This window comes from Chironomus tepperi, unplaced genomic scaffold (assembly GCF_022539635.2).
Source record: "Chironomus tepperi strain 1889 unplaced genomic scaffold, CSIRO-AGI_Ctep_v1 contig_449, whole genome shotgun sequence".
Lineage (NCBI taxonomy): Eukaryota > Metazoa > Arthropoda > Insecta > Diptera > Chironomidae > Chironomus > Chironomus tepperi.
Genome location: NW_027226571.1, coordinates 210,260 through 282,348, shown reverse-complemented (window position 1 = coordinate 282,348; position 72,089 = coordinate 210,260). Strand labels below are relative to the sequence as shown.

Genomic DNA, 72,089 nt, shown 5'->3' with positions numbered 1-72,089 from the left:
ATTTAAATATTAACGAATGCCGACCACAAAATGAGCGAATGTACAGATATGACTGATAAAATGGGGGGAGAGTGAGAGGGAGAGAGAGAACAACCAGAAATGTTTTTTAATTTCCTTTTAATGTCCTTACACATTTTGACCGTGGCTATTAAAATGAATGAAAATCTTTTGAGTGCGGTTTTCTACAGAAGGGGTTTTGATGGGATTTGTGGTGGATGTGGGACTGAATATTAAGTGGTTTCTAAATAGGGCCACTTAAAGACCCAGAGTATATCGAGGCACCCTAATAGCCAATAAGCATACTCAACTAAATGAGCGTGTTCATGAATATACTTAATCAATTCAGCAAGCTAAATTTGCAGAGCATGCACTATGGGCCAGAAATGATTTTTTTTTTTCTAAAAATTATTTTCTTGGCTTTTTTGATAGTCCCTATTCTGCTCTATATAACGGTAGTCAAAAAACTTTTCAAGTCGTTACCTTGTGGCAGATGTGGCATTTTGAAGTTAGTAAGTCGACCATTTTTATGTATCATTAAAATTGATCTCACCGATTGCTGTATTGATGAATCTTCTTGAAACTTTTTTTGTTTATTTGCTTAATATAGGTCCTTAATTTTGAGATATAAAAAAATTTCTCAGGCATCGGAAAATTATGTGAAAAACTTGATTTTTCTTGAAAACCACGTGGTCACAATACTTCCGTTTGTCTAGCTCATTACTGGTGCAATTTTTTATTCTTAATTGTTCTTTATATTAAAGATAATATAATAATCTACAACTTTTGTGAACATATTGTATAGTTTTGTCCATGTTCTGATAGTGAAAAAATAGATTTTTCCTAAAAAACTTAAATTTTTTGACAAAAATTGCTCTAGCGCTTCAGGAGTATAGATGGTAGTGGAATTTTTTTCCAGATTTTGAAAGCTCTCTGTTACTACTATAAAACAATGCAATAAAATAAGAATGCGTTCTCTTGGCAAAAGGCACTTTTTTGGCTCTGAAAGTCACATGTCACGCACTCCTCATATAGAAAAAAATTCATAAAAAATTTAGATCTTATTAAAATTTACTATTTATAGTCTAGATTGATAGATCTATTCAATACGCATATTTTGAGTATAAATATGTCACGGTTTGGTCCAGTTTTATGGGCAAAATTTCAAAATTTCGATTTTTACTAAAATTTTTGAGAAAAAAATAACTTTTTTTCTCGAACTCAATAAAACTTGTTCAAATTTTTTTTAAAAGTTGTATTTTTATGTGTGTAACAACTTTTGTTCAGCAACTTCTCATAAATATTTGATTTTAAGTCTGAAATTTTGAAAAAACTGAAAAAAATCCTAATTTTTGGGTATTTTTTGAACAAATGTTACAAAATCTTATCAAATATCAATTTTTAACATGAGATTATTGACTAACTTTATATTTTCAAGGATGATCTTTAATTTTCCGATGAGAAACTTATAGGTTTTCATATAAAAATGTTGTAAAAAATGACTTTAAGTAGTTCGAGCAAGGAGATCAAAATTTTCAAATTCATTTTTCCATAGCTAAAACTATTCAGATGACTTTAAAACTTTCTGAATTCATTCATTATTGAAGAATTGACTGATTTATTGCTAGTTTTGGTAGTAATAACAGCTATTCCATCAGATTTTAGTGACTACACAATCAAAAATTTCCAAAAAATTTAGGATCGTGTAAATCACGATTTTTGTTAGTTTTAATTATTAATTTGTTTATATTTAGTGTCTGTTATCAATTTAATTGTGCCAGAAGTTATTAAAATGTAAAAATTTTAAAACAAAACCAAGATTTAGTGATCATAAAAAACTTAAAATGAATCAATTGTTCAATCATGATTTTTAATGCTTTTTGAAGAATTTTTGTGGCTACACTTTTATGGAACTAGAGCAAAATTTAGTCAAAAATGATCTTAAAAAAGAAATTTGAGAATTTCAGTGCATCTTGAGTAGAACTAAGATTGTCAGATTAAAAAAATTATTTGGTACGTTTTAATTGCTAAAATCACTAAAATCTGATGGAATAGCTGTTATTACTACCAAAACTAGCAATAAATCAGTCAATTCTTCAATAATGAATGAATTCAGAAAGTTTTAAAGTCATCTGAATAGTTTTAGCTATGGAAAAATGAATTTGAAAATTTTGATCTCCTTGCTCGAACTACTTAAAGTCATTTTTTACAACATTTTTATATGAAAACCTATAAGTTTCTCATCGGAAAATTAAAGATCATCCTTGAAAATATAAAGTTAGTCAATAATCTCATGTTAAAAATTGATATTTGATAAGATTTTGTAACATTTGTTCAAAAAATACCCAAAAATTAGGATTTTTTTCAGTTTTTTCAAAATTTCAGACTTAAAATCAAATATTTATGAGAAGTTGCTGAACAAAAGTTGTTACACACATAAAAATACAACTTTTAAAAAAAATTTGAACAAGTTTTATTGAGTTCGAGAAAAAAAGTTATTTTTTTCTCAAAAATTTTAGTAAAAATCGAAATTTTGAAATTTTGCCCATAAAACTGGACCAAACCGTGACATATTTATACTCAAAATATGCGTATTGAATAGATCTATCAATCTAGACTATAAATAGTAAATTTTAATAAGATCTAAAATTTTTATGAATTTTTTCTATATGAGGAGTGCGTGACATGTGACTTTCAGAGCCAAAAAAGTGCCTTTTGCCAAGAGAACGCATTCTTATTTTATTGCATTGTTTTATAGTAGTAACAGAGAGCTTTCAAAATTTGGAAAAAAATTCCACTACCATCTATACTCCTGAAGCGCTAGAGCAATTTTTGTCAAAAAATTTAAGTTTTTTTAGGAAAAATCTATTTTTTCACTATCAGAACATGGACAAAACTATACAATATGTTCACAAAAGTTGTAGATTATTATATTATCTTTAATATAAAGAACAATTAAGAATAAAAAATTGCACCAGTAATGAGCTAGACAAACGGAAGTATTGTGACCCCGTGGTTTTCAAGAAAAATCAAGTTTTTCACATAATTTTCCGATGCCTGGGAAATTTTTTTATATCTCAAAATTAAGGACCTATATTAAGCAAATAAACAAAAAAAGTTTCAAGAAGATTCATCAATACAGCAATCGGTGAGATCAATTTTAATGATACATAAAAATGGTCGACTTACTAACTTCAAAATGCCACATCTGCCACAAGGTAACGACTTGAAAAGTTTTTTGACTACCGTTATATAGAGCAGAATAGGGACTATCAAAAAAGCCAAGAAAATAATTTTTAGAAAAAAAATTCATTTCTGGCCCATAGTGGCATGCTCCTTGTTTTTTGGGGATATATACCTAACCATGATTTGTATATCGTGAATAACAAAAGCCAGATTGATGTAACTAGATCATCAAAAAAGCACCTTAATTCAACTAGACATTCTTAGTGATTGAACTAGGGTTATTAGGATCGCTTGGCCAATACTTAAACCACTACGCCACTGCTGTTTTGAGTTATAAATTTTAGGGTCCCTAAGGGTACTAAGCATGGGATGCTCAAGGAGATTTGGCTGGGGGGTCGAACACCCGCCTCTTCCTTATTCTCGAATTTATCTGATTTAATAGAGTTTTGGACAAAAATCGCTAAAATCCCCCAGAGTTTCTCCCGAAAATTCCACAAATCAGTCCCTCAAAATGCGAAAATCACGCTAGCCAATTCAAACTCATCGCATATCAAGTTTCCACATTTATATATGTTGAATATATCTCTCGCCCTACTTTTTCCCATCATCTCTTCCTCATTCTCTTATGATTTAATTATTTTTCATATTTATAATAATTTTTTTTTGTGTGTTGTGTGCTGCTGTGTAAAAAAATATAAATTTGTTGTGAGATATCGTCATCAGGCATAACAAGAGCGGCATCGCGGTTTGTCAGAATGAGCAAAAAAAAAAAATTATTTAATTATTTATTGTGATGGTTGTAGGATGCTGCAGGCTTTAAAATAATTTTTTTTTGTTGGTATTTTTTAAATTTGAACAAAGATGGGGAAAATTTTCTAGGATTTGTCATTTGATATTTTTTTAGATTTGAAATCTGTGCGGATGGTTTTTTTTGCTCCTTAAAGTTCGGCAATTGAGATGGAAAAAAGAAGATTTTTTATTTCAATTTTATTTTCTGAGAATTTTTTTGTTCTCTATTTTGTTGATCAAATTTCAACAATTTTACAATTTAATCTTGATTTAGTTGGAAATAAATTGAAATTTTTGGAGGATGTAACTTACCCGAATAGCAAAAGTTGGGTAATCGATCCAAAATCTAAAACCAAAAACTTTGGCATTATGAGACCAGTTTTAACCGAATACACCACCAAGTCACAGTCATGTCGGACTGTATTCTGGATTTTTGGATCGATTTACCGATTATTGCTATTAAGAGCGTATTAATGGGGGGTTATGGATGTCAAAACCCCTCTTTTTTAGAAGAAATTCTTCAATTTGTTAGGGTTTTTCATGGAAAACATCCAAAAATCCTTCTAAATTTTGACAATTTATTTATGAAAGAAAATTAAGAAAAATGTTAAAATTTGAAATTTAAGGTTGATTTAAGACAGAATTTTTGATTGAATTTTGAATTTTTCATTCATTTCTTTCATTTGACTACCATCAGTGATGGAATTTAAATTCTTTAAAAAATGAAAAATTCAAAATTCCGATATTTTTTCTCATCCATATCCCCTATTGTCCTCCATTTCCACCTACTTTGACAATTATTCAAATATATATTTGTTAAATAATTCACCCTTGAACCTTAAGCTTGTTCTCAAATATCCACACAAAAATATTCAACAACAGAAGCGAAATTATTTTTTGAGACTTAAAATCCCCAATAAAAATTATTTATTCTTTTTTTTCTAAAATTTTCTCCCTTGTGCCTTTTTCAATAATAATACGAAAAGAATAGAGAAAAAATATATCAAAAAATCATGAAAAAAAAAATTTAAAAAATTACAAAAGTACTCGTTCTTATCGAGTTAATTCAGCGCATTTTTGTCCCAGCGATCAGTAATTGATTTTTAAGTTAGTTCCCCGTCTATAAAAAAAGATCCAGTAGGATTCAGGTCACTTCCAAATATATAAAACAAGATCCAGTAGGATCCAGGTCACTGTCAGATCCACAAAACAAGATCCAGTAAGATCCAGTTCACTTCCAGACCTAAAACCAAGATCCAGTAAGATTTAGTTCACTTCCAGACCTAAAACACAAAATCCAGTAAGATCCAGGTCACTTCCAGACCAAAAACACAAGATCCAGTAAGATCCAGTAAGATTCAGTTCACTTCCAGACTTAAAACACAAAATCCAGTAAGATCCAGGTCACTTCCAGACCAAAAACACAAGATCCATATAAAACTTCCACAAATTTAAGAACTTAATTTTCGGATTTTCATAATTCAAACCTCATCGGTAAAAAAAAATTCAAACATTGTTCAGTAAACACTGTAAAAACATCGACCATTGAAAAACACTGTTGAAAAAACGTGTTGTTGTTTTTGTTGTTGTTGTAATGAAAATGAAAAATTGTTAATTATAGTATTTATGCTTTGATTTGAAACTTTTAAATGACCGGGGCGCCAATAAATGGAACTGATCTTTTAAAACCATTCCGAGCTCTCTACGATGTCTAGTTTTCGAGATCTCGCGTTCCAGCCGACCGACCGACCGACCGACCGACCGACCGACCGAACAAAGTGTCTTATTAAGCTACCTTTTTGAAAAAAATTTCAAAAATGCGCTAAAAATGATAATAGCATACATAAAAGAATAAATAAAGTAAGTAAGAAAATTTATTATTCAGAAAAGGAAATCGAAAGAAGAAAAAAATATAAAAAAAATTTACTGACGATGCAGAAAAATTGACAAATACTCGGCTGTCATGTGGCCTATAAAGCACTGCTTTTCACTTTTCAATTTTATTTTTCTCATTCCTCGTTCATGTGAATTTTTAAAAAAGTTTTTTATCTTTTGATTTATTTGATATAAAAAGGAATTTTTTAATGGTATAGGAAGTTTGAGGGGTTTTTGAAGTTGTAGCTTAAATTAGAATTTTTGAGGACTTTTATTAATAATTTATTGACTTTTTAATCTGTTTTTCAAAACATGTACCTAATTTTTGTAAATTTTTAATTTTATTTTAAACTTTTCCAATTTTTTGAATTTTTCTAATTTTTTTTTTGATTTTTCAAATTTTTAATTGTTCTCTTTTTTTGAAATTAACGAGTTTGTTGAATTTTTAATTTTTTTTGAGAAATTTTAAAAATTTTTTTGGAGTTTTTTGTATTTTTCAATTATAATTTTATTTTAATTTTTTAACTTCTTTGTATTTTCCAAATTTTTTAATTTTTCAATTTTTTTGAATATTTTAAGATTTTCAATTCTTTTAATTTCTTTGCATTCTTCAATTGCAGTTTTTTGTTTTTAATTTTTCAATTTATTTTTTTATGTTCAAATTCTTTAAATTTTTTTTTAACTTTTGTATTTTACAATTTTTTTTTTAATTTTTTGAATTTTTTAAATTTTTAATTTTTTGAAATTTTTTTGGTTACTTGAATTTTTTTAAATTTTTTAAATTTTTAAGAATTTTTCTTATAAAAAATTTAAAATTTGTTCTTTTCTTGATTAACTTCAGTCCAAAAAATCTATACAAAAATGTCAAGCCAACCTCCGCACTTCCTTATACCCCTCGGCACATAAAACAATTTAAATATCACCAAAAAAAAGTCCTCACGTGCCCTGCGAATGAATAATAAAAAAAATTCCATTTATTTGATGAAAATTGATAATGTAAATAGAGTCATTGAATGTAGGTCGTAAGCAGTACTTTACTCGTCATTTTTTGTTGATAAAAGAACATTAAAACCATGCAGATCAAATTGCATGGAAATGTGAGAGCTCACAAACAGTGTAAAATTGTTCATTGACATTTTTTTATACATGGAAAAAATAGATAAAAAAAATTGTAAATATAAAAAAAATTGATGATAAAAAAGCAGCAGCAATTGTAAATATTTGTATGTAGATTTAGATGTTTAAGGATTAAAATGCAGAAAAAATATCGAAAATGTCAAAATTACTGTTGATATGAACATTTTTTTTAGAATTTATGAAATTTATCTAGGAACAAAAAAAATCAATCAAGTGCAAACAAATTGATGTGAATGAGGAACTAAATCGAATGGTTTCTGGGTACAATTCCTTTATTTTCAACTTTAAAACTATTCAAATAATTTCCAATGCAGACTACAAAGCAGCACCATACCCAATAATTTCATAATGGCTACTTTTAAAACGAGGAAAATTCACAAGTGGCACAAATGTAATTAAATTTAAAAAATTTTCTCAATAAAATGCATTTTCATGCTTAATAGAAAAGTTAAGAAATGACAAAGTTTTCATTCTTTCTCAGTTCGTTCATGAAGAAATCAAATGAAACTAAAAAAGTGTCATAAATCATGGAAATGGAATTTAAAAAGGAAAAAGGAAAAAGGAAAAAGTTTTTCGGTATTTTTTAAGTTTGCAAGGATTTGATGCTAGTTAAGGGGTGATTTTGGACTTGTTTAAGGAGTTCAGTGGGGCTATAAGGAAGGAACTGAACTTTAGAATCAGAGCTTCTACTTGAGCTAGCTCTAGCATGCGGAAGTTCTCATTTTTCTCCATAAAAATGGGTCAAATTCAGCTGTTATGGTGCTGTCAGTGCAACATTGGTCGTCAACTTTAAAACGACGACGTAGTGATGCCGTAGTAAGCACGATGTGCTGTTCAGGTATCTAAATAATGAGTAGCTTAACGTGAGCTTAACGTATGCTTAGTACGAGTAGTTTAATGCTTCCCATATAATAGTTGAATCATCCGAAAAGTTCAAGTACAGATTAGCAGAATTGGCAGGACTTTGGAGTCCAGATTCCAAAAATCCAAAAATTCCGAACTCCATAGAGTCCAGCTTCGCTTTTTTTGGAGAAATCTGGACTCCAGTGAAGGCCCATTAGAGTCCTGCTAACTCTGCAGATTAGTGTATAAATTCGGCTCTATGCTGTAATCAAGCCTTACTTTTGGCCTATTTTGGGGGAATGTTCCATCCTGATTGTGTCAATATATCTAGATTTGCTGGTATTTAAGCACTTTTGCGGTATTTTGAACATATAATCTCAATTTTAAGACTTATTCTAATCTGTACAATTCTAAGAATGCTGTCAAGAAATTGTTGAAATTGACACTGAGCTAAAATTGAGCCTAACCTCAAATTACAAGGAAGATCTCCAATTATTATTCAATTTTACATCATTTAAGTAGTTTTTCCTAGAATTTATAAATAACACCAACTCCAAACAAACCACAAAACTCTATTTCAAGTCCAAACTCAGCCTCACAACCTGCAATATCCTTTACACATTCAATTCAAGTTTCTTTTTCCTTTCCACACTTCTTCATCTTCATCATCACTTCACACCTACCTTAAGAATCATCATAATTTCCTCCATTCTTTAAAACATATTTTTTGAATTCAAAAATGTTCTCAAGAAGAAATTAAGAACGAAAAAGTATAAATTCTTAAAACACTTTCTGTGTTCGTTGTCAAGTTAAAAAGATGAAAAAAATATTATTTAAGATGTGATGAAAAATTCAAGAAAGGTCACCTGTAACCTGTAAATGGATGGAAAATGTATTTTTTAAGAAAAAAGCATGTTGAGAAATTATTTAAAAATACAAACACATACACAATACGCATGGTTGGTGATGGGATTAGGATTTTTGTGGGGGTTTGTAGAGGAAATTGTGATTTTTTTGGGTGGATGTGTGGATTGGAGTTGAAGTGGACGAAGACTTGGTATTTATGATGAATTATGTCTTTTTAAGTAATTCTAAAAATCTCTAAAATGCAGACAGTGCTGCCAAAATGCAGATCGTGCCACTAAAATGCATAAAGTACTGTTAAAATACAAATAATGCTGTCAAGATGCAGATTATACTGCCAAAATGCAGATAATGGTGCTAAAATGCAGATAATGCCGTCAAAATGTAGATTATGCTGTCTACAAGCAGATCATGCTACTAAAGTGCTGCCTCGAAGGAAAAATTAAGTTGAATTTTAGTATCGTCCATACTTACTTAATTTGCTGGACGAACAGATCATCTATGATCCATAGCCTCTCTCAGTTGGCGTCTAAAACTGGCTCTATCACTGGCTATCTCTAGCTTACAAAGAGCACGCTCACGTTAACGAGCATAGCATATACACAAAGCATGCTTATTTCATACAAATGAGCTTGTTCAAAAAAGTGAGTATGATCTTATTCTGTTAGGGTGCAATTTGCCAATTACCAATACCAATGTATGAGCACATGGACCAAGTTCATTCAAGGAACGTCATTGTGCTCATTAACTTGTGGAAAATTGTTCAGAAAATTCGAAATTTGCCAAATTTTCCCAATTTTTGAGCGACCCTTCCTCATCCCACAACTTCATCACATGATCCCCAATTTAAACCTGAATTTCAATTCATTCAATATTGATCCCTTCTAATTAGTTAAGCTTTAAATCAATATTTACTCATATTTACATATGCAATGCATCAAATCCATCCATTTCCCCTCTATCATCCACCAAAAATTTCACATAAAAAATTGTCACTCATGCGAAAAAATTGCACCATCTAAAAGTGCATAGTGCATTTAAATAAAAAAATACAAAAATCGTTGACTGAATATTTTCCATATTCCGAGTATATAGGAAAAGTTAAATGTTCAATGGATTTTCCTCGTCGTCCTTCCAATTCATTTTCACATCGATGACAACCTTTTTTGTTGCTTTAAAAGTCTCTGTATGTACAGCCAGTATTTTTTTTTTTGCAAAAAGTACAGCTCATTCACAATCACGTTCAGTTAGAAGACATGCACGATTTACCATGAAATGAAAATATCAATGGATTTAAGCTGTTTCTGTTATTCCATTACATGAATCAACGATTTATAAATCGTAACTGAATTTTTATTATCGCAAAAAAAAAAGAAGTAAAAAATTTCCAATATGTTGACAATTGACAGGAATAAGGAAGAATGAAGAAAAAAAATTCATATCATGTAAATTAATAAAGCAGACTCTAGAGAATTTTTAAGGAATCACTAAAGGTGTATGGGTAGAATATTAAAATATATCATTGAAAATTAATTATAAATGGACGAAAAATTTGTTTCTATCCAAAAAAAATTGAAATAATTTTTGTACGTGATGATGAAAAATCGAAGGAAAATTCTCATGAAAATTTATGGCTTTTAATTTTTTTTTGTACCTTGAAGGAATGAATTTAGAATGAAAATATTGAGTAGGTGATGAATGGCATGCAATTTTGAATGGAAAAGTTATTTTTATTTTTTGAGGTGGTTTTATTGGTTTTTGGGGGTTCTGCATTGATGGCTGACTAGGAGATTTTAGATTTATTTTGAAAAATTTGATGTGAAGTCAAGGGTCAGTTACTGTCGTATATAGAAAAGTTTGCAAATTTTTCAAGATTTTTCAAATAATTTAAGAATTAAAGAAATTAGATTAACCATAAAATTGATTTTTATGATTAATTCTGACCCGCTGATGCCTAAAGTCACCAGGATAGAATTCTCAAAAATAAAATTTAATTCCAGTCATGCTTTCTCGGTATTGGGATCAGGATATCCCGTAAAATCTCAAAAATATCAATCTCGATCCCGAAAATTTATCGGGACTAGGATTTCGAAAAAGCATAAAATTTATAACTTTATTTAAGAGTTTGAAATCGACTCGAATTTCATATAAATTCAAGTCAAATTTTTCATATGAAATTCGAGTAATTTTCAAACTCTCAACTTTACCCTTACCCAGAATTTTCATTCAACTCTCACAAAAAAGCCTCAATTCTGTAAATTTATGTTTAATATAAATCCATTAAATTCATAAATTCATAAATGAAATTATATTCAAACTATAAATTACATACAAATTTTTCCAGGATTTCGATGATAATAAAATATGTTAGAATATTCAAAAGTAGAGCTATTGTTATTTATCAAATTATTTATATAAAACCAAAAAAGAAAGAATTATAATAATTTACGAGTAGAATTTACCAATAATTAGAAAGCGATCCAATGATGTAGTAGGAACCATCCCAAGCAATGTAGTGAAATTAATGGAATTTTGAAGGCAGTGATGGGCAACTTGTGTGCCGCGACTCATCAATGAAAATTCCTTGAACCGAACATCGATTCCAATTTCAGTCGATGCTTACCACTAAGGTGTGCCGTGCCAAACATGTTGTCCACCACTGCAACAACCCAATACTTTTTATATCTCAAAATCTGAAGAAATAAAGCCATATGTAAAATGTATTTAGACAGTGGCAAACAATACACCGACTGTACTTAAAAGCTCTTAAGTATTTACGTAGTTAGAAATTAGAATGAAATTGAAAAAAGTAAAAAAATACTTCAAGGCTTAAAAGCCCACTAATTTGCTCATCAGGGACGCTTGAAAGAAAAGAAAAATCAATTTAAATTCAAATTCTTTTTTTTAAGTAAAATCATTGCAAATCCATTAAAAGTTTTCCATTTTGTTTTCTGTTCATTAAGCTCAAACCAAAATGGAATTTATTCATCAGCATTTGTTCGCTTATCGAAGAAAAAGAATTTTTTTTGTCATAAAAAGCATGAACATCATCGTGAAAAATAAAAATAAAAAAAAAGTTTCAAGTCTTGGCATTTCCAATTAATTTCACAATTTAAATATTGACACAAAATGAAAATGAAATTTATTGCATTAAAATTGATACAAATTTAATAGTTAAGTAAATTAAGACAAAAAAATTGGACAAAAAATTTTTACAAAATGATATAAAAAAGAAATTTAATTATAAGGATAAAGAACTTACAAGTCTGCCTACATTTTCTGAGTTTTAAGTTAATTATCTCTTTTGTTTAACATTTTCAATCAAATGCCGCACACGGACCCATGTGGATCGGGGTCGTGACGACAATTCGAGCTCAGGACAATCAAAAAAATCACACACGACACGAGTTGAAAGACAAATTTTTAATGAAAAAAATGAACAAAAAAGTTATCAATTTCGTTTGGCGAAAAAAAAGTTTAAATTCACGAATTTTTGAATGAAATAAATTGTTAAAAAAATTTCAAAAATGTTTTGAGATTAGTTTTGTTTTTGAAAAATGAAGGAAAATTAGCGAAAAATTTGAATTTAAATTTTAAATAGATTTTGAATTTGAATTTTCATTTCAGAATTTTAATTTTGAAAATTTTTAAATAATTTCAAAAAAATTTAAATTTAAAAATTTTAAAGAACACAAGATATGAAATTTTAAAAATTTTAAAATTGCGAATTTAAAAAAAATAAAATAAAGTTTTAAAAACTTAATTTTTGAGTTTTAAAAATTTTTAGATTTTGAATTATAAAAATTATTAAAAATTCTGAAAATTTTAATTTGAACTTTAAAAATTAAGTACTCAAAAAATCTTAATTGATTTTAAAAATCTTAAATTTTGAATTTAAAATTTCTTAAATTGAATTTGAATCTTAAAATTTCTTCAATTTTACAATTTTCATAACTCTTGAAATTTGAAAATTTTTTTAAAATCCTTAAATTTTGAATTTTTAAAATTGTTAAATTTTGAATTTTGAAATTCTTAAATTTTAAATTCAAAATTTTGAATTTTCCAAAAATTTCAAATAAAATTTAAAACAAATATTTAATTCAAAATTAGTTCCATTTGTTTTTGAAAAATGAAGGAAAATTAGCGAAAAATTTGAATTTAAATTTTAAATAGATTTTGAATTTGAATTTTCAAAAAATTTCAGAATTTTAATTTTGAAAACTCTTAAGTTTAAAAAATTTCAAAAAAATCTAAATTTAAAAATTTTAAAGAACACAAGATATGAAATTTTAAAAATTTTAAAATTGCGAATTTAAAAAAAATAAAATTAAAGTTTTAAAAACTTAATTTTTGAGTTTTAAAAATTTTTAGATTTTGAATTATAAAAATTATTAAATTTTGAATTCTGAAAATTCTTATATTTTGAACTTTAAAAATTTTTGAATACTCAAAAAATCTTGAAATTGATTTTAAAATTCTTAAATTTTGAATTTAAAATTTCTTAAATTGAATTTGAATCTTAAATTTTACAATTTTCATAACTCTTGAAATTTGAATTCTGAATTTTTTTAAAATCCTTAAATTTTGAATTTTTAAAATTGTTAAATTTTGAATTTTGAAATTCTTAAATTTTAAATTCAAAATTTCTGTTAATTTTCCATCTTCAATTTCATAATAAAATTTAAAAAAATATTCTAATCTTCAAAATTAGTTCCACATTAAGCTAAAGCTTCATTTTGTCCCTTTCAAAAATATCCATTAATTTAAGTATTTTTCCTTAAAATTAATAAACTTAATTTGCTGTCCCATTAAAAAATTAAAACAAGAAAAAAAAAAATAAAAATTTTGCCTATACCACCGCCCTGTTAGTGTTTAGTACAATAAGTAGAATGAAAAGTCACTGAAATCTTCCCTCTTAACGCCTCCAATTATAGAGAAAAAAAAAATAAAATTAATGAAGTAAAATTTCATTCTCAAGTTATTCATGTAAATTTCTGTACTTAGTCATTGAAACTCGTCTTAAATAAGTAAAAAAAATCGAAAATAATTGAAAAAAAAAATATTTTTGTAAATAAATGTTAATGACACATTTAAGATTTAAAGTATTTTAAGGATGATGAAGAATTTTGTTCAATTAAAAAAAAATTATTTTGCAAAAAAAAGAAGAAATTTTTTTGTAGATTTTTGCTATAATAATTACATTGCATAGACGATGATGATAAAGACGTAAGAAAAAGTTTTTAAGAAATAAGGACCAATCCAATTATGACAAGTACGGACACTCATTCACTCGACTTATTGTTGCAAGAAGAATAAAAAAATTTGTAAAAAGCAAGAAGAATTGAAATTCGAAAGAAAATGCTTAAGATAGGGACTGTTGAGTGTGTTTCTATAACTGCAGTGTAATAATAATAATAATAATGATGATGATGATGTTGATGACTCTATCTCTCTTACACGCACTTATCAAACTGCTCTCATTTTTCTTTTCACTTTCGAACAATTCCAACTTAAACTTATTCAATTGAAAATGAGGAATTTTTGAGGAATGACAATGTTTTGAGTCTTTATTGATTTTGTTAATGTATGTGATGGGGTTTGTAGTTATTCATATATGTTTTCGAGGGAGAAGAGCTAGACTTCAATTAATTGAAAAGGATATCTATCTGAGTGGACACTAAGAGGAAGTTCAAAGGTTGAAGTCGACTCGAATTTTATATCCGAACAATACAATGAGTTAATTAAGCCATTATTACGATACAATATTAACCTTAACGTGCAAAGTTGTCCTGACGGCACTGAGACGGCCGAATTGACAATTTAAGACAAAAGTCTAGTTAATAACTTGATCAACGGTCGACTAGTGATCATTAGTCGAATGAAGATTTTGTCACTAAAAAGAAATTATGTCGAAACTTGAAATCGACTCACATTTTGTACGGAAAAGTCGACCCAATGCGACCTGACCTCATATAAATATTGAGTTGATTTCAAACTCTGCATAATGTCAAGTTGTCCACTCGGTATTGCTAATTTGAACTTATTTTTACGATGAAAAATGTGATTTGCCACATTATGCTTCTCAAGATATGAAGTTGAGTAGGTTTAAGTCAACTTAAGTTGACTCAGATCGTCCTTTCCAAAAGAGTCCAAGAAGACTCAATTCAAGCTTTTCATACAAAATCCGAGTCGCTTTCAAACTCTGAAATTTACTGTCCAAATTCAGAAAAATATCCAAAAACCTTCAAAATCAATACATCTCAAAGCACGTACTATCCAAAAATGTCCAAGCATCATCCAAAAAATTCAATTAATTAAGTGAGGTGTCCAGTGCATGAAAAATCCCACAAAAATTTACACAGCTCATAATTCATAAGAAAATGAGTAAAAAAAATGTGAAAAACCCTTTTAGAAAACCTAAAAAGTTGTTTGTTGGAACCGAATGGAATAAAATTTTACATAAAAAAAATTAATTAATTCACTCACTCATACATAAATACACATACATATACATCTACACGTAAGAGATTTAAAAATGATAATTTAGTAATTTTAAATAATGATGAAGATATGATGAGATTACACATATGAAAAAAAAAATTATATATTTAAGCTTCTTTAACTAATGAGAAATGAATGAAGACAAAAAAAAAAGTGTAAAAAATATCTTTGAACTAAAAAAAATGAAATAAAAATTAATTAAAAAATATTTTGTGAATTTTTTTGGTTGTAGATTTGAATGTTGTATTTCAGGAATCTTGATTTTCAGCTGATCAGTCAAGATACCAAGTCAAGATACTAAGGTGTAAATATGGACCTAGAAGAGTATCATGAAAAGGGCAACCGCGAATCTTGAAGTCTATAACCTTTCTTACTTGCTTCGCTGGCCGAACACATCAATTGTGATCCATGAACCTCCGTCAGATGACGCCTATAGTTGGTTATATCGCTGGCTTTCGTCTGCCAATTAACCAAAGTCAACGACCTGGTTATTGTTCACTCAGTCTGAAGAGGCTGCTACTCTTCAGACAAGGTGATTTGGATAGTCTTTTACTCTATCCTTTAATGTTCTTATTCCGACAGCTAGCTCGAACGCCAGCGGTGGATTTAGCGATGTTAGTAGATACCACGAGAATGTAAACACTTGGAATTTGATCAGCTTTGGAGTCAATTTTTGGCTTCCCTGATTTCCCAATCCAACAGTCCTTGGAATAACAACTGCCCCGAGAAGTGCAACGTAATTGCTTTGGCATCGCTTAGTTATCGAGTTTACTGAAAGCTGAGAGTATGTCATAGTCTATTTTAATGGATCAAAATGAGATTTGCGGCATTGATCTAGCTAGATCTATCCAAAAAAAGCTTCAAAGTGATATTGATTTTGAAGTTAGTTCCTATATAGAAACCACGAATCTACGAGCATTGATAAATTTTACATCACAACTTTATCCACTTAAATTAAAATTCGAAATTATTAATTACTAGTAAATGTCAGCACTCAATTAGATCATCACTTCCTTATCCTCATTACTCCTTGTCCAAAAGTTTTGACATCTTATTTTCCAGTCTGACAAAAACTTGTAAATTACAACTTTTGCAAAAAAATTTCAACAATTTAAGTTCCTCACAGTTCCTCAATTGATGCATCCAACAAAACTTTATTTCCACTTCGATCAGCACAAATATTCTCAATTCCAATAAAAAATTGTTGCGTTTTCCATTTCACAGTCAAGACTTTTTTTTATCAATTTCACTCTGCCATTTCTCGTTTTCTTCTTCAAACATTCTAAGTGCCATACACACACACAATTCTTCTTCATCATCCCTTTATAGTCTGTCTATTAGGTTGATATATTCTATCGATATTTTTGTGAGATGTCGATTGTGCACTTGAGATTGGACATCAGACATAATATTTACTCTCATTATACTTCAAATATAATTTTAACACACAAGACTTGTATGTTATGTTACTGCTGTTGCTGCTCATTCTTATTTTTTTTTTCTATCTCATACAACCAATTGACAGACTAAATGGCACTCTGGTTCATTCTTCTTGGAAGAATCATGTCGATGAAGATGATAAGATGATGTGTAATGTAAAGTTATGTTGCTAATGGTGTGTCGTGATTTCATTGCATTACATGTTGGGTCATGTAGTTGGAGTTGTGAAATTATTTTTGGTGAAGATGATGGCTGGGATTTTGGAATTGGATTTTATGGGTGGTTTTAAAATGATTCATGGAAATTTTGTGGTTTTGTGTGGATTTAGGAGCTGTTGATAGAGAACTTATGCCATATGACAGTGGTGGGCAACCTGTGAGGTACAGGGCACTTGTATCCACCAATTAGACATGCTTTAAGCGACATCTGAGGGTGATCTTGGATCCAACATTGATCTGTATGGCCTGAGAAGTAAGTAAGTCAGTAAGCTGGAAGATCTTTGTAAATTGAAGGATATTCGACGTCAGGTTTTGGTTTGATAATCAAAAACTCAGTCTGAATGGCATTATGGACCTATCTAATGCTTCAAAACTAGATACAAACATAAACTGGGCTCTAACTGCTTAAATATTGTTCCAACTCCACAAACCCCCTTCAATACAACTAATTCAATCTCCCATAATTCCTCAGACTCAAATTTCAATATTCTAACTCCTTTAATGACTCACTGCATTCCTAATATGTTTGTTAATGCTAATTTCTACACAAATATGCCACAGTAATGGAGGGATTACATGCTTTTAAACATAAAAAACTCTAAATTGATCCATATGATCAAAATAAACAACAAATTCAAATCCATACACAGAACTGCTTCAATTGAAATTTGAGCCATTTGTTATGGATATAAAAAAGTAGTTTTCATGCAACGGTAAAGTCAAAATTTTATCAATAATGTCTCTAATGCATGTAATTTCAAATTTTTTCTTGTGTCTAAAAAAATCTATTTGATAAAAGATTAGTAAATAGCTATCTGGATTACATTACAACCCCTCAACTGTACACATTTAAAGAGAGCAACATCATAAAAAAGTCAATTTCAGAATGTAATTTTTATCCGGATTTAGGCCCTTGATGTCTTGTGATTACTATAAAAAGGAACGAAAAAAATTTCCAAACCATTTATGGGCTAAAAAATACTAATGGCTTGCCGCTACAACTGCTATACTGTATTTATCTACACACATTTTAATGTTTTTTAAGCAATTACATCCATCCAAAACAAACAGTGAGCAAAAAGGACTCGAGTAGGGAAAGTTTTAGGTGTTGGATGAGTTATTGCGCATTTTTGTTTGGTTTTTAGACATTAGGGCTGATTATGATATGACAAATGCAGTTGAAGAGGTGCTAGGAACTGGAAATCGGTCTTATACTAAGTCTTAAGCTAGTCTGGCTTAGTAAATATCCAGGACAAGTTCAAACGGTCACAAAACTAACTTTTCCAATTTAACCGCACTCCAAGGTAATTAGCGAATACTTAGCATGACTGCATATTTTAAGGCACCTTTTGGAACATTTACAGTTCGTTCTTCCTTGAAGCCTGTCAATTCTGGACTAATGATTAAAAGTTTGTCATCAAAATGAGTTTAAGGATGGTATTTGGCAGAGGTACCCGTATAGACAATGAGCATACTTATCTAAATGAGCATGTTCATGAGCTTATTCGATCAATATAATCATAAGCTCTTTGACTGTTTGACTGTTCGAATCTGCTACTAAGTTTACAATCTATAGATTTTGCCTAGGGTGCAGCTAGCAGGCACCCTGTAAACTAGCGTTTAGCTAGCTGCTTTTATGGATTTACATTTCGAATGCAACATTTCTTAAATTTGACATTTTATGCTATCACGAAACCTCCATAGATGACAGACTCTAAACAATACAGCCTAAACTCACTCTAAGAATCATATTTACCCGCTAGATATCCCTGACGTAACAGCACAATGACATCATCATAAAAACAATCTTCACAGCAATTTATAACAATGCCAAACTGCATATAATCTTTCCTACCATTTCAGCAAACAACAGAATCCAAAAAAAAAATTTTTTTTCATGCCTTCTTGCACTTTTGCTGCTGTTGTTGATGATTTATAGACACGGGCCAGAAAATTATATAAAATATACATAAACTGACATTAATCCCAAGCAATTACATGTGTTTTTTTATATATATGTGCGCCCTCACCCTTTTTTTGCCTTTACAAACTGCATATAATGTAATTATTAGGGATCTCATACATGCACACACATACATGCACAGCACAGAAATTTTTTGACGTATAAATTATGCTGAAGCATTTTTCTATGGGATTAAAATTGCATCTCAACCTTACCCATCGGATCTATGGGATAAATGTATGAATGCATAAGTACATAGACATGCAGGAGGTTATTTCAATATCATCAATTCATTGATCCTTTTTACATACAGTACTGTACAGTAACAACGTCAATACATTTACAATTCCTCTATTCACTGATTCTCAATGGCAATTTATAAACATCTGTGTCCTTTCCGAATGATTCTCGCATGTATATATGTATGTTCCATAGATATCTGTTCCATGAAAATGCAACTTTAATAATTTTTTTTGCTTAGTGCCAGTTTTTTTTAAAGGAGTGTAGGGAAGAGGAGATTTATGGTCTTTTGGATGAGATATTGTCTGACTGGCTGATTTTTAGATTGGAAGTGAGATTTAAGCATCAATTAAGAATTTTGTAGACAACGTCAATTTGGAACTTCAGTTACATGGATGGCAACCATGTGGACACAAAGACAATTTGGAGATAGCACTTTAATGCAACCTAGTCAAAGCATGGAGATAGGAGAAGCTTTGGGTCAACCCTTAAAAAGATGGTTCAATAGAGTCAAATGGAAAAACTTCTGTAATAACATAGGGTCCAAGTCGGTGCTAGGTTTTAGTAAGTAAGAAAGTAAGAAGATTATTCGGCCATTGTAATCAAGTTTCGTTTTGGATTTATGGTGTCCCAAAGTCTTGTGAACTTTGGTTTAGACTCAAAAGAATCCAGGCATTACACGCTCCGGTACAAGACTCTATATTGTGTCTTTTACATGCTGATGATTCTCTCGATCAAGTACCCTCGCATTAATCCTTATCCTTGAACTTACTTACTTACTTACCACCCTGGTCGTACAGATCAATTGTGATCCATAACATGCCATTAGCTTCTTAGCTTGTAGTTAAGGATGGTGGCTTACTAGGCCAACAAACTCTGTATTACCCAGAGCCTCGTTCGATTCCGCTTCTCAGTGTGGCTTGGATTTCCGCCAGAAAGTGAATTAGTACTTGTTAGGCAAAAGTGGCTAAAGGCACATACATTACGCGTTTACTGACTTTAGTCCTCGAACTAAAAATTCAGTCACATTCACCAAAAGCGCTTATTCCAAAAAATCCAAAACTCACCCAAACTTCCAACATTTATTTTTCTCCTGATCGAAACACTTGCAACATTTCGCATTTCACGTTGATTTACTGAACATTTGAGTGAGACGGAGATACATCTAAAGGATTTTATGTGATTATAAGTTATTTTCCTATTCACTATATAAATTTGTATGTAAGCGAATATTGAATATACTTTTTTTTTTGTGAGTTCCTCACACTCTCCTACGGATGTATATGGATATGGAGTAAAGAGGGGATTTATGGTAAGGGTTTGTATACATCTCATTTCTATTGTGTATTGTACCATGTGTATCGATTTCAATAAGCATTTATAGCAAGAGAAATAAAAATTGAAAGGAAAGAAAATTGTAATAATTTCAATGCACCTTTATTATTGCTTACAATTCCTTCATCTTCTTCCATCTTTACATGCTACATTGATGATGAGGAAATAATTGAAAAGAAAATTGATATCGATTTAGATTGAAATTGTTCTGTAGATAATATTTTTTTTTTGTTAGTTCATAATCTCATTAAATATGATACATATTAGACTTGTCTGAAATGATTAACAGAATGATTATTTTCATAATAGATGTAATTTTGAGAATATTTCATCATTGCATGCATTTTGAATCATCACTGGTTGACGTAGATAGTAGTGACAAATCATGGCTGATTGCATTATTGTATTAATATTCTGACTGAATAATGATATTTGCCATAAAAATGTATCAAAATCAGCCTTCATTATGCTGTCAGGGCTACTCCGCGTCTTACCGGTAACATAATGGCGCATCTTAAGAAGCGTTTTCGAATCTCTTAAATATCTGGAGATTCACCAGTATCAGCATGCTTTTGTCAAGTCTGTATTGCTTTATGGTTGCGAAACCTGACTCGAAACTACAGATATACAGCAAAAGCTTTGTTTTTTGTAAATAGCTGCTAAAGTCTGATTCTCAGAATCTGGTGGACTGAGAATTCAACGGAATGGCCATCGAATCAAGTTTTATTGAGAAGAAAGAGGTTAGCCAGGAGGAAATCAGAAGGAGAATTACAAATACGTAAATATGACTGCATAGATTATAAACTTTAAAAGTGGAATAGTGTCGTTGCTGAAGGAGAGACAAAAACTTGCTTTACTGTCCTTGGTTGGAATTCACAACGGAAAAGGCGTCTTGGTGCTCCTAAAGCAGCATGGCTTATGACGTTAGTGAAGGAATGTCAGTTTAATCCTAAAACTGAGAATTTGTACAAACTTTGTGATTCGGAGCAGCATGGCCCAGAACGGTAATGAAGAAATGCCAGTTTGATGTCAAAATTGAGAAATTTGTACAAGTTCTGTGATTTTACCTGCAATAGATTCAGTTAAAAAGCATTTTGTAGCAATCTAGGCTCCATTTGAAGAATTTGAAGAAAATTCTAGTAATTAAGTAAATAAGATAACCGCTACGCTTCTATAGTAACGTCCAATGCTAAGTAGCCCTGAGGACATGTTAGCTGATGAGTTCGATTCATTTTAAAGCGAAAAATGTGTCAATGTGTCGCATTGTGCTGCTCGGGTTGAACATTTTTGAATTAAAATTTTATAATGACTAACAGTGCATCTCGGATAAAATAGGAATCATTTAAATCGGAATAAGGACGCACATTAAATATGATATGAATCAACAGTAATGAGTGACTCTTTGAAATTGAGCTGTAAATTATTATAATCTAAATTAGATATATTTCATCGTTCAAACTAGCCAAGCTTAGAATATTCAAAATTGAAATTTACATTTAAAATGTTTTTTAGAAATTTATTTCTGTAAGTACTCAAAAAATGTTAATTAAGAATATATAATCTTCAAAAATCTATCCACAGAATCCTCGCATGGCTATTTTGCCTCTTTGATCTCACAATTTTAATTCAAATTGACTGCAACTACAAAGTTAAATCATTTAATTTTGTGGTCAATGCCTACAATTGTGAAATGAAAAATACTCTCAAAATAACATCGTCAGATCTATTAATCGTCAAGTCTGTAACTGGCAAACACGAAGATGGAATGACCACAAATAATGTGACTGCATTTTATGCCATGAATAAGAACACTTTAAGCTTTCCAAAAGGAATGGAATTAAAATTCAAAAAATTAGAAAGAATTAGCATACATGAAGGACGTTTGACAGAGATTTGTCATGATGACTTGATGCCATTGTTAAAGGCGCTGCCTTACAGATAAAAATACCACTTTAAGGTGTATTTTAGGCATTCCTGTACCACAAAAGCATGCTTTTTGCATGTTAGGAATTGTTGAATCTATTGACGAAATGTGATGGAACTTTTGCCTATAATCTTAATTTAGAATTAATTAATCTTGATGATAATCAAATTATTCATTTTGGTGACAATGTCTTTAATCATTTAAATATCAAGCGTATTCATCTCAGTGGCAATACTTGTATCAAATTAAGTGCATCAAATTCTAATGCCTGTCAAAATCTAATCCATAAAATTAAAGACAGCTGCAAAAGCAAAGAGTTTTTGGAATTGTGTATGAGGTATATGCTTGAAATATTTTAAGCAAATGATGAGTAAATCTAATTTAAATTTAATAAAATTAAGTCATAATTTGAGTGTAATTATAAATCATGATTCATCATTTGAAAATTTGAGTGTAATTAGTGATGATTTTATTATTGAGGTGCAAGAATTTAACACAACTGTTGATTCCTCAAGTTTTGCGAACCTAACTTCAATTAGGGACAGAATAAATGATTTATCTGAATTGAAAACACGAAGTTTCTGGACAAATAGTGATGAGATCAAAAATTCAAAGCTGATGATTAGTGAACTAAAGGCAAAGTTGAGTCAACAACAGATAAATATCGTTCCAGACAGCAAATTACTGCTTATTGCAGGAATTGGTACCGCTGTTCAAATTGCTATTCTATTAATTATTTTAATTACTTTATGTTACAAATAATTTTAAATAAGATAATGAGTTATATGAGAATATCCCGAGCGACACAAATGAAGAAGGATCAGCAAAATGGGTGTTGGTCAACGACACAACGGGAAATCTGCGGGAAAAAAACCGCGGGTTTCTGCGGAATTCTGCGGGTTTTTGCAGGATTTTCTCGCGGGTCTCCGCGGAATTTATATTTTTTAATTTCAAATTTCTTAGAGATTTGTTCCCGCGGACATTCCGCGGGTTTCCCATTGTGTCGTTGACCGACAATTCAGCAAAGGCCCTTTTATTAATAACAAATGTAAGCCACCGCTTGGCGTCCATATGGGTGTCTATAATAAGTGACTTCCATTTGGTGTAATCAAAGAGGTCAAGCAGAGCCTTAAAGAGTTTTGTGGCGTTATCTTAGAAGTAATCTCAGTTGCTATATAGTTCAGATTACTCATTATATGCATGCTTGTCATAATTTTGAATACTTTGTTCATGTTTCAGACATAAAACGAGATGATCTTTAGAGAACATCCCGTAGTCGATTCGGATTTTGTATGGACATGTCAACTCGACAACATACAAAATTCAAGCCTACTTTAAGTTCTGGTTTCGAGCTGATTGCTCTTGATTGTCGTTTAGTAATGAATAAGTATTGACGAACACTAGATCGACATTGTTAAAGGAGCTCCTTTACATGTAAAAAGACCGCTTTTAGGTACCGTATTAGCATTTCTGTATCTTGAAAGCATTATATTTCCCTGATAGGAATTATTAAACCAGCCGTCATAACGTGCAATGGATCGACAAGTAAAACATGTGCAAGGTCAGGCACTATCGAAAAAATCACAATTTTTGAACTTAAAAGAGTTACATAACTTTATAAAAATGATTAAAATATCCTTAATATTTAATGTATTTGTTGATTAATCTACCTTCATTAAACTCTATTTAAACCTCAACTTCCTCTTAAAATTATGAAATTAATCATCAAGCATCTGCCTTAATTTGATTAATTTTCGCTAATTCGCATCAAAAACATAAGAAAAGTTCCAACAACATATTTCCCTTTTCTTCGCATAATCTTCAATGATAAATGATCGACGAGAACAATTTTTTATCTTTTTGTTCTAAAATAATATCACTTAATTTCATAATCCACACAGTATACTGTGTAGGAGTGTATATGCTTGTAATACTTTAAACAAATGATGAGTAAATCTAATTTAAATTTAATAAAATTAAGTTATAATTTGAGTGTATTTGATAAATGACCATGATTCATCATTTGAGACAGGTTTGGATGTAATTAGTGATTATTATCATGTTGTTAGTGCTGGTTCTTTGAAAGTTTTGAATTTTCAGGTAAGAAGCTTCCTGTAAGGAGTTTAATGTGTAAAGGCTCTCGATGCCTAGACCGCGATCAAGGCCGAGACATCACGGCTAGTCACGATAAGGGACTTACAGCAAGACTTACCTGAGTTCTGAACTCGTGAATTTGTCAAGACCGAGACTTCGGGATCTCTTACCAATTTGACTGCAGAGTTGGTTAATCAATTCTAATTCTAAATACGGTTAATGCCATTTCAATGCCAAAGCTATTTGAAGTCCCTAGAACTAGACATACTTACTTCTTACTTTCTTGGCGAAAGCTTCGAAGACTAGAGTAATCAAATGAGCTCTTGGGTCTACATCGAGATATTTTTCCATCCAGAAAGTCAGCAGTTCCTGATTTGAATATTGGGGCATCATCTACACATAAATTTAGTCAAATAGTAAAGCTCAAAATCGTAATCAATGTCCTTCAAGAGCATGTTTCTACATATTTTTTCTCACTCATCTAATCATGCAAGACCTAATACAAAGTACAACTTTATTAACTTATTGCATTATAATCATGTACTTCACATTTACTGTCAACACATTTTTTGCATTTGAGAGCTCATTAAGTACACACGAAAACCAATTTAATTTTAATATTAAAGCACTCAATAAATACTTCATTCCTAACATTCAGAATGAAGCGTTCATTGTGGTACGAAAGGTTGTCCCTTTCAGGATTCAGGAAGAAAAGTTCTGCAAGTACTCTAAGCATGAATATAGGATCCATTGCTAAAAAACTCACAGGCAGCAAAAGACACTCAAAACGAAGGAAGTGCCACCCAAAATGTAAAAACGTCATTTGGTGCTTGGCTTACATGATATCAGCTACTGGACTTGCCGTTTATGTTCAGCAGGCTTATTTCAAACTAAATGTAGATCCAGATATCGGAATCAACCCGAAACTTGTATCCAGCAATGAAATCCCAGCACTAGCACTAACTGTTTGTTCACCTGTTGCCATTAGAGAAGGATTCATCAACTCACTAGAATATTATCTGCAATACATCAATTTTAATGGCGACGAAAAGGAATTTGTACCAAAAAAGCTGACAGTGACGGAACAGAATTACCTAGCAGCAGTGACACAAGCTTGTGGAGCATATCATACCGACTATAGACTACAAAATGACATTAAAGGACGAGATGAAAAAGATGTCGTCAAGCTTTTACAAAATGCAACTTTAAGTCCAAACGACACGTTTCATCTTTGTGTTAAGCAGATCGAAAAGGTCAATTGCGAAGATTATATGAAGCTGATTTTAACTCATGAAGGCTTTTGCTACACCCACAACATGATTGACTTTTATGAGATTTTCAATGAAGATGTCATCAGTTCTGATTTTGAATCCTACAAATTAGATTATTCATTATACAAGCCCAACCAATGGACTTCAAATGGGGGCTATAAAACATCTGAAGACACTATTCCGATTCGTGCTGTCTTTGGGAATTCCTTTAAGCTTCTAATGTCGATTAACGAGTCAAATACTGATCTGTGTAAGGAACGCCGTGAGGGATTTAAAGTCACATACCACTTACCTAATGAGATTCCGACAGTCTTTCATGACCATGACTTTATTGGATTTCAAAAAAAGTTAATTGTTGAAATAAGGCCGCAGGTATACTCAATGGATCCAACATTGGAGAAATTCTCTGTTGATAAGCGCCGATGCTATTTTGATGGAGAACGGACACTGAAATTCTTCAAAGCCTACACAAAAATTCATTGCAATTTGGAATGTCTAACAAACTTTACTTTACGGACTTGTGGATGTGTGCAATTCGCCATGCCACGAACACAAAGCACACCTGTATGTGACATAGACAAGATAAAATGTTATCAGAATGCAGCACAAGGTTGGCCAAAAAATGATCCGATGTCAAACACATCTGTTGCCCCTTGTGAATGCTATCCGCCATGCCGGGACATTCGGTATGATATTGTTAGTAAAACACATGATTTAAACGAGAAGAATTCACTTACATTGAAGAAATTGGGGTAAGTATGCTGGACATAGATGTTATTGCTTTTTAATAGTTATTTTGTAATTCCAGCAACAACACTTCCAAGATATTTTCATTGATCCATATCAAGTATACCAAATTTCAAATTGAGGAAATAGAAAGTTTTGTGGTCTACAAAATTCAAAATTGTAAGAATTTCTGAAGGAATTGAAGATTTTTCACTAGTTAATCAAATTATAATTTATTTTAGTTATTGCTGAATGTGGTGGGTTGCTGGGTCTGTTCATGGGAATATCGTTCATGTCGATTATTGAGATGATCATCAGAGCTGTCGAAAAAGTTGCTAAAAATGACGATAAAAACGATAAGAAAGTTCCACAAGACTATCGTTTAGGTCCTGCTGTACCAGGAAGGTTTGCAAATTTTTTTAATATTTTTAAATAATTTTTAAAATTTTCTTTGTTATTTAAAGGAAATTTGAGCATAATTTGACCCATGGTATTCACATTCTCAAGCCAGTAGCCTCAAAGAATCAGATGTCTATGCACACACCTCCATTTAAAGTTTCAAATTTCTTACAAGAGCGACCAAAGCAATTCATGTGAACAGATGATTAAGCGAAAGTTGAAATAAATAGTGCCAAAATTCATTCTTGCAACAGCACTACTGATAAGTATGGAGCTATAATAGTAACAATTTAGTGATTTATTCAGATTGTTCTCACTTGTCACTAATTTTATTTTCTTGCAAGATACAATGCATTTAATAAAGTATTAGTCACAATTAAATCTAATTTAAACTTTGTAATTTTGTATTAAAAAGTCCATATTGCTGCATTTTTGCCGTTCTGCTGTACTTTACTCTGTTGCTGCTGTGTCCCGACAAAGCCTCATAATGTCCCGAATTTTGAAGAAGTCGAAAACTCCATATAGTTCCTCAAACTAGTCTAAAATAACTCCAAAAATGCCAAACTTAGAAGTCTCCCGATTTTTCCCAAAAGGGTCTTGATATTTTGTGGATCCTCTAGCCATCCTACTCCAGGACACTTTGAGCTCTGAACCTAGCTTTAAATTTTGAAATTGTCACAAAATATCAGAACTCCCTTATACGCATCATTGCATAAGTGATACATATATTTTTCATATAATTTCCTACATATGAATCGTTATCCGCATGCAACACGGCAGCCATTATTATGAGTGTCATTATGAGTATTTTTATAATCAAACAACGTGTTAGCTGCTTAGTATTCAATGCTAATTGAGATGGATATAAAAACCAAATAGAAGGCAATTAAAACATAAGGGAATATTCGAAAATGATGTGTATATAGCTCAGGAAGTTTAAGGGTTTACAATTTCAGCGTGAAATTCAAACTAGGACCGACACTTCACAACAGAGCTCGAAGTCGATTCGAGTCGACTTGAAGTCGGCTACATTTGAGTCGAGTCGAGTCGACTTCGAGCTCTGCTTTACAATCTTATAAATGAATACAAATTTTGGTTCTTGAGTTTGTTACAAGTGTTAAGATGGGGAGGTGGAGGATGTCGTCAAAAGCTACAAATGTTCCCCAACTGTCATGCTTGCTAGAATACTGCGTTAGCTTTGGATATCCTTATGTAATATTTTCACGCAAAACATGCAAAACATGTTAATGTCTTATTATTAAATATAATACATTTAGTAATCATATGTTACCCTGTTTATTGCTGTTATTTTTAATCACAATATGCGCATTTGAAAGTTAATTTACCAGTAGGGATCCCAGACGTTTTTCCAGTTCCACGATCTCAAGATTGGAAAAGCTTCAATCTCGGGATTACAAGATTGAGAATTCATTTCATGTTAATACAAAAACTTCTACTTTAAAGTCTTTAAAGCCAAAATTTTGGAAGTTGAAGTTGAACATGAGGCTCTAGATTTCCCGGGGAATCCCGAGATCCTGAAAATTCTAATCCCGATCCCGAAAATGTATCGAGAATGGAATTTTGAGAAAGCATGAAGTTGATGTCTTTACTTCGACTTTGAAAACTCAAATCTTGGCAATTTTTTGCATTAACTTGCGTTGTTAACTGTTTTCCCGGGATTGCGATTTTGTCCCGGGATTGAAATCCCTAATTTACCACATTATCGTGTGTCTAAAATTAAATATTTATTAAAATATTTATTTATTTTTAAATAAATTGAATTTTATGACGAAACTATAAAATATTTTAAATTACTTTTGTGTCAGCATTCAAACAGTTTAGTTCAGTTACTCCACAAAAATGAATCTTAAGTCGTTTGATAAAAAGTTTTCAGCTTGTCAAAAAAGCTTAAAAAGACAAATATTTTCAAATGACAAAACATTCAAAAAAGTCATTTGGTGCATCGCGTATACATCATCGTTTATTGGACTTGCTGTTTATATAAAGCAGGCATATTTCAAACTAAATGTTGACCCTGACATTGGCATTAACACAAAGCTTATTTCCAGCAATGATGTTCCAGCACTAGCTGTTACTATTTGCTCACCAGTAGCTATAAAGGAAGGATATGTCAATTCATTGGAATATTATCTGCAGTATATAGATTTTAAGGCTGACAATGAGAACTTTACACCAAAGAATCTAACAGTGATGGAACAAAACTATTTAGCAGCAGTGACACAAGCTTGTGGTGCTTATTTTAGTGACTATAGACTTGAAATTGACACTAAAGAACGAGACGATAAGGACGTCATCAAGTTATTACAAAAGGCATCTTTAAGTCCAAATGACACATTTCACCTTTGTGAGCTTCAGGTTAAGAAATACAACTGTGATAATGTCATGAGGCTGATTATGACGCATGAAGGCTTTTGCTATACTCACAATATGATTGATTTTAAAGAAATTTTCAATGAAGATGTCATCAGCTCTGATTTTGATTCCTACAAGTTAAATGCTTCATCATATAAGCCTAACCATTGGACATTAAACAAGGGCTACAAAACAGCTGCAGACACAGTTCCATTTCGTGCTGACTTTGGGAATTCCTTTAAGCTTCTAATGTCGATTAACGAGTCAAATCATGATCTCTGTAAGGAACGTCGTGAAGGATTTAAAGTCACATACCACTTACCTAATGAGATTCCGACAGTCTTTCATGAACATGACTTTATTGGATTTCAAAGGAAGCTCAATGTCGAGATAAAGCCGCAGATGTATTCGATGGATCCAACATTGGAGAAATTCTCTGTCGATAAACGTCGATGCTATTTTGATGGTGAACGGACGCTGAAATTCTTCAAAGCCTATACAAAGGTTCACTGCAGTTTAGAATGCCTAACTAATTATACGTTACGGACCTGTGGATGTGTGCAATTCGCTATGCCACGAACACAAAATACACTCGTTTGTGATTTAGACAAGAGAAAATGCTTACAGAATGCAGCACGAGATTGGCCAAAAAATGATCCGATGTCAAACACATCTGTTGCCCCTTGTGAATGCTATCCGCCATGCCGGGACATTCGATATAAGATTGCAGCGAAAACACATGATCTTAGTGAGAAGAATTCGTTAACTTTGAGGCATTATCGGATGGGGTAGGATGAGATTAATAATTTTTTATGAGAATTGCATTAATTTTTGTAATTGCAGCAATAACACCGCCAAAATATTCTCATTAATCCATATAAAGTACAATAATTTTCAAGTTGAAGAAATGGAAAGTTTTGTGGTCTACAAAATTCAAAACTGTAAGGATTTCTGAAGGAATGGATGATTTTTGACTTGATAATCCAATAAAAATTTATTTCAGTCATTGCTGAATGTGGTGGCTTACTAGGTCTGTTCATGGGAATATCGTTCATGTCAATTATTGAGATGATCATCAGAGCTGTCGAAAAATTTGCTAAAAATGACGATAAAAAGGATAAGAAAGCAACGAATAGCAGTTTAAGTATTGCAGTCCCTAAAAGGTTTGTATGACTTTCAAGGTTTTATCTTAATTATTGAATTTGAATTCTATTTTTAAAGGAGATTTGAATACAATTTGACTCATGGTGTACATCTGATGAACCCAGCAACAAGGAACCATAAACCATCGGGATTGAAGAATTTACATTTATTAGCTCCTAATCCACCAAGATATAGATCTGGAAATGACAATTATTTGGGTTTTAGAGACAGCATTATTCCTTAGGAAGCATCTAGAAAGCAGCTAATTGATCTACGTGACGTAACAACTAAAAGACATTGCCTTTTATACAATAGACTGCCAAAAGATATAAAATTCTATTTTCACGTGTATTTCATACCTGAATAGCTCTGTATAGAATATGTTTCATCTATTACCAAAGTCGAATTGAACAAGAAAAAGTTCAATCACACAAAAAGACAAACAAAACAGAAACAAGAAACACACAAAAAAATAGCTTAATTGATTTCATGTTGCACCTTAGAGAATTCAAGAAATAGAAGAATTGTGTGTCGTTAAAGAAGATGAAGTTGAAAATATTTTTGTTTGAAAATTTGCTGCATGTGTGGCGCTTGGAATTTTTAAGATGGCATTTTGTCATCAAATAATAAATAAGAGAGAAACTGTGATGAATGTTTTGAAAATTGCAAGGCTTTGTGATTTTTTTTTGAATTTTTAAGTCGTTTATCTCAATTTCTGGCGTTTTCAGGCTTTGAAATTCTCAATATCCGAACGACAACCCGATTAGTCAAAGAACATTCTCACAAATTTTGAGAATCCTCAATTATATGTGTTAAATATATTTATCCATTGGCAGACGGAAGCCAGCGATATAGTAAGCATTAGGAGTCATGTAACTATTTACGTAGGTGAGAGTGTTCATTGTCTGTTAAGGCACGAGACGGCAAAAAAGGACCTAAAAGAGCTCACTTAGTATTATTACGTCTTGGACCAATACATGACCAAGCAGTTCGATCTTTATGGTCAGCGAAGTAAGTAACTATACTCATGAGTACGACCATTTACATAGGTGAGTGTGCTCATTGTCTTTTAGGGCACGAGGCGGCAAAAAGGAACAAAACAAGATTTCACGGTAGTCTTACGTCTTGGATCAATACGTGATGTAGCAGAACCTATCGAATATGTTGTGCTCCTCGGGAAAACTCCAAATAAATTCAATACATAATATTGAAAAACCTCAAATTAAATCGTTTCCAGCATTAATCAATAAACCCTTGCAAAATCCGACAGTAGAACAGCTTCGATTCAGAGAACCGAGCTCAATAACAAGTCACAGTCATTTTGGCCTAAAACAGGACTTTTGATCGACTAACCTATTTATTCTATTCAGATAAGATACAAGATCAATTCCATGCATAATCAGATTCTTTAAAAAATTCAATAAATTTGAAATTTGCCATCAAATAACATTGAACCATCCCTAACATAATCCATACAACCATAACAACATCTCCAATGCCATTCACACACAAAAATGTTCTAGAACAAAAAAAAAAAAAAACTGTAAAGAAAGGCAAAAAAAAGAACTGCTCACATTGAGCATATCGGAAAATGATTAAATGATTGCACACATCTCACATTCAACAATATGGAATTGGCAATATGTAGTTGGAAGATTGAGAGCTTAATGCGTTTTTGATTTGTCACGTACACCCTTTTTTTTTGTTGCCGTTGATGCTGCTCAATTCAACCGTTTTGTTATTCAATTTCATCCAGAAGATTTGATTTCTTCACAATATGTGTGCATGACTTCATTAGAATCAACTTAAAAGTCAATGGATTGTGCTGGGAAGGTCGAATGTTGGATTTAAATAATCGTGAATGGATTGATCCAAGGACAATATCCGAATCATTCAAAGACGCTCATTATTTATTAAAAAATCAAGAGAAAAATTCTGTTGGATATGAAAAATTTTGTGCTAGGTTGATGTAAAGGTAAGTCACAAACTGAGAGAATTCTGTACACAAGGAACAGCAACTTGATGCTCAAATCGAGAAAAAAAAAATTGGGACATGCGTGAATAACTCGTGTAATGATTTCTCTTAAAAATGCTGTACATTTCTTTTCAGAATTCCTTGATGCTGCTCCACTGTTGCTTACAAATATTATCGTAAAGAGCAAAAGTTACAGATGAAAAAAATGAATTTTTTTTTTGGTGAGCAGGAACGAATTTTTTTTCTTCTCTTGCACAGTCGCAATGTAAATGACGATGGATTTAAATAATTTATATTATTGAATTATTAAGGCTCAACTTCTTATGGACCATGGCTGAATCTCAATTCAGTAAAAAATTCAAATTTTCAAATCCTTTAAAATTCTAAAAATTCCCAAAAAAATTCCAAGACACACAAAAAATAAAGTAAATCCTCTCCTTCATCTCCGGCATATGTTGCAACCAACAAGTGTTGCTGATTCTCAACATAAATTTTCCATCTATAAATGAAAAAAAGAATCTAGTACATTGACCTTCATCCTTTTGTGTCTCTCCTCTCTAATTTCATTTCCTTTATGCTGCTACATTTTTTTTTTGGTTCCTCTCGCAGAAGTGAAATTTAATTTTTGAGATTCTCTCATTTGTACTTCTCTCGTACTCATTTTTTGTGGATATGTTTCAATTCCTTTATAAGTAGAATCAAAGTCCTTGAACTTTCCTTTTATGCTAGTCGAGAAATAGAAATAGGGAAATTATATTTATTAAATTTTGTGTCTTTTTGCTGCTTTTTTTCCCTTCCGCGCCGCCAATGATAAATTTCATTAAAGATGAAAAGAAGTTGGAATTATTTTTTGTGGAGCGCTGTTTATGTGACGCATTATTTGAAAGCCTTTAAGGATTTTTTTGTGTATATGTTAAGCTATTATTATGCATAGCCCACACAGGAAATTGTTTTGTTGGTTTTGCTTTAAATTAAACAAGATTTTTACAATAAACAAATTATAGGATTCTTATTAAGCCTACAAAAAAGTATAAAGCCTAGAAGCATGGGAGGAAGAAGATGAGCTGAGCTATAATGTCAGGTAATTAATTTAAGGTGCTGCAAATTTTTGATTTTAATCCTAGCAGTAAAGGAACAAAGACATAGATAATTGATAACAAATTTCAAAAAAGACTTGAAAATAAATTGACATTTAGCTGTTGTTCAACTTTAACAGCCTTAAATACCTCGCAGAAGGCAAAGTACTAAGTCATCTCGATTTTTGTAAGGAAATGTCGGCTAAATTTCATATAATATTCAAATTGAATTCGAGTTCTGGCTAGAAGTGCATCCAAGAAAACCAAAATACGTTATAACAAATTAAAGGCAAGTTAATGATTAGTTCTAATGACTGTTTGTTCATTTACTTGAGACAGATCAATTGTGACTCAGGACGTCCATTAGATGGTACCTGAAGCAAGCACTAATTCTAATTACCAACTTACCAAAATCAAATGAAACACTGTCAGCGTGATTGTAATTTTTTGAGGAGGAGCGTAATTTGGATGGATTGCAAAGATTTAGACAAAGGTTTTGTTATTTTTACCAGAGTTGGCAGGACTTTGGAGTCCGGACTTTAAAAGTCCGAAAAGTCCCAAAAGTCCGGACTTTGAAAGTCCGGACTCCACTAAAGTCCGGACTTTGAAAGTCCGGACTCCACTAAAGTCCGGACTATGAAAGTCCGGACTTTTGGGACTTTGAGACTTTGACTTTGGGACTTTGGGAATTTTTTGACATTTTTTTCGGTTACACTGCGTGACCCGAGCTAAACAATTGATTTTTTTGACATTTTTTTCGGTTACACTGCGTAACCCGAGCTAAAAAATTGATTTTTTTGACATTTTTTTCGGTTACACTGCGTAACCCGAGCTAAACAATTGATTTTTTTGACATTTTTTTCGGTTACACTGCGTAACCCGAACTAAAAATTGATTTTTTTGACATTTTTTTCGGTTACACTGCGTAACCCGAGCTAAAAAATTGATTTTTTTGACATTTTTTTCGGTTACACTGCGTAACCCGAGCTAAAAAATTGATTTTTTTGACATTTTTTTCGGTTACACTGCGTAACCCGAGCTAAACAATTGATTTTTTTGACATTTTTTTCGGTTACACTGCGTAACCCGAGCTAAAAAATTGATTTTTTTGACATTTTTTTCGGTTACACTGCGTAACCCGAGCTAAACAATTGATTTTTTTGACATTTTTTTCGGTTACACTGCGTAACCCGAGCTAAAAAATTGATTTTTTTGACATTTTTTTCGGTTACACTGCGTAACCCGAGCTAAAAAATTGATTTTTTTGACATTTTTTTCGGCTACACTGCGTAACATGACTTAAAAAAGTGGTTTTTTGGACTTTGTTACGCAGTGTAACCGAAAAAAATGTCAAAAAAATCAAATTTTTAGCTCGGGTTACGCAGTGTAACCGAAAAAAATGTCAAAAAATTCACTTTTTTAGCTCGGGTTACGCAGTGGTACCGAAAAAAAAAATATTAAAATACTTTTTATAAAAAAAAAAAAAAATTGTATGGGACTTTTCGGACTCCCAAAGTCCCAAAGTCCGGACTTTCAAAGTCCGGACTATTCTAAAGTCCGGACTCCACTTTTTTTTTTTCAAAGTCCGGACTTTCAAAGTCCGGACTCCACTTTAAAGTCCTGCCAACTCTGATTTTTACACAAAAATCCCGAGGACCAATGTCAACTCTAGGGTTTGACATCCCTGAATATTGAATACGCACCTGAATTCTGCCTCTATGAACTCCAAGGAAAAGCTTAATATGCTTTTCATCTGAAGGATAGTTTCATGAATAAAGCAATAAAAAATTATTCTAATGCGCCAATCGACCTCGCTGTGTCTCTAAGTCTAAGATTCCTTTTATAACTTGATTATCCAAAATCCAAAATCCTTGCAACACCACTGAAAATTATTCATATTACCTAGAATAAATTTGCCTAAAACAATTATTTTAATAAGTCTATCATGATTAAAAAAATCTTGAAGAAATCTTTAGACTACATTAGCCTTTCAAATTTCTTTTTCTGCAAATATACATAAATTAACCTTGAATGTAACCAAAGCAATATAGACCTTAGATAATCAGTTCTGAAAATTTTGGAAGAATTAAAAATAAAAGATTTTCTTATTTTATAAATAAATGTTTAAATTTTATTCAAATTCAAAGCTAAAGGAACTGGAACAAAAATGGTTTTTTAAACAAATTCTGATTTTCCAGATCAGCATGCAGCAGGGTAGTCAATAATTTTGAAAGGAATTGAAGTTTTTATTCAAATCAGCGATTTTGTCATCAAGCTGGCCTTTGGAACATGAAGTAAACCTAGAATTTAGGTCCTAGAAGATACTCAATAATTCCCGGCATTGAGCAAGCCCATAATAAGGCCTTTAAGAGGATATCAAGCAATTAAGCAAATCAAGAACACCCAGAATCAATCTATTAATTACTTTAATAAAGACAAACTGCAAATCTAGCACAAAAAGGTTGTATCCATAAAAATACTGAACACGTCTAAAGCGAAGCCAATGACGATAATGAAATTTTTATTGATCCTAAAATGTGCTTGAGGTTATAGGTGTAAAAAAGTATAAAATTATAACAATATATACATCATGATAAAATGTCATATGGAAGTGACGGAATTACCATAATTTTATTACAGAACATAATCAACAAAATATAAAAATCTTTACTCTTGTGGAGCGTCTTCCTCGACAATATCTTCACTATCAAATAAACCTTCATCATCAACTGTTGCTTCTTGATATTGTTGATATTCAGATATCAAGTCATTCATGTTACTTTCAGCTTCTGTGAATTCCATTTCGTCCATACCTTCGCCAGTGTACCAATGGAGGAAAGCTTTACGACGAAACATGACTGTAAATTGTTCGGAAATGCGCTTGAAAATTTCTTGAATTGCTGTCGTATTTCCAATGAATGTTGATGACATTTTTAAGCCACGTGGTGGAATATCGCAGACAGCTACTTTAACATTGTTTGGAATCCATTCAACGAAATAACTGCTGTTCTTGTTCTGTACGCCCAACATTTGCTCATCAACCTCCTTCATTGACATTGGACCACGGAAAATTGCGGCTACTGTCAAATAACGTCCATGTCTGGGATCACATGCAGTCATCATATTCTTAGAATCAAACATTTGTTGTGTCAATTCATTGACGGTCATTGCACGATACTGTTGACAGCTCTTAGCTGTAAGTGGTGCAAAACCAGGCATGAAGAAGTGAAGACGTGGGAATGGTACCATATTTACGGCAAGTTTTCTCAAATCAGCATTTAATTGACCTGGAAATCTCAAACATGTCGTTACGCCTGACATGGTGACCTAAAAGTGGAGAAAAAAGAGATTTTGTTGGATATGACAAAAATAAAAGTTCAAATTTCAAAGGGAGGAAAAACTTTTCAAGCTCTTCAAATTTTTTTTCGTCTGAATTCAATAAAAAGTCACTTTAGAAATGGAAAACAAACACTTCAAATTGTGCTTGTAAAAGTTTCTGTTTCAAATTGACACAAAAGGGAAGTTTGAGGATTTTTATGAAAATTGGATGTTTAAGGCGCATTTAAATTAATTTTGAGGCTTTTAATCAATTCTTAATAGGTAGGAGGTCAATTAAAATCAAATATATTAAGGTCCACATCCAAGTCAAAATGCTGAACAACCCCAAAAAGTCCAATAATATCCCTAAACAAAAAAGCATATATACATACCGAAACCAAATGATTCAGATCACCATATGATGGAGACGTAAGTTTCAATGTACGGAAACAAATGTCATAAAGTGCTTCATTGTCAATACAGAAAGTTTCGTCTGTATTCTCGACCAATTGATGAACAGACAATGTGGCATTATATGGTTCAACGACTGCATCTGATACTTTTGGTGATGGAATGACACTGAATGTACCTAAAATACGATCTGGATATTCTTCACGAATTTTTGCAATCAAGAGTGTTCCCATTCCACTTCCAGTACCGCCACCAAGTGAATGAGTCATTTGAAATCCTTGAATACAATCGCATCCCTCAGCTTCCTTACGAATCACATCAAGTACGGACTCGACAAGTTCGGCACCTTCTGTATAATGACCCTTAGCCCAGTTGTTACCGGCACCAGATTGTCCGAAGACAAAGTTGTCTGGACGGAAAAGGCGACCATATGGTGACTGTCTAACTGCATCCATTGTGCCTGGTTCCAAATCAACAAGCACTGCACGTGGTACATAACGATTTCCATTAACTTCATTAAAGTAAACATTGATTCTTTCCAATTGAAGGTCAGTATCTCCATGATAATTTCCATTTGGATCAATTCCATGCTCATCGGAGATGATTTCCCAGAACTGAAATTGGATGAAAAATATGAAAGGAAATTAAATTAAAGAAAAACTTTTTTTTTCTAATTTTCTTTTATGTCATCCGTGTTTTGAATCCTCACATCCATCCATAAACAAAATTATGAATGATAGGCTGATAAGCAGATGGCATAAAAAATAAATTCATTCATTCCTTATCAATCAAATTTACGAAGAAAATATGGAATTGAAAATATTGTTGATGAGTCTCTTTTTTTATGAAGTTTTTGAGGAAGTGAAAATGAAAGCAACGATGAAATTAGGTTTGTTTAATTTGTAAATGTTTGTTCTACAAATATGTGTATAAATCAAATTTTTAACATGGATGAGGTGCGCTTGAAAATGTTTGAAAAATTAATTTTTTTTAAAGAGTTGAAGAAAGTGGAAAAATGTAAGTCATTAATTAATCGTCGATTAAATCTTTCATGCTGATGATGAAGATAAATTTATCAGGTTTTTAGAATTTTTTAAATGAGGGAGATTAGTAAATAACACAGCTGATGATGGATGTAATGTGCTAATAACATATTTAGTAGCAGTAATAGAAAAAGAGTTTCTGGCGTTCAAGGCTAAAGTCAAAATTGATTTTATTCATTGGATCCTCATGGTCTCTATCCTTTGCCACATCAAGTAGTTTGAAAGACATTCCCGAATAGCAAACATCGATTAATCGATCCAAAATTCAGCTTCAGACTGGCTTGACTGGGATGTCATGGATCACAATTGATCGGTATGATCATCGAGTTAACAAAGTAAGTAAGTAAGTAAACGATAGCCAGCAATAAAACCAGCTTCAGACGCCAACTAAGAGGGACCCAGGATAGCAGTTGATCTGCACTTTCAGCAAAGTAAGTAACTAAGTAACCGATTTATCCTATTCAAGATTAGTCCAAAAGGATTAAATTGAATAAATCTCTATGACGACCTACTTTTCAATGGTAACCCATTTTTATTTGTGTGCAAGGTTATTTGACTATAAATCTTATACATATATTTGGGATTATACGTATATTAGCCATGGTGCCATGAGACGGGATAAAAGCTTTCTTTATCAACATTTTGATAATAATTGTAATCCCCTACCACGCTTGGAAATATTATGAAAACAATTAGATTTGGATGCATATATTTTTTAATTTTATGTCATATTCATTCATGTCTACATCTTTCTGGTAAAACATGTCTAAAGGAATCATTTAAATAGTTCGAATAGACTAAAATACGTTATAACTAGTTTATGGCAAGTTAATGTCCAGTTGATGACTAATTCTAACGTATTTTTGGTCCTTTCGGGTAGGATTCGGACAAGAACTGCAGGTCAGCCTTTTATGCATTTTTGAGGCACTGGCACTGCACTTTTGGGCTATATCGTATTGTTCTTTCAAGGCTGCAGGTTGAAGGCCAACATTTTTTGACCTCAACCCTGTAGTGTTCCTTCATTTAATTCAACATTCATTCCAAACAAAAACTGAATCATTAAAATCACTCATTACCCAACTCAGACACCCAACTGAACTTCACATTCAACCTTGAATACATTTTAAATTTAAAGTGTTTCATTTTTATCAAAATCAAGCGAAAAATATACTCAAAACTTTTGCAGTAAATCAAAAATTTGAAATCAAAACATTTTCTCTATTTTGTAAAATTGCACATGCTACACATCTTTGCCTTATCATGACTGTGATAAGGTATAGCTTAAAATGTCATAAACACAGACTTATTTTCAATTGAGTATCACGACAATTTTGTGATTTTTTTCATTAATTTAATAATTTTTAAAAATTTATTTCATTTGAAGATGAACTTTGGATTTTTTGGGGAGATTTGGTGATGATGTTGCAGTATTGAAGGCTGTAGAATTAGTTTATAGTGGGATATAAAGGATTCATTTGATGAGTTTGACTCTGGTGAGTTTCTACGCAATTATTGCTGAGTCATGCCATGGATCACAGTTGATCTAATACTAATCTACTATACTAATCTATAGAGCTGTCTACAGACGTTCTTTAAACGCAGCAATGCGCCCCCGTGCGTCCTAGCCAAGAAAGTAAGTAAGGAAATATACTTATCGACTGACCTTAAAGTCACACGGTTTATAGAAAATGGTAAAAAAATGTCCTGAGGCCAACATGGCTCTAGTGTGGAGTCGGAATCGATGAAATTAGACTTCACGCCAGAGTCTTACTTACTTACTTACTTCTTGACTGGGGCGACGAGGGCCAATTGCCGCGCAGAGTCACGATGTATTTTACCGTGTCCGACTCACACTAGAGTCTAATAAGACCTGAGGACACATTTACTCACTTGTTTCACGCTATATGCTATTTGAGCTAGCATCAATCCACTTATTCTCGCCTGTCAATCCTCAAAAAACTGAACCTGACTTCTCCATCCTCAAAAATTCTGTAAATGACCCTAATTCTCAATTTCAATTATGATTAAGCTTGTTTAAAATAATTAAACAATTGTCATGTCATTATATACCTCAATAGCCTATCCACAGCCTAAACAGTCGATGAAAATCCTTCTAATTCGACAATTTTCCTTCCTTAATTCAACAATTCCAATTTAAAACAAACACGACAACAGCCAAAAAAGATTCTCGATAAACATTCGATACACATTTTAGTCTAAAATTGCTGTTTATTTTAAAGCACAAACATCATCATTATCATTATTTCATGATTTCATTTCTCTTCTTTAAACCCAAAAATATTCAGCATCACATTTTCCTTCAATTTTACCGCATACATACAATGTTTGTTACACACAGCAAAATGAACAAATATTTGAAAAGTTTTTACTTCTCTTTTCTTACACTTAAATTGCTCCGACAATATTCATTTTTACAATATCAAATAAATGTAAATGGCAAAAAGTTTGCTGTTGCCTATTTATCCATTTTCGCAGTCTTTTCGAGGTTTTTTATTCTCTTCTTAACTTCCGTCTATGTACATATGATATAAAATATTCTTTATTGCGAGGGTAGGTAGGAAGAAGACACACATAAGAGCTAGTCAAAGGCGTCAGACAAATCGATTTTCAAAATAGTCCTTTTAAAGTACAAAGGCAGAAAATAACTGAACTTTCATCGACCGGCTTCTTTCAACAGTCAGTCCAATTTACAACAACAAAAAATCGATTTTCATTTTCATTTTCTTTCATTTCTTCTAAATAAAGAATTTATTTCTGCTGCTCTGCGTCTAAGTACAAAGTTTGGCAAAATTGGAAAATAAATGAAACGACGGATAAATCGTGCCAGATTTGAGACTCTTTTTTTGTGTGTTTCCTAAAAAAATAAATCACATTTCATTGACTTTGAACGTTCAGGGTTGGAGGTAGTTTTTGGCAGGTTTGTTGGATGTGACTTTTGTTTTTTTGTGATTTAAGAGTCATGATTTATTTTACATAACTGGAAAGTTTAAGTTGAAAGAATTAGGAAGCAGGTCGACGAAATGTCTGTATTTGACATAGAACTGTCACCATGTCGGCTCAACGCTGTATCTATGTCACTTTTAGGTTCTTAGGAGTCGTTTGCCATGTACGATCGAGCAATCCTAAGCTAGTAGAACAGCAAAGAGCACAACTAAGCTTGCTTTACCCTTAATAGTACACGATATAGTTGCTGAGGAGGAAAATGTGGCTTAGTGCTGTTTCTATACCACCTTTTTAGTCTTGGAGCCATCGACTTTCATTCGAGACACTTGATTTCCCTAACAGACAATAACCATACTCACTTAAATGAGCGTACTCGTGAGTATACTCAATCAATATCAATGAGCATGTTCAATATTGACTGCAAACTCATGAGGATGCTCCTTGTATGTTGAGGCTTGTTTGCACAAGTTCATATGGAATCATAGCGTTGTATAGATCACATCTAAGCTAGCTTTACCCTTCACTGTCCACGATAAGCGTATTTGCTAAGAAGGAGGGGTTCATTAGCATTTAGTATTGACAATTGCCAAATGACAGCCAGCGATAGAGCAAGTTTAAGACGTCAAACAAGAGAATCCATGGATCACAGCCCGGAACAGAGACCTGTTCAATCGCTTTATTAACGCCCTACGATTCACAGTGGATCGATAGGAACCAATCATCATCATCATCATCATCACAGCTGATCTGTATTGCCAGCGAAGCAAGTAAGTAACTAAGAGAAGTTCATTCCTCTCCCCAACTAACGCCTCTCTCATGCAATACCGGCTAATTACCGAGAAGAATCAGCAATGAAGGAAAAAGCAAGCTTAATATCGATTTTATTATACCAAAAACCCAAAGCATAAAGCATAAAGAATATTTTTATTTCCAGGTCAATTATTATCATGAGTCATTTTAAATTTTGAAATTTCCCCAATAATTTTTACAACTAGCATGCAGCAATATGATAAAAAGTTGATAAATTTTGAGATATTATTAAACCTTTTATGACATCCAATAGCATGACAAGTTTTAGTTCTAGAAGTTTTTTTTCGATGATTAACCTTATTTATTAATGTGTACACAACGATTCATCGGGATTTAAGGCGAAGCTTATGATGCGAACGCATTGAAGCATTTCAATAACAAAACACGAGCTCACAACTCTGACGGAATCAAGAGAGAGAAAAACAAAACATGAAAAAAGAGGCGAGAGAACATCGCGAAAAAGAAGAAAAAAACACGAGAAACTTGCCGGCAATTTTCAGCTAAAAGTCATACTTAATATTACACATACAACCGTTGATTTTCACACCTTGGAAGTAGAACATGTGATAACAGCAACATATAGTCACATTAATAAGGCTTCAAAGACTCTAGTATTTGTCATATGTAAAATTACGTCTATAGACGAACATCACAACTGTATTAAGTATAATGACTTCATTTTTCCTATTCGGCTATTTTCTGTGTCTAATTTTAGAACTCACAAGTTCATATCCCACATTGAGAAGAAATAATTTATGAGAGACATAAGAAAATCATGCGAAAAACCACATTTATCGATCTGTGGCTGACGAAAACATCACATTCAAATGTCTACGTACCTTTGATCCAATTTGATTACCACATTGACCAACTTGTAAATGCACAATTTCTCTCATTTTTCACTGATTACACAATCGATTAAAATGTGATCACTAAGTACAATAACACAACTAAAATACTGATATGATAACAAAACACAAACACACACACACTATCTTATATTTCTTTATTGGAACCGGCCGTATTTTTTGTGGAATGCCAACAGTCACTTTCAACAGTTTTTGTAGAACTGAACCAAATAGCCTAACGATTCTCTCTTCAAATATAAATTATGGAATATAGACTGACTGCTTTTATTTCCATACACGTGGAAGTTCGTAATTAGAGTAAGGAATTACGTACAGTATGTATGTATTATTTAGATGAGAAAAGGTAAGTAAACTTGCGGTAAGTATGATGAGCGTCGATGGTGCTGTGGTACTGAATTGCTTTTAAAATTTTAGAGGTCAGGAAAAATCAATATGAAAAAAAATATATATATCCAAGAAGGTATTGAGACCTGCGTACATCAGATTTGCTCCAATATCGTACCATGTTGGTCATGTAAGGGTGGACGTAGGGGGGAACCCGATATTAATTATTGCTTTGCAAATTGAAGCATGCTTTAAAGCAATTGAAAAATGCGGAAAAAAAGAAAAAAAAATTGTAAAATTGTTCCTTAATGTAGCTCTGCCGTCATGCATAAGCATTGTGAGTCATTTCAGATGTTGTTGTCTAGAACGACGTCAGAGCACCAAGGGGTTTTGGATGAGTCATGAGGTTAAGAATTCGGGATTGAAAAGACCTAAATGCATCACTTGTTATTCTGATAATTTTGACGGCAAGAAGGACTTGACCCGAGCAACAACATACGGTAAATTTCCATTTTTGGCGTTAAACTCATCAACCGGGTAGCCGTCACATCATCGCATGCTCGTCACGAAAGACACCTTCAATGCGGCGATGTAGTGGCGCCCTAACGACTGTTTTGTGCTGCTTGGGATGAGATTTTGTAAAAATTCGTACTTCTCTGTAATCCAAATAGCACATGTCCGTTAATCGATGCAAAGTTCTTCCACAGACCGACATGACTCCTGATTGGTACCGGATTCGGCTTAAATATGTCTCCATGCCAGAGTCATGCCGGTCTGATGCCGGTTTTTGGAGCAATTACCTGATTTGTACTGTTCGGACAACTTAGTCATCAAATGTTCCAAACATAACCACAATATTCCCTACTAACCCAAATATTTCCATCACTGGAATTCAATAAATATCAGCCTGTGTTTGATAACTCAATATTGTTTCAAAACTTATCACAAAATTCCTTTAAATGTGTTGGTTCAATACTAATAGCAACCGGCTTTTCTCAGAAAAGAAATGAGAGAATCTCTAAAAATAAATTTTTGTATTTCTTCTTATTCATGAAGCACCGAAGGAAAAACATGAGGAAGTAGGAAAAGTCTGAATTGCATTTCATGATCGAATTGAGTCAGACTAACATACTTATACAAATAGAAATGTCCAACGGCTTCCATGTGTGTGTGTGTGTGTTGCGAATGTAATCACTAATCGGCATTTTTATGTCATCTCATTCAACGGCTGTTTAGGCTATGATGAAATTACAAACTGGCGCTTTTTTTTGTTGATAACAAAAAATTAAACTAGTTTGTATAATTTTTTGTAGATATTTTGTGTTCAATTGGATGTGTGTGGATTGGAATTTGAAATATGATCGTGTGGAAAGGAATTGATGTATAAACAGAGTAGAGTTACATTTAGCATATTTTAATTTCTGTTGATAGGAATGTATGGCTAACAGATTTTATTTGAATATATTAAGAATTGTTTTGTTTTGATGAGCTGATTATGTCCCCTGCAAAGAAAGAGCGTGCTTGGTTAAATAAGCGTGTTTATCAGTATACTCACTTACTTCCTTGGTGAAGGCGCACGAAAGCCCATTGCTGCATTTAGGATTCGTCGGAAGCTGGATCTGTCTTTAGATAACTTCTGTCAGTTTTTTATTGACAGCATCGTTGTTCATCAGTACACATTAAGTTCAGCATTCTTGGTGACCATGCTCAATTTCAAGAGCACACTCTTTGCCTGTTGGGACTCCAGAGTGGCATAGGCTGTGATTACTCTCCCTTATGTCTAGTAATAAACTCGCATTTGTAAAATCTGCCATCGTAAGGTCAATTAATACAATAAAAGGCTCTAAATACCCAATTAGTCATGAATTTTTCAAAAAATTTCCCTTCATTTGAATAAAAACTGTTGAATATCAAGGAATAAATTTTGCCTTACTTATTTGATTAGCATTTTGTGTCAATAATTCTGTCTAGACAGGTTTTAATTTGACTAGTTGAATGTCTAGTTATTAGTGTATTACAGACGGAAGTCAGCGATAGAACCAACGTTTATCTTCACCTTAGCGAGGCAATGAATCATAGTTGATCTGTTCGACCAGTGAAGCAAGTAAGTATGTAGTTAAATACCTAGCTAAAATGATGTCTAGTGTCATCCTGATGTGATTTTTGTCCTTAAAACTAGGCAAAGATGTAGAGATGGCCTAAGAAACCCGAATGAAAAAATGTGGCGAACCACACTTCTTCTGTAAAAATGGATTAAAATCAGTCGACATGGTTACTTACTTACTTAATTAACCACTTATTTACTGCTTCCTTATTAGTATGTGGACCTTAGGTTACAACAAATTTAAGTCCATCTTACTCTGTTGTTGGCTCTGACACCAAAATTTTATAAATTGTCTATTTGCACACTTGCTGTCAATTTTTTATTTCTGTTTTGCCTGTGCAAGAAGCTATTGGAACTCGTGGGACAACCGTTTCTCTTGTGGAGGCCTTGTGGTTGCCGTCATTGTGCTTTCAGGACAAAACCGCGCCTTAAAGTTAATACGACAATGTATAAGTGCCCTAGAGAACAAGTTAAGCTGTTCGTAACAACAGCATCACCCACTGTTTCCCATCATTCTTAACGAACCATCAATCTAGTAATACATGGCCAATAGTACCTTGTAAAATTTAAATATTTGTAAAATCTACAGCAATAACTGATGTGTAAAATATGCTTAAATAAATTTTATGCTGCACATCGACAAGGGAAAATTGCATACATCAAATATTTCAATTTTTATTGCATTCCCGTTTAATTAAAATGTATAAAAAAAAATTTAATAATTTTTTTTTTCATTCTGCCAATAGCCACAAGCTATCTTTTCATTCACCGCCATCATCATAACAGCAAACTCTCCGGTAAAAATTACATTATCAGTATTAAATGTTATTTTTATTTTGTACTAAATATTTTTATGTGTGTACACAACGCAAGTCTTAATTGAATTTTTTCGCCTCACTCTCTCACTCACTTCCCCCAAAAAAAAAATATCGCGACTTTCCCCTCTTGTACTTTTTTTTACAACATTGTTCGTATGTGTCCCTTACAAAAGGTCTATCTACCATCTACATATATACGTCTATAAATTTTTTTTTAATTATTTTTCAACATTGCATGGCATTGCAACGAAATTATCTCAATTGTGGCTTTTGTACATCAGCGTGAAAGTTTTTTCTGTGTACGGAAAGGTGGGGTGCGGAAAAGTTTGGTAGGTTTGGTAAGAAAATGAGGGTTTGAAAGGGTTGAAGGGGATAAGGCGCTTAATAGGTTCATATATTGAATGAAATGTCCTACCAGACACATATGTTCACATGGTACCTTAATGCCATCATTAAGCCATGTAAGCATGTCCATTGTCTTTTAGGGATGTTTTCTAGCTTTTGATTCTTGAAGAATCTTCAATCAAATTGGAAAACTTCTTCTCCAATTTCCTAAAGACAGTTCCAGGTTCCGACGAACTCTAAATGCGGCAATGGGCCCTCGTGCGCCTTCGTCAAGGAAGTAAGTAGAGGAATTTTATAAAAAGTGACTAAATTCTTGAACTTCCTTGATATATACTAACATGCTTACAAGAACCTACTTACTTCCGTATTACTTCACTGGTCGTACCGATCAATTTTGATTCATGCCCTTTTGTAGACGTCTCCTAAAGATGGCTCTATCACTGCCTCTACTTCTGGGGTCCGTCTGTCAATTACCAACACCAAATGCCATGCAATCTCTATTAACAGCTTCTCTCCTTGAGTTCTTGGACCTCTAAGAACTAGTGCTACTTAAACACATTAGTTGAGTAAACTCATGAGTGTCTTCTCAGTTGAATATACCCTTTAGAGCGGTTTATTTGCCTGATAGGGTTTATTTCTATTAACTAGAATCGTTAAGTAGTTAGCTCATCGCAAAATTGACTATAATTTGGCAAGACAGTCTTCAAGGAGCCTTTTGAAATCTTGAAAATGCTATGAACTGCATGTCATGTTAGTTTTTAGTCGTGGCAGGCCACCAAGGTGAACCGTGGCACAAAATAGGTTGAACTGTACAGCGCTAATGCATCAACTGAAAGAACCAAGGTTAAAAGTCGATACAAAGCCAAAATTACTGCTAATTTACATTAACAAATACCCCAAAAAATTGTCATCAAACTCCAATATGAACAAAAAAGTCATCCCATTTTCCATAGAATCCCCGCTAACAATATCACTGATGCAGAGAGAAAAAAAGAGGAACAAACAGCGAAAGAGTAAGTTGGTAAAATGTAATTTTCAAACATTGCATGCAACAGTTTAATTTTTTATATTTTTTATCCCCATTTTCCCAACAAGCGCACACAAAATTTCCATTTCAAACAAAGATTTTATATTTTTCACTTCTATTTTGCCTATCAAACTCATGAAAGAGTGAAAAAAAAAATAACTAAATTTTTAATGCAATTTACTGTTAAAGTTAAATTTACTGGAAAACGACAATTTTCATATCACTATGCATTATATGGGAACTTTTTTATATTTTTTTGTGTATGGCATGATGTGATGGAGTGAGTCGAAAAAATTTTTCAGTCTACATTTAAGCTATGTATTTTAAAATTGTAATATTTTGTACGGCTGAATAGTAATGCAAGCATACGAGAGAGAGAAAAATGTCATCAAAATTGCATGAAATTGCTGGAGAGAAAATTGAATTTTTTCATAAGACTGAGATTTTTTTGGAATTAAAGTTATTTATAAATGTAGGAGTAAAGATGTTTGTCTTTGATTTGAATTGAATGCAAGATTGAGACAGTAGGAGGAGGAAGTGTATTGACATTTGTAGCAGAGGTCGTCAGCATGTTGATGTCATTTGGTGTTTATGGCTTTGGAATGTAGACGAACTTCTGCTTTTTCCAGTTTTATTCCTTAGCAGTCAAAAAGTGTATGCTCAACAGAAGACTAAAGTCAATCAACGTTCACGAGCATGCTCATCTAGTATATTTTGGGGAAGCAAGCTTTAGAGGCCCTTTAGGGTTAATACGATTTCTTGTTGATGGAGTTTTGACCTCCTTTAACATTTAATAAACCTGAACTTATATTGAATTAAAGTGGCTCGTTGGTGTAATGATTTTGGTCCTTTGGACCTTTTTAATTCAGCATACAACCTTATTTTCGTATCTACAGACAATGCATTAAAATGAGCGATTCAGATTCCATTTCCAATTGGACTAAAATACGTAAGAACAAGACACAATTGCTAATTGATACTCAAAAGACTTACTGGGTAGAAAAACCAAAAAATCCAACTTCAGGTCGGTGTTAGTATGTCCTGAGACTAGATTTCATCAATTCTTATTTATGCTTCAACTTGTTTTAGTTAACTCAAGTCCTAACAATATAGATTGCTTAATATTAACTCTAGGGTGAGTCCTAGAAAGACCCTAAATGTTGAAACTTCCTGATCTGAATAGCTTATAGTTTTCTTAAGATTTACATTTAGCTTAATGCTCATTGAATTTTACTACAAAATGTCAAATGAATGTATTCTGAACATACCCTTGCCTTTAAGGTGTTTACTTTAGCCTTGTCAGGCAGACAATTGGTTCACAAATGCTTATTCCTTCATCCAAGTCCACAGATCTCATTTGACAAGTTGAAATTCCTCTGAAATGTCTCTGAATGAATATAAAAGCAATAAATATATCTCAATTAGAAAACAGCTCCAATTATAAAAGACATAACACGAAAATTCTTCAAAGTTCTGATGTATGTTGACCTCTCACGAAAGCCATCAATATCCTAAAATAATATCAGCATCAGGCCATAAATCTAAATCAGCAAAAAGTTTCCTAATATATAAAAGTTAAAATCAGCACCAATAAAATTTTCATTAGGCATTAATTAATGTTTCGCAATATTTTGAAGGCCAATTACAGAAAATCCGACAATAAATCTTCATCTAAGCATTTAGATACATAGCAATTGCATCAGTAAATAATTCATTTTTAAAAAGCAATTAAATGAAATTCTCACGTTGAAATAAAAAAAAATAAATTTTCCAAATGCTGTTCAGCGCTGCAATATTTTTACTTTTGGATTGGTGTGAAACAGAGTTGTCAGCTATCGAGGGTCTATAAATGGTCAAAATCTATTACTGGTATTGCCTGTAGAAAGGCAAATGAATTTGTCTTCTTTTATAGGCTTGTCAAGCTAAAATTGGTACTCAGGCAAAGGTACTGAATAGTCAAACCCAATAATTTTTGCTTTTTCTCAGCCACTGCTTATAGAATACGTGTATTTGCTTGGAAACTGCCTTTATTAGACATGTCTTTGCGTAAGCAATAGGTACCTACACTAATCTACGTTAGGTTTGCCTAGGCTAAGGCATGTCTATTATAAGCAGTGTCTAGAAAAATGCAAAAACAATTGATTTTGGCTAGGTACTCTCTTTTTTTAGGTAATGCTTTCGTCTAAGCAACCCCAGAGCTCGAAGTCGACTCGATTTTGTATGAAAAAGTCGACTCAAGTTGACTGGACTCCATATAAAATTCGAGTGGACTTCGAGCTATTGGCAAACCTACAAGAAGGTGGATCTGTTTGCCTTTCCATAAGCAATGACTAGACTAAGACAAAAGCAACCAAGATACAGCTATGGACCTCTCCAAAAGGCCTCTATCTTGACAACTTTGTCCTTTGGTTAGACTACAGTGGTACCTTTATGCTACCATGATACAGCCTAGATACCCTTTCCAAAAGCCACCTATCTAACAACTCTGGTGAGAAAAATTCACATTCGATTTTAAAATTTTAATGCAAATTCGGATACACACATCCACACACACACACATACAAAAAGTTGTTCACTGAAAAAAAGAAGGAAAATAATTGAAATTAATTATTAAAATTGCTGAAAATTATTGCAACAGTAAATTATTCAATGTATCACTAGCCAACTGGTGGTGTGAGGGATGTCGGATATTATCAGCATAATTTTTGGTTTTTTTTAAGTCATAACAGCCAAAATATTTTCCAGTAAAAACTTTTTATTAAAAACATTTGGTGCTGAAAAAAAAAACTTTTTAACAACTAACAGAACAAAAAAAAAATTATTTTTTTTTACCCCCAATACAGACTCATCTAAATGAATATAAATGGCTCGGTAATATGTTTCGAACACATAAATTCAATCTATGCAAATTGCAAATTATACAGCTAAGCAATAAATGTTCGATATAATGAAAAAGTTTTTCCACTTTTTTTTTATGCTGCTCACTGTCTGTTACTTCTGTGAAGCTGTGGTGAACTTTTTTGGAAAAACCATTTTTTAATGATGGCAGTGGAGATGATTCTGTTAATTTGCATCAAGATTATGATAGTTTGGACAGGTTTGAGGGCCAATTTCTACAAAAATCTCCTCAAATTCTCAAAATTTACAAATAATTGACCCCCCTCCCCCATACCCCCCAATTGCATGACATTTTAAAATTCTGCATGTTTTGTTTTAAATTAAATCTTCCTTTTTGTAGCTGCAGATTATTAAATATATTCTATAAAAATGTTCCTACTAACTAGTCACATAGTCCATAAAACACGCCACAACTTCACAAGAGTGTCCAGTGGCTTTCAAAAAGGAAGAAGATAAAAATGAAAGAAAAAGTTGAATTGAAAAAAAAAAATTTTTTGTATTTTTTTTGGATAGACGAAAGTTCAGCAAACTTCATTTGGATTCTGTTCCATTTCTTCATTCTCATCAAATTCAACATCATCATCAGCTGTTGCTTCTTGATATTGCTGATATTCAGATACCAAATCATTCATGTTACTTTCAGCTTCTGTGAATTCCATTTCGTCCATACCTTCGCCAGTGTACCAATGGAGGAAAGCTTTACGACGGAACATAGCCGTAAATTGTTCGGAAATGCGTTTGAAAATTTCTTGAATAGCTGTTGAGTTACCAATAAATGTGGCTGCCATTTTAAGACCGCGTGGTGGAATATCGCAAACAGCTACTTTAACATTGTTTGGAATCCATTCAACGAAATAACTGCTGTTCTTGTTCTGTACGCCCAACATTTGTTCATCAACCTCCTTCATTGACATTTGACCACGGAAAATTGCGGCTACTGTCAAATAACGTCCATGTCTGGGATCACATGCTGTCATCATGTTTTTAGAATCAAACATTTGTTGTGTTAAATCAGCAACACTTAAAGCACGATATTGTTGACTATTTTTAGCAGTTAATGGTGCGAAACCGGGCATGAAGAAGTGGAGACGTGGAAATGGTACCATGTTAACAGCAAGCTTTCTCAAATCAGCATTCAATTGACCAGGGAAACGTAAACATGTGGTCACACCTGACATTGTTACCTGAATTGATGAAAATTGAATCGTTAGAATCGTAATTACATTAAATTTTTTTTTATTCAGCATCTCTCGACTCCGTATCACATTAAATGGATATGAGCATGAATATATAAAATAAGAAAAAAAAAATAGGAAATGAATTTTACATACCGAAACCAAATGATTCAGGTCACCATATGTTGGCGATTGGAGTTTTAGAGTGCGGAAGCAAATATCGTAAAGTGCTTCATTATCAATGCAGAAAGTTTCGTCTGTATTCTCAACCAATTGATGAACAGACAATGTGGCATTATATGGCTCAACGACTGTATCTGATACTTTTGGTGATGGAATTACGGAAAATGAATTCATAATACGATCTGGATATTCTTCACGAATTTTGGCAATCAAGAGTGTACCCATTCCACTTCCAGTACCGCCTCCAAGTGAGTGAGTCAATTGGAAACCTTGAAGACAATCACATCCTTCCGCTTCTTTTCGAATCACATCAAGTACTGAGTCAACAAGTTCGGCACCTTCTGTATAATGACCCTTAGCCCAGTTATTACCAGCTCCAGATTGTCCAAAGACAAAGTTATCTGGACGGAAGAGACGACCATATGGTGACTGTCTTACTGCATCCATAGTACCTGGTTCCAAATCAACAAGAACTGAACGTGGTACATAACGGTTTCCATTGACTTCATTATAGTAGACATCAATACGTTCTAACTGTAATTCATTATCGCCATGATAATGTCCATTTGGGTCGATTCCGTGCTCATCGGAGATGATTTCCCAAAACTGCAAATAAAAAAATTAATATTGATTGACATTAGATAACAGTTTAGGGTACAAAAAAGCATTTTAATTGATAATCCAAAATTTATGCTGTCCACCAAAAAAAATACTCAGCAGCAGCACAAAGAAATTTAATTTGTGACACAAATAGTCGTTCGTGAATCGACGACCAGAATGTGTCAAAAATTATGTTACATGTCAAATCTACAAATGAAAATTTCATGAAAAAAGATTATGCGGTGTAGGCGTTAGAACATAAATGACGGATTTTGTTGTTCTACACTTATGTGAGTTATGAATTTGATTAAAATTTGGGGTGATGTGGGTAGAGCAGCGCTTTTGTTTCGAGTGGGTGTGTTTTTAATATGTGAATGGGGGAATTGAGTGGAATTTTTCATGTTTTTGGTCAAAAATCAGTGGTGCAGGAATAGATTTAGTTCCCTAGGGGTCGGTTTTTACTAGATTTGTGATTTAATAGACCTCTCATGGAGGATTGAGGTATTTGATGCAGTGCATTGGGTCAAAAATCATATTTTCATGTCGCTCAAACTAGGCAAATCATTAGATGCTCAATTCTATGTCATTTAAGGCCTAATATCTTTTTTCAATGGTATAGCAACGAAGGTCGAAATCGGCTCGACTTCTATATGGAGTTGAGTTGATTCAGGTCAGCTTTTCAATTAAGGATTTCCAATGATAAGTCCGAGACTGAGGAGACTCCGAAAAGACTTCATAAGGAGACTTCCCAGATAGTTTCAGTCTCTAGAATGTGCCAAAACTGACGCTTGGGGAAACCTTTTTTCAATATACATTCGAGTCGACTTTAAGCTCTTACCAAGGCAGGTAAGGTGATAGCACTTTGGTGATAAGCCACGGCCGATACATCATTTGCCATGCAGCTCATGATAGTGTATGTCGTGGGACACAACTTGGTCAACATTGCTTAATAGAATCTAATAGAATTCTGACTAACTGATCCCAAGTGCTTTACAAACTCAAGTCCCATGATTTCAGTCGCATGCTTCACTAAGTTGTAGACTCTTGTAAATAGTAGACTCTTCCTTACTGACTCTTCCCTCCTTGACTCCAAATGATATACCGTTGATAGGACATTAAAGGAATCCCATTTGAACACAATTATTCCCATTAAACTTGCACCATCTGATAAGATTCCCACCTTTGTACATGACTGCAAACACTCATATAGTCCCCACACGTCCCAAACAACAAGCAAACAAATCAAAAACAACAAAGCATTTCCCCCCATAAAAAAATGCTCTAAAAATTAATTTTATCATCAAAGAAATGAAAGATTGTCATAAAAGTGAATTAAATTAAATTAAACGAAAGAAAATGTTGGATATACATGTGAGACATGTCGCTCTAAACACAAAACCAAATACGTTCGCGTGGAATGTCAAATATTAATATATATAAAAAAAAGTATGAAATCCCGAAGAATGAATGGAAAAAAAATATGAATGAGGAAAACTTTTATGACATGCGGAGCAATATGAAAAAAAAGGTGAAAAAAGTGCATTGAAGCAACAGCAATTTTGAGCTCGATGATAAAAAAAATTACAAAAGTCCTCGTGTTATTGATCGAGGGACTTAAGCGCATTTTTGTCCCAGCGATCAGTAATTGATTAATAAGTCACTTCCAGACCTCAAAAACAAGATCCAGTAGGATCCAGGTCACTTCCAGAACTAAAACACAAGATCCAGTAAAATCCAGGTCACTTCCAGACCTAAACATCAAGATCCAGTAAGATCCAGGTCACTTCCAGGCCTAAAACCAAGATACAGTAAGATCCAAGTCACTTCCAGATCTTAAAAACAAGATTTATATAAAACTTCCAAAAATTTAAGAACTTCATCATTTAACGGATTTTCATGATTCAAACCTCATAACGGTCAAAAAAAATTCAAACATTGTTCAGTAAACACTGTAAAAACATCAACAAACATTGAAAAACACTGTAAAACAACGAAAAAACGTGTTGTTGTTTTTGTTGTTGTTGTAAATGAAAATGAAAAACTGTTAATTATAGTATTTATGCGTTGATTTGAAACTTCTAAATGACCGATAACCCAATAACTTGATAGAACGAAGCTATAAAACAAACCAGAGCTCTCTACGATGTCTAGTTATCGAGATCCAGCCGACCGAACGACCGAACAAAGTGTCTTATTAAGCTACCTTTTTGAAAAAATTTCAAAAATGCGCTAAAAAAAGAACAAGTCATAAGGTGACCCCAATGGGAACGGTAAATCATAAAAACCAACACGACAGCACAATGAATATACATAAATAAAATTTAATTGAAGTATGGAAGCAGTTACATGAAGCAACATGAATAAAAATGAATATTGTAATGCAATGAACATAAAAAACTATGAGAATGAAGAAACTTAATTTAATTAAATTTAGGAGACAGACAGTGATGATTTTGAATATGTTAGTGACGAGGGGGACAAGCTCTTTGCAATTATGAATAAAATTTTTAAATTTCAGACATCATTTGGTAATTTTTTCAAGATTTTTTTCAGTATTTATCCATTAATGTCTTATTTTATTGAGTGATTACCCCCTGGCATCTTCAGATCATCTTCACAATTTTTTATGGCAATTTTCTGTTATGTCGAATGATAATAGTACGTCTAATAACTTTATTAATCATCGGATGACTTTGTGGGTCATGCGATAGTAGTGTCAATCAAGAAAGTGAATTTTGGACAATTCATGGGATTAATAGCCAGCTTTCTGGAGGATATGACATTGGTTGAACGTAGGACTAGTTATTAACTAGTAAGGCTCGTCCAAAACTGCAGACCTGCAGCCTTAGGGGAACTATAAGGCACAACTAAAAGCTGCAGGCTTCCTCAACTAATTTACAGCATATGCAGGCCTTCCGTTCTTTCCCGAACCTTATTATCTAGACAATATGTCAGTATGTCCACTCGAGGGTGTCAACCAGCTCATAAATGACCTTATCCATCTGAAATATCAGGCAGGCAGACTTCCACATCTTAAATGCATGAAATGCAAGTCTGCAGTTCTTGATCTAACTCTATTAATTAGAATTTAAGACCAGTTGTCCACTCAAAAGCTTCAAACAGCTCAGAAATCACCTTATCCCAGTTATTCCTCTTAAATATCAGACATGCAGGTTTTCTCATCAAAAATGCAGGTCTGCAGTTCTTTGACGAACCCTATTAACTAAACATTATATCCAGTTGTCCACTCGAAACTGCCAATCATCCTACAAATCATCTTATCCTCTCAAATATCAGACATCACTTCCCAACATCTCCCAAAAACACCACACATCTTATGCATGTCTTAATGAACAAAGCAAAAACGCCAATAAGACCGTTCATTGCTTTACAACATAATTACATTACTTTTATCATGCAATTTCTCACTTATTTCCTGAGATAAAGTCTATTGAATAATTATCTGGTGGTGTTTCCTGTTTTAGGTTTTCTTTAAAGCCATACAACTAATGATTTCCTTCCTCAATTGTTTCATTATTTTTGATATGAGATAAATTCTCATTAATAGGATTTAGATAGATTCTTGATATTGTAAGCACTTGTATGGGTTTTTTGATTGATGTAGTTTTGGATATATTTTATGGCTTCAGGTAGATTTTATGAATTTATTTTTAGATTAAAAGGTATTTTTTGGGGAATTAAAATGTTCTGTGGAGTTATGTGGGCTGGGGATATTGTCTTTGAAGTTGGGAATTGTCAGATTTGGGGGTGTTTGTCAACGACACATTCCGCAGGTTTTTCCCACGGGTTTCCTGTTGTGTCGTTGACTAACAATCCAAATTTGGAACAGAATTAAACCTAAGGTGAGGAGTTGGTCGGCAATCGAGATATTTGAGGTTCAAATGTCATTTGAGACGAATAATTGAGTTGACTTCATCTACAGAAGACTCAGATTCATAGTAAGTGATAGATTGAGCATGCATCCATCTAGTCCGAACAGACAATGAACATGCTTATGCACATGATGATGCCATGAAGGTGACACATGATCAAACTCATTGTCAGCCAAGATAACGACATCTACTCCTTCAAACTAGAGCAAAATACCTCAATTAATTCATATGTACTTGATCATATGAAAATTGAAATAAATTAAATTGTAATTGATGATGACAATAAATTGCACTTATCTCAAAAAATTAACATAAATCATTAATTTTCACGCTTGACATGCAAAAATAAATAAATTCAACCTTGAAAGTCGCTCTTCAAACATATCAAGCAAAAACAATGTAATAATTTGCAATCTACATGATTTATTTAGTAGCAAACAGTCACAACATCAAAAGTTTTCTACAATCTGCAAGATTGTTGCAGGCACAAGCAGCACAACTGTTTATCAACTCTATTTTTATGTAGTGATTTCACCTTATTTATGACAAAAAAAATCTGTATGTCATAAAAATTAAATTCAATTTGTATAGTCAAGCTATTCATAATGTTTGTGCTGACAAGCTGTCTGATGTCATTTTTCTAAATTTTTGACCTTCAACTGAAGTAGATTTATGGTTAAAGAGATGTCAATTGAGGTAATTTGTAGTGGGATTCTTCTCATAGAAATATTATCAGCAAGAAGACATTGTTGTTGTTGGGAATATTTGCTATGTGAGCATTTAGAGCCATTCAAGGCTTGTGAATTATCAAATGTACGAAAATAATCATGACTAAAAATTTTTTGTTTACAAGTTTTTCAGGATAGAGTGGGTGCTGAGCCATATATGAATGACTTTTCCAACAACAAATTTAATTATTTGGATTGGAATGAAATTGAGTTTTTGGAGAACTTCTAGAATTGAATCGAATAATTTAAATCAGTGGTGCACAACCTTTCGAAACCGGACACGACATACAGTTTTTAGCATTTCTATGAATTTTCAGCTACACAGAGGTTGTCCACCACTAATTTAAATAAAATGCTAATCGACTAATAACCTGGACCAGTGCTGCACAACCTTTAATTTTTCACAACACACCCTGTTCGTAAGCCTTGACCAAAACCGCAAACGGCATACAATTCATGTCATTTTGTGATCACACTATTGTACCGCAGCACACAGGTTGCCCACCACTGACCTAGACCATAAAACAAATAATTTATTACGTCATAAGCCTCCCCCCACCATCAACAACTTACAAATCATTCGTTAAATTTCGATTAACATCAAGTGAACTTTTAACAGTTATGGTCTTCAAACTCTCATAAAACCACTACGTATGTATGTCATTAAAGTCTCTGTTCTTAAAATATCAGCGAGAAATTAATTTTTTTGTTGTTCGCATGCACAAAAACAGGTTTAAGATGACACTCAATATTATCGATGATGCAATCGTAGTAAAATAAAAATTTGATACATTGATTTCATCATTATTTAACTACATAGAGATAAGAATTGATGTTTTGTTGACTTTTGTGATTTAACTGTTTACGTAGAGTCTGTGACTATTGGTTTTTTGTTGGCTATGATTGATTTTGACTAGAATTTGTTGAGTGATTCATTGATCTTGACTAATTATCATTGGCTGAATGATTTAGAGGCTATTAAGTTTCGTAGATTTTGAAGTTTAGAAAGTAAATTGACTGAAAACGATCATTAGCAGAGTTATTAAAGTAATCTTCAAAAGCTAGGCCCGAGCGACCCATTCATATGACTCTCGAATAGAGGCATCATCCATATGGCAGTTAATTAGATACAGATTGAATTTAGTGTTAATAAAAGAGCTTTGGTGAAACTACAAAAACTCCACGGCTCGTTGTGTCGTTAGAGAACAAGTCAGTAACTTGTGTCACTTCTATAAATCGATCACTTGACTGTTTGTACGCACAGATCAAAGTCTAATGGAATTTAATCTAAAGTCGAGTTCAACTATACAAAATATGAGTCAACTTTGAGCTCTGACGTTATATTTAGCATTATGGACGACTAATGGCTTAATCTTTCTATTTGCAGTCACGTCAAATGCCGACTAATGTCTTTATCTTGCCATTTGTCGTCTTTACAACTACAAAACATCCCGTCAAATAAAAATGTATGTACTCAAGCACTTTAAAGTGGCTCTGTTTGCTCTAAACCTCTCTAAAAGCCACAAGTGAGTGACCCCTAAGATACAAGTCGAATACGTAAAACAATAGCTTTTGAAAACAAAAGTTCCATACATGCGTTGCTTACAATTATCACAAAATGATGTCATTTATGTAGTCAGGATACCCATACTCTCAACAGAAAACAGTCAACTTTCCAAAAAATTATCGAAAAATTCCACATTGGGAACGTCATAATGGAACTATGAACAAAAGACTCGATTTATCTTCCATAAAACATCATAAAAATTACATATCTTATCAAACTAAAAGACAGTTTACTTTTGGATGTTTATCACACGTGTAATGTCATAAGCAGCACACACCCAGCTAACAAAAAAACTCAATTCAGCATTACTAATTATTATTCATTGATTTAGCAAGCACAACTTAGTGATATGGAAATTGAAAAAATGTTAATTAACCTATTGCCTTATTTATGACTCCATAATTCTATTCTATCGACATCGATATAAGTCGCTGTGTCAATTCCTTCTTATTCTTAAATTCATTTTCATTTCTACTCTTTTTGCATTTTTTAAATTTCGAAATTGTCGTAAAAAAGAACTTCTTCTTGATCATGTCGTTTTCTGAAACGCGCACACAGCAAAGAAGGAACGAGAAAGAGAGCGGAAGAAATTGAGAGAGCTTCTTATGCTTCATATTTTATATTTTTCTTCTCACTCATTAGTAAACACACAAAACATCACTGAGTGGTGTTTGAAAGCGATCTCCGATTTATGCATAGACGGTGAAAAGAAAAGGAAGGGAATAAGAAGTAACTTTTTATTTCTGTTGCGACAGTGCGAAAAATGAAGAAGAAATGGGAAAAAAGTTGGCTGACTGACGAGGAGGAGGAACTATGAAATTGATAATTAAAGGTTATAAAAGCACGTGGAAGATCATGAGATGATCTATGTAAACATAATGATTTGATCGGATGTATGCTTCTGAATCATTTGGATATGCAGACGTTCAGAAGTGACGTCAGTGTGAATTTTCATATTTTCTAATCCGTTGTCTTAGTATTGAATGGATTTCTCACAGAAAATAGCTGTAAAGTGGCTATAAAGTATGTTAACTCCACTTTAATCCCCAAATACTAGACGTCAAAACTTAACGATCATCACAAAATATCCAAGTCTTAAATATTAACACTCAATCGAAGCTGTTAATAAAGAGAATAAAAAAAAATATTAGAAAATTTACTGTAATTTACTAACATTCATTGAGACTGAAATACCAACTCATAATGTGCATGAATTCAGTTCGAAAATGTCTTATTCGAAAATAAATCTGAACAATAATTGTGCAAAAAAAATGCCAGATGGTCTTTTATGGGGTGTGCTGTATCTGCACCCCTTGGATTTTGCTCATTCTTATACATTCACATTACTAGAATTTATGTCGTCCTCGTGTGTTTATTAAATTTCAATCCAAAGCAGGTGAAGGTTTTTGAGATGAGACTCAACGATACGAATGATCCCTAATATTATTATAGAACTATTTTTATTTCAGAAAAAATACACACAGAATACAAGTAAACATTTAATTTCGGTTTTCAGCAGTAAAATTCATTCTAGAATGATGTGGATATAAAGTACAGTGACTCCAACTACATCTATTCCCATCATAACATAGCATACTCATTGTATTCCAATTCCATAATCAGAATTTGCAAACATTTATGTATGACATCAATCAATAGACATCGTATAAGAACTTTGGATTAGAGTCATTGAGGTATTTGTGACATAATATGATAATTCTTATGCTAATTAGATTATCATTCTTTTATTTTGAATGAGAACTAAATAGCTAACTTCATATGGAATTGTGTGGAATTTTTCATTCATTCGTGACCTAATGAATTGATAGATAGAGAAAAATTAGTATGGAATTTACTTTGGAATTTAATGATGAGAAACTATTAAGTGATTATGATTAAATCTTGATTAATTTGCTTATTATGCGCAAGGTTTTAGATGGATTGGGTGGTAGTAGTAGTGATTTAATCATCATACAGGGTTACAATCCCGAATGATACACAGATACACATATTGATACCAAGTACAAGCTGCCTCCCTTTGTAATCCTACTCAAATTATGACACCAAACGCTGCAAGATTCAAACTGAATTTGACACCACAGAGTCACCCGAGTGGACATATGGACGTTGATGATCAGTTGATGACTAATTCTAATGTATTTTTGTGTACTTGGATCAGAGTCACACCGATCTAGTGTCGGATTTTGAATCGATTAACCGACTTGCCCTATTCAGGTATATGACCTTCTAAAAAAGGCATGGTGGGGCCTTGCCTTTGGTGCCATTCAGGAATTTAGTTGTATCTGAAGCCCAGAGAGTAAAATTGTCAATTTTTTGAATTCTTTGATGCTTGAAACCCAATATCCAAGGTTAAAGCAATACTTGTCTCAAGACTAAGGTGTCTAACACCCACACTAGGGATCTAGGCTCAAAATAACAGAATGCTTGTAGGTGTGATCATGTTTAACTGACATGTGGTCATTTTACTTTCATTATTAATTTAGAAGGAGGATATAAAGCAGTATGACGCTCAAAAGTGCAATTTATGTCCTGAGTGGGCAGCAACAGGTCATAAAATTGTATTTTTATGAAGACATAGTATATGAATAGCCATATTTAAGGTTCCTCAAAACAATTATTAAGACAACATCACATTTAAGAGTAAATCTAGAAACTTCATTGATGGACAGGTACAAATTTTGACAATTCTCGAGAAAAAACAACAACAAATTATCAGCCTAGCATCACATTTTGTCATCCTCTCAATTAAATGATGACAAATAAATCAGACAACTGATTCAAGCTAACAACTGCCATTAACATCCAAAAATAATATCAAATAGAAAAGAAGAATCATAAAAAACTCTTTGAGGCGTTCATGCTCAAGCAGCAGAGAAATGAAAATAAGAACATTAGCCTCCGTGCCCTTAATTTAACATTCAATTTTTGTTATGTTAACCGTCAAAATATGAAATAAACTCGCTAGGCAGTCTAGACCATGAATAACTTTCTAATCGAATTCCTTTAAGCATGTAGAAGCTATTAAATGAGAATATTGTGTCTGTATTTATCAGCAGGAATAGCAATCGATATGATTGACATAATCTATGATGAATGGAAGTGCAAAAATAAAAATAATTATTTTATCAAGGCTCACTTGGCATTCAAAAAAGAATAAATATTCGCGAGTAAAACTACAAAATGGAATCTGAAGCTGAAGATTTTTTTTTTGTGTTTCATAACTTTTCACATGATTTTTTTTTGAAATTTTTCCAAATTCATGAACCCCGCCTAGAGAAATTTTTCCGCATTTCCTTCTTGTTTTATTTATCGAGGCCAACCGAGCTATTTTCTAAAACTGCACACGATTTTATTTTTAATTTTCCACTAAATGGTCATTGACCTTCCGTGTTAATTATTTTTTCATAAAAAAAATGAAATTTCTTTCGAATTCAACAAGCTATGCTACATCATTTAAAAATGCAAAATTTTAATGGAGAATAATATGTAAAAAAAATTCCTCGAATTCATTCACGCACATCCAGTAAAGTCTGTCAATACAGACATACACTCATAAGTTATGTGATGAGATGAAAAGTACTTAATAAATTATGTAAGCTCATCAAATAAAAAATGATAATTACTTTAGATCCAATTTGGTTTCCACATTGACCGACTTGTAAATGCACAATTTCTCTCATGATTACTCGACTTGATTTTTTTTATCAAAAAGAACTGAATATAACTTTTATATGCTTTTTATTTCTATTTTTAATTTGCGCACAAACACACACGATCCACTAAAAAAAATTATTCTGAATTTTTATTTTATATATTTTTTCTAAAAAAAATTCACTTCCGACACGGCGACGTACTGAATATCAACTAGTCACGTTTAAAGTGATCGCTCATCTAATGAGCGATGCCCGAAGTCAATAGAATATGTTTCAATGTGTACAACAATTCTCGCTCAGTTGATCGTCAGTGTTTAATGAGAGCGAGAGCCATACAGCATACACAAAAAAATGTGTGAATGTATATGCATGTTGGGATAAACATCATCATCATCATTAAAAATCATTTTTTTCAGTCGTAAGGTAATAAGCAACAAAAAAATAACGAGTATAGAAGTGTAAAGAAGAAGACATAAAAATATGAGTAAATAGAGAGACACACATAAAGCCGCACTCATTCACATGCTCGTTCACTTACTCATTTAAATGTCTTTCATTTATCTAAACATTGAATGGGAAAAAAATGAAACTCTCTACATACATATACACACATGCGACACAAAAATATAATTCAGAGTTGGTAGATGACGGAAATTGATGATCATTTTACCGGTTGCCAGTGGCGGAGGGAATTCTCTCAATATTTTATTGTTGTTTCTGCTCTTTTAAGCGTTCTTAACATTCATTGGCTTCATGTTAAATTCAGATTCTTATACTGTTGTTGATCTGTGATTTATTTGGTGTATTTTATGAATTTCCGATGCAAATTGTTGAGTAAGAGTGTTGTTCAGATTGATCATTCTTAAGTTGTGGCTTATTTTTGGCTTATTTCAATTATTGTTCTTTATATTAAAGAGCACAACTTAATAATTAATACAAAATTACAGTTGCTGACCAGACATAGCTCTAGGCTATTTTTGGCTTTGAGAATAATACATAATATTATCTGTGAAATCTAGAATTTTATTTATCATGACCTTTAATAAATTTAAATTCAAAATCACACAATCACTCACACACTAAATGACTTATGATGAACTACATACATGGTAATGATTGTATACAGTGCGCAACCATTGTGTGAAAACTTACTTTCATACAGAGAGCAATGATTATGCAACCGTTTTAGAATAGTTTACAGTAAAGGTAACCTGATTGAATCATATAGGAATGTCACCACGACGACAAGGTCAATTATCGAATTTGGATGATTTTTCATTAATCTGCCATTTTGGTCCTAAGTAAAATGCCGCATCGTCGCCGTGTGGACAACGTTTCAATGTGTGCTGATCAGGTAGAGGCTTGGTAAATTCGAAATATCATAAGTTCTTGTACCGCTGCTTTCTTATGCTATCGATGATGACATAATTTCAGAGCTCAAAGTAGACTCAGATTTTGTATGAAAAAGCCGATTTAAGTCTACTCGACTCGATATAGAATTCGAATTGAGGTCGAGCTCTGAATATTTCTTATAAAAATGATTTCTAGATTTCACACAATAATCAGCATTCACACATAATATGGACCTTAATTTGCTCAGCTAAAATACAAAACCTGTTAAATTTTGTGCTATCCACGCGATCAAAAATCCTCCCCAGGGCACTATGGGCCAGAAATGGATTTTTTTTCTAAAAATTATTTTCTTGGCTTTTTTGATAGTCCCTATTATGCTCTATATAACTGTAGTCAAAAAATTTTTCAAGTCGATACCTTGTGGGAGATATGGCATTTTGAAGTTAGTAAGTCGACCATTTTCATGTATCATTAAAATTGATCTCACCGATTACTGTATTGATGAATCTTTTTGAAACTTTTTTTGTTTATTAGCTTAATATAGGTCCTTAATTTTGAGATATAAAAATTTTTCCAGGCATCGGAAAATTATGCGAAAAACTTGATTTTCCTTGAAAACCACGTGGTCACAATGCTTCCGTTTGTCTAGCTCATTCCTAGTGGAATTTTTATTCTTAATTGTTCTTTACATTAAAGATAATATAATAATCAACAACTTTTGTGAACATATTGTATAGTTTTGTCCACGTTCTGATAGTGAAAAAATAGCTTTTTCATAAAAAAACTGCAATTTTTTGACAAAAATCGCTCTGGCGCTTCAGGGCTATAGATGGTAGTGGAATTTTATTTCAGATTTTGAAAGCTCTCTGTTATTACTATCAAACAAAGCAATAAAATAAGAGTGCGTTCTCTTGGCAAAAGGCACTTTTTTGGCTTTGAAAGTCACATGTCACGCACTTCTCATAAAGAAAAAAATTCATAAAAATTCTAGATTTTATTAAAATTTAAAAATAATAGTCTAGATTCATAGATCTATTTAATACGCATATTTTGAGTATGAATATGTTATCGTTTGGTCCAGTTTTGTGGGCAAAATTTTAAAATTTCGATTTTCACTAAAATTTTTAAAAAAAAAATACTTTTTTTCTCGAACTCAATGAAACTTGTTCAAATTTTTTTTAAAAGTTGTATTTTTATGTGTATAACAACTTTTGTTCAGCAACTTCGCATAAATATTTGATTTTTGGCCTGAAATTTTTAAAAAACTTAAAAAAATCCTAATTTTTGGGTATTTTTTGAACAAATGTTACAAAATCTTATCAAATATCAATTTTTAACATGAGATTATTGACTAACTTTATGTTTTTGAGGATGATCTTTCATTATCCGATGAGAAACTTATAGGTTTTCATATAAAAATGTTCTAAAAAATGACTTTAAGTAGTTCGAGCAAGGAGACCAAAATTTTTAAATTCACTTTTCCATAGCTAAAACTATTCAAATGACTTTAAAACTTTCTGAATTCATTTATTATTGTAATATTGACTAATTTATTGCTAGTTTTGGTAGTAATAACAGTTATATGATCGGATTTTGGTGACTAAAGAAACGAAAATTTCCAAAAAAAATTAGGATATTGTAAATCACGATTAAAATTGGTTTTAATTATTACTTTGTTTATATTTAGTGCCTGTAATTTATCTGGTTGTGACAGAAATTATTGAAAAGTAAAAATGTTAAAACAAAACCAAAATTTATTGATCATAAAAAACTAAAAATGAATCAATTGATAATCATGCTTTTTAATGCTTCTTGACGAATTTTCGGAGTAGAACTTTTATCGAACTGGGTCCAAATTTAGTCAAAAATGATTTTTAAAAATGAAATTTGAGAAATTCAGTATATTTATGATTGCCATATTAAAAATATTATTAGTTAAGATTTAAATGCAAAAATCAAAAAAATCCGATCATATAACTGTTATTTCTACCAAAACTAGCAATAAATTAGTCAATATTACAATAATAAATGAATTCAGAAAGTTTTAAAGTCATTTGAATAGTTTTAGCTATGGAAAAGTGAATTTAAAAATTTTGGTCTCCTTGCTCGAACTACTTAAAGTCATTTTTTAGAACATTTTTATATGAAAACCTATAAGTTTCTCATCGGATAATGAAAGATCATCCTCAAAAACATAAAGTTAGTCAATAATCTCATGTTAAAAATTGATATTTGATAAGATTTTGTAACATTTGTTCAAAAAATACCCAAAAATTAGGATTTTTTTAAGTTTTTTAAAAATTTCAGGCCAAAAATCAAATATTTATGCGAAGTTGCTGAACAAAAGTTGTTATACACATAAAAATACAACTTTTAAAAAAAATTTGAACAAGTTTCATTGAGTTCGAGAAAAAAAGTATTTTTTTTCTTAAAAATTTTAGTGAAAATCGAAATTTTAAAATTTTGCCCACAAAACTGGACCAAACCATAACATATTCATACTCAAAATATGCGTATTGAATAGATCTATGAATCTAGACTATTATTTTTAAATTTTAATAAAATCTAGAATTTTTATGAATTTTTTTCTTTATGAGAAGTGCGTGACATGTGACTTTCAAAGCCAAAAAAGTGCCTTTTGCCAAGAGAACGCACTCTTATTTTATTGCTTTGTTTGATAGTAATAACAGAGAGCTTTCAAAATCTGAAATAAAATTCCACTACCATCTATAGCCCTGAAGCGCCAGAGCGATTTTTGTCAAAAAATTGCAGTTTTTTTATGAAAAAGCTATTTTTTCACTATCAGAACGTGGACAAAACTATACAATATGTTCACAAAAGTTGTTGATTATTATATTATCTTTAATGTAAAGAACAATTAAGAATAAAAAATTCCACTAGGAATGAGCTAGACAAACGGAAGCATTGTGACCACGTGGTTTTCAAGGAAAATCAAGTTTTTCGCATAATTTTCCGATGCCTGGGAAAATTTTTTATATCTCAAAATTAAGGACCTATATTAAGCTAATAAACAAAAAAAGTTTCAAAAAGATTCATCAATACAGTAATCGGTGAGATCAATTTTAATGATACATGAAAATGGTCGACTTACTAACTTCAAAATGCCATATCTCCCACAAGGTATCGACTTGAAAAATTTTTTGACTACAGTTATATAGAGCATAATAGGGACTATCAAAAAAGCCAAGAAAATAATTTTTAGAAAAAAAATCCATTTCTGGCCCATAGTGCAGGGGCCGGTATGACGATTAGGACGGAATTGTTTTAAATTCGATACTATACAAGAGTCACGCAAGGCTCTTGTCGGATTTTGAATCGATTAACCGATTCTGGTCAAATTTAGTGGGTAAGGAGAGCTACTGAATCTCATAAGCCTGAACAAAACATGAATAAGTCGTATGATAGGTGAAAAATAGTGTCTTTAGGCATTCTGGAAACCATACATGTGCCATTCATAATTCAAAATACTAAGATCTTGACAATCATTCATGATAGAAAGCATCGACAGATTTGCTTTTGTTGACATAAAACATGCTAGATCATAAAACATCTATTTTATTCGATTTGGATTCATTTCAGGTCATTTTATTTATTATAAATTTATATTTCCAACTTTATCATCGCTTTATTGCTCTAGACACAATTATTTATAAGTTTCTCAAAGAAAATCTCAATTATAAAACTTTTCAACTCTGCCAAACGAATGTGAGCAAACATAAAAAGCACTCAATGCTGATGAATTTCGAGTAATCAATGAGGTCTCGAGAAACTGAAAACAAAAAAAGCGATAATTGCATTGCTGTGAAAAGTAAAATAAAAAAATAAAAGAATCTTGAACTCGATTCGCATTTACCATAAATTCACCATTCAATTGACCATTTATGAATTAAAGTTGAAATTTTTTTTAATGTCCATAAATGATTTTTTTTCTCATTTTTTAATGTCTTGAGAAACTATTGATTGAATAATAGGGCAAAATATAATGAATTTACAGTGAAGTGAATGAATGAAATATGCAATGAGGTTTGACTGCAGTTTGTGAATGCTGTGTTGTTTTTGGTATTGACGCTTGATATTTAATGAGAAACTGAGACTGAATAGATGATAAAAAGCTGTAAAAATTGATGGCTTTGTTTATTTTAAAATTAGTTTTTATTGGGATGTAATTTGATTTTAGCACGTAGCTGTTCACAGAGTTGTTGTCGTTTTATGGTTAGTCTTTATATTGACCGCCTGTCCTTCTACTTGTGTATTAGTCTCTTTTGTCGGTCTTTACAGTATTCTATTTATAAAATCTGTCAGTCTGTCTATCTTATAGTCGATCGAACCGTCTGTCTATTCATCTATAGACTTGTATGCTTTCTCATCTGATTCTAAATCTATCAGCATGACTGCTACGAATTGTTTGACGAAAGATCAGTTTGTTTACTCAATACCCGAGCGGCACAAATGCAGAAGATTCTCCACAGTTTTTTGATTCACATTAATAATGCTAGATGTATCTGCTTATCTTACTGGAATCACGCTCTGACTTGGAGCCTAAGTTGCTACTAAAGGCCTTTCATCTGACTCTATTGCTGATCGAATCACATCCCTCAGCTACAACACTATTCGTCGCTTAGCTAACGGAAAATCGTCAAAAGATGGTAAAGCTTACTGACAACGCAGAAGAAACAGTTTTCAATCAATTTAACGGCAGTTAGACCAAGCCGTTCAGCTTTCTCATCAACTCAAAGTTTCTTACAAATTATCCACACAATAAACTTTTTAGCAGACTTTTCAGCACACTGAAATCACCAAAGCAACAACCAGCATCATCACAAACCATTCTAATCCAAATTCAGTCCAATAAAAAAGCTATAAAACCACCACCAAATTTCCATTCTCTATATAAAAAAATTCACACACCGTTTAAAGCTCCCTCAAAATAGCGGTAGTAGCAGCACACAAAAAATAAGCAGCACCAACAACCCACCAAAAAAAGAAAATTTACTCATTCAATTTTCCAGAAAATCTTATCACAAAATTCAGTTTAAATTTGACACACCATTAAGCATTTCACATTCACATGATAGCAATTTGCTTTTATACAGTTTAAAGACACCATCAGCATAACTAGTTGCTGCTTCTGCTTCCCTTATTTTTTTCTTGCTTATTTTGCTGTTCTTCCTCACCAAACAATCCATAAAGCGTTGTTAAGACTTTCATTCTCGATTTTTTCTTGTTGTCGATGTGAAAAAAAGACACGGCAAAATGTGAATTTGATGTCACAAAAATGTCGTATGTTGGGTGGAAAAACCACGAGCATGAAGGAAATAAAAAAGAAAATGTTCGAAAGACGCAGGAGGGATTTTTTTTTCTCACTGATGTTTCTGAATCATTTACCTACAATCTAAATTGTGTGTATGTCTTGTAGATGACTTGGTTTTGATGATGATTATGGGTTTTTGTGCTGTTTTTTTGCTTGATATTCTATTTAAAGCTATGAAAGTTTTCTTCTTAGAATTTTCAATTTTTTCATTGTTTGAGAATGGATTTGGAACTAGTAAGAATCTTATAAGGATTGAAGTTTGAAGGAGATTTGGGGATCAGTGATGAAGGGAATTCGTGTTGCAGAGATTTAGGCTGAATAATTGGAAGGTGTTTTTATAGATTTACTATGACTATAACTAGATAGTTCATCTTTAGTCCCGTGTAGCACAACTTAGGCAAAAGGACTTAGCTGAATCAGTTTGTGAATAGTATAAGAACAAGAGGACGTAGGAATGCTCTCTGACAGCACTGTGACGACTCTTCTTATTCAATTGAGCAATAAAAATTAAATTGACAGCAATGTTCTGCTGAAGATAATTTGTCTAAGATCAGAGAGTATTTACAGAAGGAATATAATCAGGAACAGCTTTTATGATCAAAATATCCTTATTTAAGGCTGAGAATAAGTCGGTTAATTGATCAAAAATCCGAAACTAAGGCGGAATGCCTAGGGTTTCTGATGCCGTTAACGAAACCGGAAAACGGGCAGTTCTTTTTAAAAAATAAAAACGGAAACGGCCGTTTTTTAGAAACCCTAATGCCGGGTTTAAATCGAATCTGGCATCAAATCAGAATCACATCAGTCTGAAGCAGGATTTTGGTTTAATTAATCGATTGGAGGTATAAAATGTTTACAAAGTCCAATGATACAATATCAAGATCTGACTATAACAACCCAGATTTGATCATAGGCGTTATCTAGTCGGATTTAAGTGGCTTTTCAATATTTGAGCCAATTTAACTCGGTTTATGTACTCGCGACACACAAATTGAAGCTAGATAAATTGCAATCTCTAGGTAGAACAAATAATAGCTGGATTGGATGTCTACCCTTAAGTCCTCTACATATCGAACTTGCAGATGTTCTCGAAGGATTGACTATCGACGTTCTCTCTGCTCGGCAATGGGTTCACACTCACCTCAGCCAAGGAAGTAAGTAAGTAAGATTGAAATTTACAATGATATATCCTAGGTCAAGGAATCATCAACAGTGTTGTGAATCAGCCATCTTCAAAGACAATAAATCAAATCAACTGGATGCTTATTGCATTGAAAACCTTCAGCTTAAGCACATTCAGCTTATATATTCCAAGAACTAATCAACATAATCAACGTTCAATGCAAAAGAAGTCACACTAAGCTTCATGCATTGTATGCCTTCAAAAAAACAAAGCTTACAAAAGGAAACAAGTAAGTTACATCTACATTACAAGATCGATATTTACTCCTCGTACATGAACTCAAAAAATTTACATCCATGTTCACTTACTTCCCTTCTTCTTCTCTCCTTCATGTTTATTATTATTTTTTTTCTCATGAATGGAATTTCGCATCAAAACGGCTTATGCAAATGACACCATAAAAAATTGTACATTATACACACAGTCAGGAGCATAAGTAGGCAAGCTGGTATGCATACACAATATCATGCGGTGAATACATTTGTAACATAATGTTTGGATGTTTGACTGCTTGTTGGCTTCTTCCTTATTTCCCAATGGAATTTTCTACATTTTCTAAAGATGCCGCCAAGAAGGAAATGCGGCAAAGAAACTAGAAATAGTAATTCTATGCTAATTGAATTGTCAGCCACAATTTTTTATTTTATGGATATATTCTTGCTGATTTTGCATGAAGCTTGCGGTGGTGATGTCAAATGATCGGTAATTGTTTTGAAATTTAAGGTTCATGTGGTGCCTTTATTGAATTTTTTATAAAGGGGATTTAAATTCAATTTTAGATGCTTTTTTGGGGACAAAATTAAGTTTTAAATTGGAAATTGAATCTATGCAGTGTTCTGGGTAGAATGACAGTGTGGCTAAGGATTGCATGTCCCCCTACTGCCAAGAATAGCCCCTACCTTCTCATATCAGTTTATATTTATTACTTCACAATATCCAATTCAATCAACTTCTCAGGTCACCAAAGTAAAAAGAGGGAAAAGTATCAAGTAAGAATTTTTATGAATGGATTGAGATAAAAAATGAAGGAAATTGGATATTAAAGTAATATTACATTATTTTTTTCTTCAATTCAATATCATTTTTTATATGAATTTCCCTTCTGCAAAATTTGATTTGTAATTTGTTACAGGAAATGGATAAACAACATTGAATGTCTTCATCCTGTTTTATGCTTTTTTAAGCAATAATAAGAAAATACATTATGAATCCATACAAGAGGTACTGCACAACATTAACCATTAATCCATTGTATAACAAGGTAGGAAAAAAAGTTAGTAGAATGGATAAGAAACAATTACGGGGAAGAGATAAAAGGCCATAATAAGACACAAAAATCTATTTAAGCTACCTTCAAACCATAAATCTTAATATAAATTTATGGAAATTTTTCGTCTTCGGTTTTAACATGAAATTCTATGGAGACACATCAAAAAAAAATTGAGAACTTAATGTGGTGTTTTTGGGTATTAGACGCATTTATGTCTATTTAGAGAATAAGAGGTCCAGATTGGTAGATCATATGTTGTTTTTTATGCTTAAATAAGCATTTGCTTCTGTTTTTTTAGTTACACTTCAGGGAACGCTCAGAAATTGCATAACCTCGTTTTCCTGACCCGTTCCTTAATCTATCTTTGCAAAAATCTAAAATTTCGTCATAATCTAGTGGATTAGGCATTTGAAAGTATTTAAACTTTTGAAAAACCACAAATTTAGCACTGAATGTATTCAAGTCACAAGATCTTTGGGTTATCAAACCAAAACTGTACCAAAAGCCATAATGATTAATCCTTAAAGACTCTTAAATGTGTCAATGATGTATCTAGAGTTGATATGTGAATACCAGCCACCGATGAAACAGCAGCCGTTGAGCTTTGCGGCTGGTACTCACTTAAGAACTTCGCTGGCCATAAAGATCAATTGGGATTCATGGTCTTCCTTATATTGCTTTTAAAGCTAGCTCTATCACTGGCAACCGCTTGTCAATTACCGATGCCAAGTGAATTACCATCTCTTTCGACAGCCTTGTCACTGGTGCTATGCTTTCTCGATATTGGAACCGGAACCGGGAAATCCCTGGAAAATCTCGTCCTGATCCCGT

At 32.4% G+C, this 72,089-nt stretch overlaps 2 protein-coding genes across 2 annotated transcripts; both read right to left on the bottom strand.

The window, feature by feature from the left end:
- Nucleotides 1–35,953: 35,953 nt before the first annotated feature.
- On the bottom strand, nt 35,954–43,132 carry LOC139098596 (tubulin beta-2 chain-like). The gene is made up of 3 exons (XM_070650828.1): nt 42,755–43,132; nt 37,080–37,712; nt 35,954–36,696 (listed from the first exon to the last, which is right to left on the bottom strand). Exons 1-3 carry the CDS (start codon nt 42,809–42,811, stop codon nt 36,037–36,039), a joined length of 1,350 nt encoding a protein of 449 aa, XP_070506929.1. The 5' UTR covers nt 42,812–43,132; the 3' UTR covers nt 35,954–36,036.
- Nucleotides 43,133–50,137: 7,005 nt separating this feature from the next.
- On the bottom strand, nt 50,138–62,366 carry LOC139098590 (tubulin beta-1 chain-like). Its single transcript, XM_070650822.1, has 3 exons — nt 62,091–62,366; nt 51,632–52,264; nt 50,138–51,484 (listed from the first exon to the last, which is right to left on the bottom strand). The coding sequence occupies exons 1-3, from the start codon at nt 62,145–62,147 to the stop codon at nt 50,822–50,824; spliced, it is 1,353 nt and encodes a 450-aa protein (XP_070506923.1). The 5' UTR covers nt 62,148–62,366; the 3' UTR covers nt 50,138–50,821.
- Nucleotides 62,367–72,089: the final 9,723 nt, after the last annotated feature.

Excerpts from the sequence above, each read along its gene's own strand:
- LOC139098590 (XM_070650822.1), bottom strand. The coding sequence starts at position 62,147 with ATGAGAGAAATTGTGCATTTACAAGTCGGTCAATGTGGAAACCAAATT. Across the intron at positions 52,265-62,090 it reads GAAACCAAATTGGATCTAAA|TTTTGGGAAATCATCTCCGA; the intron begins GTAATTATCATT and ends TTTTATTTGCAG. Across the intron at positions 51,485-51,631 it reads ACCTGAATCATTTGGTTTCG|GTAACAATGTCAGGTGTGAC; the intron begins GTATGTAAAATT and ends TCATCAATTCAG.
- LOC139098596 (XM_070650828.1), bottom strand. The coding sequence starts at position 42,811 with ATGAGAGAAATTGTGCATTTACAAGTTGGTCAATGTGGTAATCAAATT. Across the intron at positions 37,713-42,754 it reads GTAATCAAATTGGATCAAAG|TTCTGGGAAATCATCTCCGA; the intron begins GTACGTAGACAT and ends ATCCAATTTCAG. Across the intron at positions 36,697-37,079 it reads ATCTGAATCATTTGGTTTCG|GTCACCATGTCAGGCGTAAC; the intron begins GTATGTATATAT and ends CTCCACTTTTAG.